Source organism: Triticum aestivum, chromosome 1A (genome assembly GCF_018294505.1).
Source record: "Triticum aestivum cultivar Chinese Spring chromosome 1A, IWGSC CS RefSeq v2.1, whole genome shotgun sequence".
NCBI classification, from domain to species: Eukaryota; Viridiplantae; Streptophyta; class Magnoliopsida; order Poales; family Poaceae; genus Triticum; species Triticum aestivum.
Window position 1 is genome coordinate 283,120,664 of NC_057794.1, and position 72,089 is coordinate 283,192,752.

General features: G+C 46.9%; 1 protein-coding gene and 1 long non-coding RNA gene across 2 annotated transcripts; both read left to right on the top strand.

The window, feature by feature from the left end:
• The first annotated feature begins 13,641 nt into the window (after positions 1 to 13,641).
• LOC123046111 (uncharacterized) lies at positions 13,642 to 26,707 on the top strand. Its single transcript, XR_006421955.1, has 3 exons — positions 13,642 to 14,133; positions 22,066 to 25,862; positions 26,265 to 26,707. It is a non-coding gene; the product is annotated as an uncharacterized lncRNA (long non-coding RNA).
• Positions 15,799 to 24,929, top strand: LOC123046100 (uncharacterized). Its single transcript, XM_044469390.1, has 2 exons — positions 15,799 to 22,149; positions 24,287 to 24,929. The coding sequence occupies exon 1, from the start codon at positions 19,043 to 19,045 to the stop codon at positions 20,096 to 20,098; it is 1,056 nt and encodes a 351-aa protein (XP_044325325.1). The 5' UTR covers positions 15,799 to 19,042; the 3' UTR covers positions 20,099 to 22,149; positions 24,287 to 24,929.
• Positions 26,708 to 72,089: the final 45,382 nt, after the last annotated feature.

The following is a 72,089-nucleotide window of genomic DNA, read 5'->3' on the forward strand; positions in this document are numbered from 1 at the left end:
GTCGTTCCAGTCTGGGTGCGCTCGGCACAGTGTGGTCAACGTGGTCAACAACCGAGAGTCATCGAAAGATGACTGTACGTGAGAGGCTGACAGTGGGGACGCACCACGCCCATGGACGCATGCATGCAATGGAACGCGGCAAGGTCAACATGGTCAAGGAACGACTTCCATCGGAAGTATACTGTACATGGAGAGTCTCAGCTGGGTCCACGGCCGCAGCAAGTAAGTGCCTCCTTATTACGTGGAAAATAATGATTCCTCCAACTGACAACAGGGACCCACTGGACGGGCCACCGTATTTTGCGAAAAAAACGTTTGCCCCCTGACTGCTGGGACCCACCTGACGGGCCACCGTATTTCGTGAAAAAAAACGTTTCTCCGATGTTAGCTCGGACCCACCGGAAGTGCCTCCTTATTACGCACAAAAAATGAATACTCCCACAGCTAGCTGGGACCCACCTTGGTGGGAGGCTGACTTGTGGGCCTACTAAGTTGATGGGGACGAAGGGCTTTGTCAACTTAGTCAATATGAACGATTATAGCTCCAGTGACCGTACGATATCCATCCAACGGCCGTAGTGCTTCTTCAACCTCTTGTATTCTTGCTCCAGCCGCCCAAAGTAGCGCCGGTCGTGCCGCATGCTCCTGCCTCCCGTGGCCGACTGTGCTGCCGCGGAGGCCTCACCGCCCCCTACTATTCCCACCGCTGGCTAGGCCCTGCGGCGACGGCAGCCTCACACCGCAGCCGAACCAGTAAACCCTCGTACTCCTCTCCGCACGGGCTTCCACTGCCGCGTCGTCCCCTTCCTAGGCCTCGCCGTCGTCCACCGCCGTGGTGCTCTCCGCGCAGCATGGTCAACGTGGTCAAGGAACGACTTCCATCGGAAGAGTACTGTACGTGGAGAGGCTGACAGCTGAGTCCACGGTCACAGCCCAGTTTTTTTGTGATTTGCCAAGTAAGTCGCTTTGATAGGCTTGTTGGGCAACAAATCTTTCAAGACGAGGAGAGTTTTCATTTGGCTGGCCAAGAAAATGGCCCATCAGTAATGAGAAATGGGCTGTACATTTTTAAAACACATCAAACCGGCAATTAGTTTCAAATATTTTTTTTCATTTCAAGATTTTAAATTACATTAATTTTTATGCGTGGAGAATTTGTTGGATTTGATATTGATATACATTTATTTTTAAAATCAGTTTGAATGTGAGTCAAAATTTTGGGATTAAAAACAGTTCGGACCGCACCGAAATATGAAAAATTTCGTATAATTTTTTAACCGTGGCCACAATATGGACTGTAATGCTAACAAAAAGAATATGGGCTCCAAAAAACCTTAATAATTAGAAAATGGGCTGTAAATTATTAGAAATAATGGCAGATGGGCTGTATGCTGTTTTCCACAGATTTGAGGCTTTCCTAAAAAAAGGTTGACGCACAAGCAGTGACTGTTGGATGGCCATCCAACGGCCGTCGTGCTTCTTCAATCTCTGCTCTTCCTGCAACAGCCGCTCAAACAAGCGCCATTGGGACTGCTTGCTCCCTCCTCCCCGCGGCCGGCTCTGCTGCGGCGCAGGCCTCACCGCCCCATCGTATTCCCATCACTGGCCTAGCCATCCCTCTACTCACCCACACCTGTTATTATTCTCTGACGATGGCAGACGAACCAGTAAACCCTCGTATAGTCGTACTCCCCTCCGCGTGGGAAACAACTGCCGAGTCTTCCCTGCCTCTGTGTCGTTCCCTTCCTAGGCCTTGCCATCGTCCACCGCCCTGGTGCTCTCGGCGCGGCATGGTCAACATGGTCAATGACCGACATGCATCTGAAGTGGACTGTACGTGGAGAGGCCGACAGCTGGGTCCATTGCCACACGCAAGGAAATGCCTCCTTATTACGCGCAAAATAATGATTCCTCCACCTGACATCAGGGACCCATCGAAAGGGCCTCTGTATTTCGCGAAAAAAAATATTACCGCCGCTGACAGCTCGGACCCACCAGCTATATCTTCGCACGCAAGGAAGTGCCTCCTTATTACGCACAAAAAAATGAATACTCCCCCTGTTTGCTGAGACCCAGTATAGTGGCAGGCTGACTTGTGGGCCTACTTAGTTGACGGGGATGGAGGGCTTTGTCAACTTAGTCAATATGCACGATTCTAGCTCCAGTGACCATACGATGTCCATCCAACGGCCGTAGTGCTTCTTCAACCTCTGGTCTTCTTGCTCCAGCCGCCCAAACCAGCGCTGGTCATGCCTCGTGCTCCTGCCTCCCGTGGCCGGCTGCGATGCGGCAGAGGCCTCACCGCCCCCTACTACTCCCACCGCTGGCCAGGCCATCCCTCTACTCACCCACACCCCCTGTTATTCTGTAGCGACGGCAGCCTCACCCCGCAGCGAACCAGTGAACCCTCGTACTCCTCTACGCGTGGGCATCCACTGCCGCGTCTTCCCCGGCTCCGTGTCATCCCCTTCCTAGGCCTCGCCGTCCTCCACCGCCCTGGTGCTCTCGGTGCGGCGTGGTCAACATGGTCAAGGAACGGCTTCCATCGGACGTGGACTGTACGTGGAGAGGCTAACAGCTGGGTCCACGGCCACAGCAAGGAAGTGCCTCCTTATTACGTGTAAAATAATTATTCCTCCACCTGACAGCGGGGACCCACCGGACGGGCCACCGTATTTCGCGAAAAAAACGTTTGCCCCTGACTGCTGGGACCCACCAGCTACATCTTCGCACGCAAGGAAGTGCGTCCGGGAAAAGAAAAACGATTCGCCCCCCTGACTGCTGGGACCCACCAGCTACATCTTCGTAGGTAAGGAAGTGCCTGACAGTCAGGACCCACCTGGTCGAAGCATACGTAGCGTTATCAATCTGGTCGCGAACGTGTGCGTACATATATACTGGTGGATGTAGAGGTGCGCACGTGTCGTAGTAGAGGCGTGTGCGTGTCGTACTAGAGGCGCGCACGTAGCATGTACACGTACGTACAGCGGCCAGGGTGCAAGAAAGAAAATACGGCCACGTATGTGTACATACGGGCGGGGTCTCGAACGCCTACTCGTGCATACGTACGGCCAGGGCTCGTGTACATGGCTGGGTCGGAACGAAGAAACAATGTCGTCGTCGTGTTCATGGGGAGGCAACATAATGCGTCGTGTTCATGGGGAGGCAACGGAATGCGTCGTGTTCATCGGGAGGCAACAGATCGCGTGGGAGCCAACCGGCTGGGTCGGAACGGAATGTGTGGTCATGTTCATCGGGAGGGTTTGGACAGAACAGGCGATGGAAACGAGGCCTAGCGTACCGCACAACGGAGGAAACAGACCTCCTACGTTCGGAACGGGGTCCTGTTGATCGGGAGGGGTGTGGTGTACCGCAAAACGGAAGAAACGGACCTCCTACGGTCGAAATGGGGGTCTTGTTGATCGGGAGGGGTGTGGCGTACCGCAAAACAGACGAAACGGACCTCCTATACGGTCGAAACGGGGGTCCTGTTGATCGGGAGGGGTGTGGCGTACCGCAAAACGGACGAAACGGACTTGTCTTGGAGCGCTACGGTCGAAACGGGGGTCCTGTTCATCGGGAGGGGTGTGGCGTACCACAAAACGGGACTCCACGGGATACTGTTCATCTCCACCATCGACCTCCTCCAGCCTCCATGGGCTACCGTCGACCTCCTCCGGCCTCCACGGGCTCCTGTTCATCCAGCCTCCACCGCGCGCTACTCCGCCGGCTACTGTTCAACCACCCCTCCACAGGCACCCCTCCACCGTCTACTGTTCATCCAGCCCTCCACACCACGGGGTCCTGTTCAACCACCCCTCCATGGGCACCCCTCCACCGTCTACTGTTCATCCAGCCCTCCACACCACGGGGTCCTGTTCATCCAGAGGCAACACCACCACTCACTGTTCATCCACCCCCCCCCCCCCCGCGCAACGCTCACTGTTCATCCCAGAGGCAGCATCGATCGGCTTCAGTTAGCAGCAATAGTGAAGGAATCGCTCGATCGGGTTCAGTTAACAGCCATCGATCGATCGCTCGGGTTCAGTAACGCGTATCCTGCAGTGCAATCGCTCGGGTTCAGTTAGAGCCCAACGCCTCACTCGGGTTCAGTTAGAGCCAACGCCTCGCACACACGCGCGTACATGTACGAGAGAAATGTGCATCGCTCGGCCCCCGACCTCCCACCGTAACCGGGAACTCCCCGAAATTTTCCTCGCCCTCGCTTCTACCACGGTTTTTCCATCATGGATGGCCCAAAGAATGTCATGCAGTTGCGTCTCCGGCCCGCCCAGGACGAAAAGCCCATTTTATGTCATGATTTTTTGTCATAGAAGTAGGAGCCCACCACATCTATGATGATACCGGGTTTTGTCACAATTATCGTCATAGAAGTGTCATATGTATGACAGAATTTTTTTTCGTTCGGCCCAAAAATGTCACGGATGTGTCTTTTTTTTGTAGTGGAGGCATGGACACAGAAAGGAGGAGATGGAAGGCGCGTGTGTATGTTGTAGGTAGACATCGATGGAGAGGTTTATCGATCGGTGTGTGTTAGAAAGGAGTTGTGGAGACTGTGGGAGAACGACCTAAAAAATGAATGTGCACGATGGATAGAATGCTGAGGAAGGAAGAGGGCGAGGAGGACGTGTGCATGCACGAGAGTAAGTTAGTGCTAGCTACAAAGGTTAGAGGATTGTGTGGGTATAAGAGACTAACAAAGATCATAATTTGATATGAAAGTGGATTTATATATTTGAACATGAGATCATAGTTTTATAAACATATGCATGCATGAATATAGCGGTGATACGCGTGCTGTGGTTTTGCACATGTTATACCATAATGTGATAATGCTTGGTGTTTGCAACTCACAACTAAATATCGAACAATCTAAACCATACTATACATTGAACAATCTCATATTTTATTTGAATTTGTGATAATGTGTGGCGTTTGCAGCTTACAACTAAATATTGAACAATCTAAACAATACTATATATTGAACAATCTCACATTTTATTTGAATTTGTGGTAATGTGTGGCATTTGCAACTCACATCTAAATACTTGTAGGCGTACGGGACGAGGCACCATACATTATGTGATAAACACATTATACATATGAGACATGGTTTAGATTATGAAGATCTAGCTAGAGCTTCAAATGTACTATGATTTGAAATCAACATAAAATGGATTCAAAAAATCGAGTTTGAGTTCATATAGTACACATAGTTCATATCTAACTCGACAGTAATCATGTGGTGTGCTGTGAAGATAATACACAAACGATGGTTTAACTTGGCAATAATGATGATTGTAGATCTTGTTAAAATAGAGAAATGAATTCAAATGGTTTGACTTCACAACAATCATGATTGTAGATCTTATTCAAATAGAGAAACGAATTCAAATTTAGTTATATTGAAGTGGTAGTATATACATTTGGAATGCACTAAAACATTCATTTGAATAGCAGGTTGGATGCATTATACACGTAGAGAAATATTTTAATTGAACATAATATGAATTCAAAGTTTTGAATGGCATTTGTAATGCGAATTGATTTGGTACAGTACACGAGACTAGACTCTCTTGTGTGGTGCGAATTGATTTCTTTTTGTTTTTTCGTTGACGGATGTGCGAATTGATTTGGTACAGTACATGTTAGGCTTGTCCGGAAATTTCAACCTGCGCCTTGTTACCCCGAAATATTTAAGATATATATTTGTCTCATTGTGCTCCAAAAACTCCCTCCATCTCAACACGCGCCGCGCCTTGCTATCCCAAAATTACAACGCGCGCGAAAACTCCCACCTCCTGCGAAATCCCGACACGCGAACCCGTGATACCCCTGAACCGAAAGAACCGCCTAGCTCAAATCGGTGGGGTACTTTCGTAACTTACCCCACATTTCGGACAAGCGCTTCCCGAAGTCCTGGTTCCCCACTCCCATCCCATCCGCCCACCCATTCGTACACCGAGGTCGCGAAAACCCGCGAAGCCCCACACCCTCCTCCGTCTGCCACCCAACCGGAGCCTCTTCCCCGATGACGTCGTCAACAACAACACCTCGACTTCCCTCATCCACCGTACCGGATGAGGATCCGTCGTCGATCTCGTTGTCCTACCGGTTCAGCCACCCCGTCCACCACCTTCAAGGAGCTACCCCGATGTTCCCCTCGTCTTTCGCGCCACCTCCATTCCCACACCATCGTCTTCACCAGCACCACCAGAAGAGCAACATCATCACCGTTTCCTCGGATGAAGTTGAGGCCTAATCGACGCCACCAAAGAGTTTGTACACTAATAGCCGCATTTTCTTCTTAATTCGATCTCACGGTGCTGCCGGCGCTCAGTCCTGAGCCGACATGGCACGGCTCCATCCATGGTGGCGTCGCCGGCCAATTCCTCCACGACGTCGCTCCGTCGGTGGCGACGTCCACATCAGTAGGAGCTGTTGTTGCTCGCGCTGCTGCTCTGCTCTTGCTCTCGGTCCCCTGCCTGGTCTGCTCTTGCTATTGCTCTGCTGCACGACCAGCGGATCCTGCTCTCCCTCGAGCCCCTACAGCTACTACTCGAGATGTTGCAACATGACCAGCTGCCCCGGCTCTCGCACGCGCTGCTGCTGCTACTACTTTTCTGCTAGTAGTGCGTTCAGCTTCGACAATAAAATTCAGTTTTGACAGCAAAATTCAGTTTTGACAGTAAAATTCAGTTTCGACAGTTAAATTCAGTTTCGACGGTTAAGTTCAGAGATGAGTGGCTGGTGTATTTTACATCTAACACTTTGTGGTTATGTATTTTATGTCATCTATTGGAGATGTTATTAGAATTCCACTCAGGTTAACGTTGTCTCTCTTGTCGTGCTTCAGCCTCGCCGTCGTACAACTCACTGGAGCTGCTCCAACGACAAAACCCTCCATCACAGCAGAGCAGTACCCCAGGCTCCATCTCCAGATGCCTAAAATCTTCTTCCCCTTCTCCGACAGCCAAATCAGCCGGAGCATCCTCACCGACCAACCCAATCACGCTGAGATCGACATGGCTTCGCCAAAGAGGTTGTACACTTGTTGCATCGCTTTTTTACTCTACATGTTATATATATTGTCCACTGAGCACACGTAGTAACGTGAAACACGATTAGTTTCTCCTACTATATGACAAGCAGTGAGGTACCATGCAACTTAGCTATCTGTGATGGACTCTCTTGAATGCCATCATTATCTCTGCGTCTTTGAGCTGTGCAGTTGTAGACGAGCCTGGGGGTAGAGCTAGTAGGGCAGTGGCCTGGGTCTAAAGTAGTAGTAGTAGCACAAAAACATTTTCTGAGTGTAGGCTTTTCCCTGCTCATGCCTGCCTACTAGAATCGCCAGTGCTTGAAAGGAAAACTAAAGGAAAAACATAGGAATTCGATCTGCTTAGTTTAGACATACTTTGTGTGAATGCCATCTGTTTAGTTTCTTCATCGTATATGTGAATTATGCAACACCATCTTGTTTAGTCAGGCATCATATATGTGAATTTTGCAATGCCATCCTGCTTAGCCTGTCATCTTATATGTGAATTATATCAGGCAATCCCTTTTTTTGTTACGTATTACATTTGTCAACAATGTTAGTACATTCAACTACTCTTCGTGTGCATCAGCCATTTGACATGGTGATGGAATATTCTGGAGTGAAAACAAGGTCTTCAGAGAAGACTATGCTATCTGACGAAGCGCATACCTCGCTGGTTACGGATAGCTCATCAGAGGAGGATTCAAAGACAAATGACCAGTCCTATCCCCCCCGAGGTGTATGCTCTAACTTGGTAGGGTTATGTTGCTCATATTGTGTGTATGGTGTCTTGCATTGCTATGTCATTTGATTAGTTTAGACATGCTTTGTGTGAATGCCACCTGTTTGGTGTCTAATTACCATATATGTGAATTATGCATTGCCATCTTGTTGCAAGATATTATATATGTGAATTATGCAATGATATGTTGTTGCAAGGCATTATATATGTGAATTATGCGATGCCATGCTGTTTAGCCAATCATCGTGTATGTGAATTATATCATACTATCATTTTTTTTGTATTACACGTTCCATTTGTCGACGACATTTGTATATTTAACTACTCTTCCTGTGCATCAGCCATTTGAAGCGGTGATGGAAATATCTGGAGTGAAAATAAGGTATTCAGAGCAGACAATGCTATCTGCTGAAGCAGACATCTCGCTGGTTACAGAGAGCTCCTCAGAGGAGGATTTAGATACTGATGATCAGTCCTATTCCCCCCCTGAGGTCTATGCTCAAACTTGGCAGGGTTATATTACCCATGTAATGCATGTTGTCTTGCATTGCTTAGTTTTTCCATCATATATGGATTGCCATCTACTTACTTGCTTACTATATAAATCATATATTTGAATTATATCATGCCATCATGTTTACATACACAACATCTATCTGAATTATGGCATGGCAACCCATTTAATAAAGACATCATATAGTTATATCATCTCATCCTGTTTAGTGTTTACAGTCATCATATTTTGAATTATGTCATTCTATCCATGAATTATATCATGCTATCATGTTTCCATAGGCGGCATGTATGTGAATTATGACATGCCAATCTATTTAATAAACACAGTATATAGTTATATCATGTCATCCTGTTTACATAGTCATCATATTTTGAACTATGTCTTTCCATATTTTTTAGTTAGCCATCATATATGTGAAATTGTGTCATGACATCCTGTTTAGTTAGCCATCGTATATGTGAAATTGTGTCATGCTATCCTGTTTGGTTAGACAACATAAATGTGAATTATTTCATGCCCTCTTTTATTCCCCACTATCCATTGCACCTGTCTATCATACAATGTCTTTACATTCAATTACTTTTCTTATTTATCAGCCATTTGAATTGGAGAGGATGATGGCAGTATCTAAGGGAGTAACAACACGGTATTCAGAAAAGTAGTGCTACCAGTTGATGCAGATAGAACCACGGTTATACTTGCCCAAGAACCAGGCCCACCACACATAATCCAGACTCTCGCAGATTGTACCCCTACCCAGTTGGACAGAGAACCAGCTACACCCCTTCTAACCCCAACCCCAGCAGATAGTAACCCAGTTCCAGTTGACACAACACCGTCTCCACCACAAAGCACCCAGACACGAGCAGTTAGGAAGGGAACTGCAGTGCCCAAAGCACGAGGACCACCACTCCGAATCCCAACTCAACGCTTAAATCAAAAAAAGAATTGTTCACAGGTCGGGTTCTATAGCTATGGTTCATACTCCTTTGCTCTTGCATCACTGTATTTACTCATACCAACTATTTTCAAATTTGAAGGATGGAATTGAAACTCCAATGGCGCAACAGGTATGTTTTAAACTCGTTTCTTTAACGGGTTTGCTGTTGTAACTTGCTCTATGTTGATTTCAATTTCAATTGAATAAACACTTATGTTCTCATGTCATGCACATTACAAGTGGTGTTATTACTCTGTAGTTTTCCACACTTATATTCTGCTTTGTCTTGAACAAATATTATTTGAACTATGTCTCTATCTTGATTGGGCAACAAAAAATAGAATGATATAGACCATAAAGTGACCATGGTACATAGATATATATATTTGTTTCATGTTGTTATCATGTCCACTTTAATACTGAACTGATTTACCAAAATGAGTTTCATATACAACATGGTAAACATGTGATGTGTCTGCTTGTTTCTCTTTTAGAATGTGGACAAAATATTGGAGAACAGTACCCCGTTATGTAATGGTAAAGGAAGTAATGCAGATAAGGTTTAATATAGTGAGACATTCCTGTTGGTCTCCAAGAAAACTGATAAAAACTATCTTGACGACAGTGAGAGAACCCAAAAGTCATGTCTTGATGTGGTGTTAGAGTTACTAGCCACTACTGCTGGCACAAGCTCTTCGAACTCGCTGCCTGAATCAGTTTATCTTCTTGAGTTTCAACTTCAAGTTGAAAGACATCGATCACATGTGCTGCGACAGGAAGCTGAAGGACCAGGGAAGTCCCTGTAGAATTCAGATGCATACTTTCTGGTGCAACAACAAGCGCTTGAGGATTTAAGCGCCAAACAAGAGAAAGTTAATAAGCTTGCTAAGCATCTTACCAGCATTATGGGTACCCAGGATATTGTTTATTGAGCTCTTCTGAAGTGGTTTTACTTCTGGACTTGTTTTGCTGCAGCGTTTATTTGCACTGGTCCCCAACTTTGACAACCAGTGTATATGATATGCTGATTTGTTCCCTATATTTGCACTGGTGCCGAACTTTGATGCCCAATGAATGTAATATGTATAATAGCCGTGATAGCTTAGCGTAAGTTGCTTGCTTATTTATTTCCTTGTTGTCTTGTTTATTTGTTTGCTTGTAGTCAGTGCAGTTCTTTTTCCGCGGTTTGCTAGTGGCCGCAATAACCTATTTTTTAAAACTATGCCACAATAACCATGTGCTACATATTTACTGTAGTTACCATGGGCCTCCTACGGGTCGTAGAAACAATGGGCCTTCTAAGGGCCGTAGAAACAATGTCCCTTCTGCGGGCTGTAGCATCAAGGGGCCTTCTATGGGCCGAATGATCGATCGGCCAAACATGGGCCAATAACAGACCGCATTATGGGACGTAAACATGCTAGATTTGGAATCGTCCGTTCATGGGCCGACCATAACGGGTCGTCGTTAATCGGCCGTATTTGATGAAGCTATGAAAACGGCCCAGCGGATTAACAAGCCGCAAACGGGCCGATTGTAACCACGGGCTGAATTTGGCCCACAAGCAGAAAAGGCTAGTAACGGGCCGTAAGTAACTGAATGGTGGAAATGAGCCCAGGAATAAATGGGCCTTGAAAAGGCCGAAATATAACACAGGTTAGAAACGACCCAATGGAATAATAGGTCATTAATGGGTATAAAGCGGCACACTGTTCATTGCGGGCCAGATTCACCACGGGCCGTTAATGGGCCAAGAGTTACAAATGGCCTCATATGGGCCGAAAGAAATCATGGGCCATACATGGCCCGAAAGTTACAACGGGCTGGAATCATATTGGACGGCCCAGATGAAGCTACTGAGCTTAATTCTGATAGGCCCTAATGGGCCGTGAGTTAGCGGACCGTAAATGGGCTATATACAAACATGTTGTTAACAGGCTTTCTGTGGGCCGGCCCGTTACCTTTTGACCAAGTTAAACGAGCCGGCCTTTTCACCGGAATGGGCCTCTGTTGGGCTGCGCCACTTGTCGACGTATCATAGGCGCCTCCTGTCCAATGAATGAATGACATCTGTCCCAACATCAGCCAACACGTGTTTCCTCCAGCAAATGAGAATTTTACACATGGAAAATCCTCATTGGTCCGGACTGTTAACGGGTTATCGGATCCAAAACCGGACCCGGTAGCTTAACGGCGACCCGTTACGGTGGATGCCACGTGTCGGTTACCCTTGACGAAAACACTTCCATGGCGTGCCATTTATCGTCATCGAAGTGGACACTTCCATGATGATAATTTTGATAATGTCATGGAACACTTCTACGACAGCACATGTATGACTATCTTGATTCTGTCATAAAATCGTCATGGATGTACATGCATGACAGAAAACGTGACCTACTGTGACAAACGCGTATCATCACGGAAGTGTATTTTTTATAGTGCATACACCCACCATATACCTTCTTCAAAATAGCCACCATACCTACCTATTATGGCATTTCCATAGCCATTTCGAGATATATTGCCATGTAACTTTCCACCGTTTCGTTTATTATGACATGTTACATCATTATCATATTGCTTTGCATGATCATGTAGTTGACATCGTATTTGTGGCAAAGCCACCATTCATAATTCTTTCATACATGTCACTCTTGATTCATTGCACATCCTGGTACTTCGCGAGAGACATTCATATAGAGTCATATTTTGTTCTAAGTATCGAGTTATAATTTTGAGTTGTAAGTAAATAAAAGTATGATGATCTTCATTATTAAAGTATTGCCCCATGTGAGGAAAGGATGATGGAGACTATAATTCCCCCACAAGTCGGGACGAGACTCCGGACGAAAAATAATAAATAAATAAATAAATAGGCAAAAAAAAGAAGCCCCCAAAAAATAAAACAAAATGAGAGAAAAGAGAGAAGGGGCAATGCTACTATCCTTTTACCACACCTGTGCTTCAAAGTAGCACAATGATCTTCATGATAGAGAGTCTTCTATGTTGTCACTTTCATATACTAGTGTGAATTTTCATTATAGAACTTGTCTTGTATATTTCAATGATGGGCTTTCTCAAATTACCCTAGGTCTTCGTGAGTAAGCAAGTTGGATGCACCCCCACTTAGTTTTTTTAAGCTTTCATAGACTTATAGCTCTAGTGCACCCGTTGCATGACAATCCCTACCCACTCACATTGATATCTATTAATAGGCATCTCCATAGCCCGTTGATACGCCTAGTTGATGTGAGACTATCTCTTTCTTTTTGTCTTCTCCACAACCACCTTCTATTCCACCTATAGTGCTATGTCCATGGCTCACGCTCATATATTGCGTGAAAGTTGAAAATGTTTGAGAACATCAAAAGTATAAAACAATTGTTTGGCTTGTCATCGGGGTTGTGCATGATTTGGATATTTTGTGTGATGAAGATGAAGTATAGCCAGACTATATAATTTTGTAGGGATAAACTTTCTTTGGCCATGTTATTTTGAGAACATAATTATTTTGTTAATATGCTTGAAGTATTATTATTTTTATGTCAACTAGAAAAATGGCCCGCTTGATGCGCGTGCTAGAATTTATAATGCGTGAGGACATTTATAGATATAAAACTCCCGAGAACACAGTTTTATCTTACATAGTTGGTTTAAATAAGTTAACATTTGGTAACATCATGAGTTTGACTTGAATAGGTGCTTTTCAAGATAAGCGCAATTCCCTTTTCACGTTTCTAAAATATCAGGAGGGCATGTTTGCTTTAAATTGTTCTCGGCGACGTGCGGTCGGTTGTTCATGTTGTGGTGTATGTCTGAATTTATGACATTTTATGTTGCTTAACACCGTTGCGTTGTAGTAAATTATTTCATTTGGAATTTATAAGTACTTTTGCGGAGAATTTTCATGTCAATGAACTTTTAGTCGAATTGTAAACTATTGACACTGGTTAGTGATGTTTTCCATAAGATCATGTGCTATATGTTCGGGCAGATATGTTTTAACTAATTTGCAGGGTGAAAAAATATAGGTTTTTTTGGAATGGCCTCATATATTAAATAAAAAGGAGAAAAAGTTTGTTACAACACATACCTAAATTACGGCATATGTTATTAGTATTTTTTTATATGCATATAGTTTAGGAAAACACACGTACATGCAATGTATATCTATTTATATATTTATTTATATTTATAGGGGATGTACACTGTACGTAATCATATGTTATTAGTATTTTTTTAGGAAAACACACGTATTTGCAATGTATGTATATTTATATATTTATTTATATTTATAGGGGGTGTACACTGTACGTAATCATATGTTATTAGTAGTTTTTTTGTAGTGATTTCCCCCGGACGGTATGCTAATTTAGACAAACAGGATTTCATAGATGCACATAGCGTCCACGCATCTTCTCTCCCACTTACAATTTCACACGGCCGCAGCTACTTTTTCCCGATCCCCTTTCTCCTTTGCTCCGTTGACTCCAAAATTGCTGCCACCAGATGAGCTTGGTCGTCCTCACCAGCAGCCGCGGCAGTGGGCGACTCGTTTGTGCTGCCGCAGGGTGACCATCTATGGCGGCTGGTTTGGCTCGTACAACTCCTTGGTCTCCTAGCAGGGTCCAAGGAGCAGCTGCGCAAGGGAGTATGCGAAATCATGGTGTCCGTGCGGTTGATTTTGGCGTGTATTTCGTCTCCCGCAGCTAGATTGGATCCAACTGGAGTAATAGGATGCAGGCAACGTTGTGTTCCCCAGTTGCGAGGCAGACACATCATTTCTATTCCCGCTCGATGCAGCCCGGCACGTCGTCGTCATCCTCCACGGCCTCAGCATTCTTCCAAGTTTGAACTTCAACTTGCAGGTCCCCTTCTTTCACTTTTCCCCACTCGTCATATTTATAATATAATTTAGAAAATGTTTGTTAGTGGAGAATGTTTCTTCATTTTCCTTTAAATCTTGGGGAAATATGTAATTCTTTTTTTAAAGTTATCTAGATGTGTTTAATTAGGTGCGTACTGCTAAGTTTGTGACACTTTAAAAAATGTAAGTATACGTCTGAGTACATATGAAATATAACCATGTCTCGATGCTCTCACTATTGGTTTCCACTAAATGATAAGCATGAAGAATAAGATATCACACAATAGAGATTGTCGATGTTTTGTTGTAGAGCATATTCAGCCTGCCATATTATGTTAGCATAGTGTAGTCACTTTGCATTTTTAGGGTATAGTTTGCAGTATGCTAAATTTTTATATATGCAATTTTTATGTAATGGAGTAGGTCAGTAGCCTGAGCTAGTGAAAGAAGCGTCATGCTGACAGTGCATTATTTGTTAATACCTTTAGAATATTTCTTTATAGACTATGTTCTTGGCCACATCATCCTCATTGATATCTTCATCATTTACCATTACTCATATACTATTTCTCCCACAATGTGTTCTTGATATTATCTGTTCTTCGATGAATTTTCTTCTGCATGAGGTCATGTTGTTATCCATTTATCATTTATCTTTTACTGTACTTTTTATGATCAGCCGCGTTATGCAAAATTATTCTGTATCCTTTTTTTGGGCATTTTTACCATGTTGCTTTGTACTTCCTCTGTCCCAGAATATAAGAACGTTTTTGACACTATGCTAGTGTTAGAAACGTTCTTATATTTTGGGACGGAGGGAGTAATATATATTTTTCTTTAGAAGAGTTACAAACAATATTAAAACCTGAAAACAGATGACACATTAGACATGGGCAGCTATTGATTTTTTTTGAAAGATCCAGCATTGCTGGCTTTTCATATTAATCATAGCAGAGAGCAGTGGATAACCGAATACATGGTGGTGATTCTAGGATCAGAGAAAAAACATATAAAAGAGACTCAACTACAACTACGGGAAGGGGGAAACAGCTGGAGGGGTTTTAACCGATCCCCTCTGGCGGCAAAGTGAACGGGTGCAGTAAACAAGTTGCTCTGGCCTGCCTCCATAGATCGATGCCTCGTCTGATGGCCTGCAGCACGTTTCGCATAGATGCCTTGTTGTTTCTGAATGTGCAGTCGTTTCGGTGCCTCCAGATTTCCCAGACAGCTAACATCGTCAGCGATTTGATGCCCTTTCTGAATTCAGGTTTTGTGCCCTCCACAATCTTCATGACCCGATCAGCACCGCTGGGGAGATCGCGGCCAGGTTGCAAACTCAGGGCCGCACAGCCGTTCCAGGATGACAGACTGCTCCAGATTGTCCTTGTGAAGGGGCATGGCCAAAAGATGTGGTCGGCTGTCTCGAGGTTTCTGAAGCATAATTGGCAGAAATAAGAGTTCGGCCAACCTCGTCGCTGCAGCCGGTCATTGCACCATGGTCTGTTTAGCAGGATTAACCAATAGAAGACCTTCAGCTTTCCCGGCGCCCAAGTCTTCCAAATGATCTGCGTAAAAGCAGAGGTGTGGTTCGCCTGAAACTGTGCCCGATAAGCTGATGAAGCAGTGTAGCAGCCGCTAGCCTCCAGGTTCCATCTGATCTCATCACTTGTATCTGTATTGAGGTTGAGTGACGCCGATCGCAGGAGCCTCGCCAGGGCCACGCAGTCACATACGATCTGATCAGTCTGCCCGTGCGCCAAGTCGAGGATCCAGCGATCATCTCGTAGGGCATCGGCGATCGTCCTGTTCTTTCTCCTTGAGTGTTTATACAGCGCCAGAAAAAGTAGTTGGAGCGTGCCCGCCTGGAGCCAAGAGCAAATCCAAAACCTGGCCGTCCGGCCGTTGCCGACCGTGACCGAGGTAGCCGCGCTGAAGAACAGCCTGTCAGATTCAGAGCACGGGGCCTCCATGCCCGCCCATGGCCTGTCCGGGTGCTTCCAGGACAGCCATAGCCATCTTTGCCGCAAGGCCCGGTCGAAGCGCTCAGGGTTGAGGACGCCGAGCCCCTCTCTGTCCAGCTGGGAACACACCTTGGTCCAGTTCACCTTGCATTTGCCCCCAGACAGCTCTTCCTCTTGCGCCCACAGAAAACGGCGCCTCACTTTGTCGATTTCCTTGAAAAAGTTCTTTGGCATAAGGAGTACGGTCATGGCAAAGGTTGGGATGGCAGTCAACACAGCTCTGACTAGCACCCGCCGTCCAGCAATGGTCATTAGCCTGCCCTTCCAGCCTGCCAGTCTTGCTCTGATCCGATCCAAAATGAACTAGAGATGCACTAGCCTTGTTCTTGTCAGGGTGATCGGGAGGCCCAAATACTTGAGCGGGAAGGTGGTGATGGTGCCCCCAAAACTCTGTAGGATCTGCTAGATGTCAATACTGTCGCATCGAATTGGGGTTGCTGTTGATTTATGTCTGTTGATCTTCAGCCCCGTTGCCTCGCCAAACATGTTCAGAATGGTGATCAGCGCCTCCATCTCATCTCTGGCGGGGTTCATGAAGACGACCGCATCATCAGCGTAGAGGCTGACTCTTAGTTTCAGCTCCCTCCTCGGCAACGGCTGCATCATCTGTTGCTAGACGGCCTCATCTATCAGACGTTGCAGTGGATCGATTGCCAGGATGAAAAGCAGTGGAGATAGTGGGTTGCCCTGACGAAGACCTTTGCGATGCTGAATTTTGCTCCCTGGCGCACCATTGAGGAGGAATTCAGAGCGAGAGGTTGACAGCAGCCACGCAATCCAATCTCTCCATCTGGCACTGAACCCAAGTTCCTCCAGCAGGTAGTCCCAAGACACGCTATCAAATGCTTTTGAGATGTCCAATTTCAGTAGCAATGCCGGAGTTTTGCTACGGTGCAGTGCTCGGACTCCATTCTGAACATACAAGAAACTGTCTTGTATACACCTCGTCTTCACGAAGGCTGACTGCTCAGGGGAGACGATCGTGTGAATCACTTTTGACAGCCGGATTGACAACACCTTGGTGACCATCTTCGCAAACGAGTGGATCAGACTGATTGGGCGAAAGTCTGTCATCCGCACGGCCCCATCCTTCTTCGGCAGCAGCGCCACAAAAGCAGTGTTTAGGGCAGCCAAATTGCCACCGGCAAGATGGTAGAAATGGTGGAAAGCCGCCATGATGTCGGCGCTGATGATCGACCAACAGGCCCGGAAGAAGGTACTGCTGAAATCGTTGGGGCCCGGCGCCTTCTCCGCCGGCGATTGCATGATTGCCGCCCAGGCCTCACCTTCTGAGAAAGGGTTGTCCAAACCAGCTGCAGGAACCCTTGGTAGCTGCAACACGCTCCAGTTGAGGGTCACACGCCGCCCCGTGTCCGCTGCCATCACCTTGCTGAAATGATCATGGATGATCTGTGCTTTGTCCCCATGAGTTGTGGCAAAATTTTCGTCGCTCTGGATGGTGTGGATGAAATTCTTGCGTCTTCTGGAGCAGCATTTTGCATGGAAGAACTTTGTACTGGCGTCGCCTGCTCGCAGCCAGAGCACCCTGGATGCCTGTCTTCTTCTGGCCCTTTCAATGGCCGCCAGACCCACCAGACGCATCTTGAGCAGCTTGCGCAAGTTGAATTCCGCGGTTGAAAGTGTTCTTGTCTCCTGCTCCACGTCCAGCCGGAGGATTACCTCGCTGGCGATGTGAAACTGCGCCTTTGCATCGCTGAACAGCGATCTGCTCCAGATTTTCAGGTTGCGGGCAGTCCCGGTGAGCTTGACCTGCAGCCATGCAAAAGCACAACGCTGCTGAACCGGGCGATTCCATGCACGCTCGACAGTAGTGTGAAAGTGCGGGAATTGTGGCCAGAAGCTCTCGAAACGGAAACGAGCTCAACGGATCGGGGCGTCGCATGGCGCCAGGATCAGCGGGCAGTGGTTGGAGCACGCTGTAGCAGAAGCCATCAGAACGTAGGCGGGAAAGAGGAGCTCCCAGCTAACATTGCAGAAGAATTTATCTATACTAACCAGCGTGGGATTTTGCCGTTCGTTACTCCAGGTGAACCGCCTATTCTTACACTTAATCTCCGGCAGCCCAGCCGCATCTATAGCCGCCCCAAACCTCCCCATGATACGCCGATTCAGGTTGAAATTGTTCTTATCTCTAGCCTCGTAGATATTGTTGAGGTTGCCGGTGAGTAGCCAGGGATCACTTGGGGGGGGGCTGATCTAGCCAACTCAAGCAGGAACACGTCCTTCCGAGCCTTCGCCGGCCCATAAACAGTGGTTAGCCAGAAAGTGGCGGCCGGTCGGAGGACGGTGACTTTAGCAGTGATGGCGAATTCACCAACAACATGGGACACGATCGAGACGATCTGGTTATCCCAGAGGATGGCCACCCCGCCCCTGGAGCCAATCGCAGGTAAAACTACACAATCGGCTAACCTGCTCCCTCCTACGTCTCTAACTAGGGCCGGCGACCAGTTGTCGATCTTTGTTTCCTGAAGGTAAAGGATCGCTGGTCGATGCGCCGCAACGGCTTCGCAGACAGTGTCTCGCTTGGCCGGCATATTGAGCCCACGCACATTCCAGCTAACTATGGGGCAGTGGTTGTCACCCATAAGGAAACATGATCATACTCCAACAGCTACTAGTTCCATTGATCGAAGAGACACACGAACACGACGACAAGCACACTCCACCACCTTTCGGGGGACGCTGATGCCCACCAATAGGCCCCAAATAGCAGCAGCGCCGACTACCTCTAACAGCTAACCCTACAAGCATTACAAGTGAGCCTAACTCAACCCCGCTTAAGGCCGGGCGCCATTGGAGATTACTACGACATGGGACTAACATGATCAAACCGCGGCCTCCTCGACAACTCCATCAGGACCGTCCATGGAAGCCGCCACACGCAGCGCCTCCTTGCTGAGGCGGGTCAGCTTGGCGATGCAGACAATGTCGCCGTCAGTGAGCGGCTCATCGAACTTGTGCAGCAGCTTCTCGACTGTCTTGGCGGTCATCTTCTCCTTTGGACCAAGCAAGCCCAGCTTGCGCACCAGCCACAGGGTCCCTCGCTGCGAGACGGGCACGAATGTCGGGTTTGCAGCTTGTCGGGCGCTGTGGCGAACAGGAGCAGGCACGACCCTAGTCTTGGGCGGGGCAGACGATCGGCGCACCGACGCTTCAGGCACCAACGGCGGCTTGGTGGCTTGGAAGAGGCGCAGCGGGCTAGCGGCCGGGTCTGAAGCCTCGCTCTCTGCACCAAGCTGGAGGCAGCAGACCTGGTGGGTGACGGCGCCCAGCTGCATCTCCGCCGCCGTGGGACGGGCCGGTTCCTTGCGACTGAGGTGGCCCACCGCGGCGCTTGGGCCGGCCAGGGTTGGGCCGAAGACGTCCGGCAAGCCCGTGGCCACCGCGTGGATGCTGTTGACTTGGTCGTCGAACTCCAGAGGGGCCGAGACCACAGCCGCCACGTGGGCCTCCAGCTCAGCAGCCATGCAGTCGAAGGGGGGTGGCTGCGAGAGATGGTTCTTGGCGCCGGCGAAGAAGTCGGCGATCGGGTCAGGGACTGGTGCAGCTTCAGCGGACGGCGGCGAGGGCAGGGGATGCGGTGCCTGGAGTAGAGCGGCCCCCGCGCCCGCAGCATGGCGGCGGCCTGAGTTGCAGCGGCCCCGCGAGCTCTCGGAGCGACGCTGCCCAGGGGGGAGCGGCTGCGGCGACGAGACGCGCCCTCCTGGTCGGCCACCTCCTTTCCGGCACGACTCCGGCCTAGGAGCGTGTCCTTCCAGGACCTGCGCCCACCCTGATCTTCTCCGTCGTCGTCCTTGCGGCCACCACCTCCGCGAGGGGCGCCGTGGTACCCCATGTCCGCAAGCGCAGCAAGCTGGCGACGGTGCTGCGGCTCACGCTGGCCATCTTCCACCCCCTTCTTCCAGGAGCCGGCAGGGATGATCCGCGGCATGGGCCTGTCGTCCTCGTCAGAGTCCGATGAGGGCAGGCCGCTCTGCACAGAGCGAGGTGATCGCGGCTCGTAGGGGGACCAGTCCTATGCGGTCCACATGGATGAGGACATCATGGCGGCTTGCAGAAGGTGGCGCAGCGAAGACACGGCCGGGCGGAGAGAAGCCCAGCATCTCCACGCGGCCCGCTCCCCGCTCCATCAGCCAGAACGTGTGCTTGGTCGGGATTAGGGCCACATCCCAAACCCAGACCCAGCAGGCGAAGCTCTTGGCGTGGCTGCGCTCGAAAGTGCGATTGTCGAGGCGGTCGACGCGGCAGCCGAGAGCCTCTTCGGCCCCCTCCACGGACAAGAAGTGCTGGGGCATCTTCTCGATGACCACCCGGACATGGTAGTTGAAGGTCTGAACCACGGCGTGATCGTCTTCGTGCCAGCGCTTGATGAAGAACTTGGCGCCGTCGACCGTCAGGGAGCCCAGCTTGACGACTTGGTCTTGATGGATCGACAGATCAAAGATGATGAGGTAGTCCTTCGGGTCGTGGCTGGTGATCCACAGCAGGTGCAGAGGGATGCGCAACCGAGCCTCGAGCTCCTGCCTGACCGCCATGGCGCTGGAGGATCGCCTCGCGTCCGCTGCCGTGAGCAACACCGCCTGGCGCTTCAGGACGAAGGTGGCGTGCTCCAGGGCGCGGGTGGACATGACCACCTTGCAGCTTTGTCGCGGGCTGCGCGCGGGGTTGGCGACGTGGGTGCCCTCCATGGCGAGGGGCGGCGACGGGGCGGGGGACGAAGGCACAGCAGCAGCAGCAGGGAAGCGAAGTCTATCCCGCGCCGGCACCCGGGCGGTGGCTGCGGCGGGGTTGCGCTTGGGGTTTTGAGGGCACTCCCGGCCGAAGTGACCAGAGAGGTTGTAGATGATGCAGCAGATTGGGTCGCGGCAATCTTTCCTACAATGCTTCTTGCTCAGGCAACGAAAGCACTTCCCCCGGAACTGGCTTAAGAAGGCAGCCCGGCCGGCAGCAGCATTGAAGTCGCCTCGGCGGCCATGAAGGGCCGAAGGGGGGCGCGGCCTATTGCCCGCCATGCCAGAGCTTGGGCGCCGGTCTTTCTGGGATGAGACGTCGGTCCATCCCCGCCCGCCTCTGCAGGGGAGGGATTGATGCCAGCAGCGGGTGCAACTACAATGGAGTGAAGGCGTGGTCGCTCCAAAAACGGCAAGGAGGGAGGATCCGCGGCTAGATCCGCAGGGTGAAGCAGGGGCACAGCGGTGGAGCTCTCTCCACGAAGCAGGATCTGCGGCGGAGAACCTGGATCTCGCGCATTGACTCCGCAAGACAGCTGCGAGTCCGGCACCATGGACGGACCAGAGGACACAGGGGAGGCAGGCGAGACCGCGCGCAGGCTACCACTAGCGCTAGATCTACGAGAACACGACCGTCCCATACCGCCCAGCAGGCAGCAGCTGGTAGACGCCGCGGGTGGCAGCCGAGGCCGGAGCGACCCACGGTGCGGGGGGTGGCTGGCGCGGCCAAGTCGCAGCCGGGGATGGGGTGGCCGCCGTGGCCGGAGTGGCCAGCGGCGCGGTGGGAGCGTGGGGCTAGAGCGTCCGCCACAGAAACATAGTCAGTAATTGGCACTTGGCTCTTAGTGAGGATGAGATTGATCGTAGGGAACTTCTTTGGGCAGCTATTGATGCTTGTACGGACATGTTAGTTTGAACTTCAAAGAATATAAGTTATACCATGAAAACAGTACCTGTGACATTCACGTAACCTACCCAAATGTTTCCTCTGTTTGTAAATAGTCAATGTGTACGTGCATTGCACGTTAATTTAGAAGTATATTAAGTGCATGTTGATATTAAGTAGGATATTATTTGCGTGTTATTATGTGATTAGCACTATATTTGGCATGGAATTAACTGCACGCTAAACGTGTTGAGCGCTCGACATTGAAGCAGTCTAGGTCGTTGGATTGACATGATTTGATGGCCGAGATTAATTGGATCTGCCTCTTTGGGTCTTTTTATATTGGTATAGATGAGGTATATTTCTTGCCTCAAACAGAGCATATTTCCCATTTTCTTACAAAATAAGAGTCATGTTCCTTGTATGCCCTATATGTATATATTCCTACAACATACATACATACTACACTTAGGTGCAATGTAGTCACTATTTTCCTTAGACATTCGGAGAAGTAAAGACATAAAGAGGAACTCATATATATTTTCCATAAAGAGGAATGCCCTGCAAAATTTTAAAATGGTGAAACTTTTATACATGCTTGCTAGTAATTCTGAGCCAAATGCAATAGAGATGTAGAATGTCACATCTATGACATGAATAATTATAACTTTAGTCATTCAGAATTTCAGTGCTAAAAGTAATCTGAATGTCAAATACAGAAAGGTTTACCTCTGTCATTGTATGAACTTATTTTGAGGGATTTGAACATTGAGAGAATTCCTTATTTGGCCCTTTCTTAAAATCTGGTTCCCTATTTGGCCCTAGAAATTTCATTTTTCCCTTTTTGACATCATAAATTCATTTTATTCCTCCCATGACACTTCTATCACTTTTTGCTGTTAACACCATCAAATGTGACTTGAAATGTCTTATTTACCCCTGCTTTACCACGTCGGAAAAAAAATGAAAAATTTAGTTGCGGTGCGAGGCATGGAGGAGGGCGCGGCGGCGCTGTGCAGGCCCAAGTCGCGGCACCGGATGTCACGCCCCGAGACCCTCCAGTTGCTGCACCTCTCACTAGTGCAAAGGCCAAACAAACCTGTGGCCACCATGCAAAGTCTCCACGTAGCCATTTGAATGTCCTAAGTATTTCTAGAGTGTTGCCAGCACATGCATGTACATCCCATAAATATCAGGCCACATAGCTAGCTAGCTACTTCATGATTAGTTTGTACTTCTATTTACTTTGTACTACTGCTGAGTCAGACCGACATGAGCCAGAGGAAAAACTCCACACCTATTCTTCTCTTCTCACAAGTTCTCTATATATTGGCATGCGTACTACTTAGTTTCGGAGGATTTCCTCCACCCGTGTACATCTTCCCATTATCCATGTACTAATCTTGGTGTAGCATATCTTATTTTCTTAATTATTTATTTAAACAAATAATACAAATTTAATTATCTAACTTAACTCAACAACTTAAAATAAATATCCTTAAAAATCAGGGTTATTACACCGGAGGTCCGTTGGTGGCAGGGGCGTGCTAACTGGGTCGCCGTGGCTGCGTGCTTTCCATGGTCCAGTGTGTACTCTTCGTGCGTGTGTGATGTGATGTGTGTGTTGTGTGCAAATAGAGAAATTGAGAGATGGATCTCTTCTACACGTTGTGCGTGAAGAGAGAAACCGTGAGATTGTTGTGCATGTCTGTACTGCTCGTACATGTTAATTAGTGCACTGGTTCTTATTAATATGGGTTTCTCAGTACAATCTTATAATATAATTTCGTTGCAAATCCAAGGCACTGAAGCATTCTGTCCACGCGCCTACATCGCCATAGCTTTTGACTTCCAGCTCATAATTTTAGTCACAAAATACATCAGGGGTAAAATGGATTTTTCATGTTGCATTTAATGGTGTTAGTTGTCAAAACTGACGGAAATGTCATAAAGGGAACAAAATGAAGTTTGAGTGTCAAAACAGGAAGAATTTTTTTACCAGGGCCAAAAAAGGAACCAAATTTTAAGGAAGGGCCAAATAAGGTATTCTCTCTTGAACATTTGGTGAAATTAATTGATGATCATATACATGGGAAACATTTTGGCAGAACTACAGTTAGTGATGATTTTCCCTACGCATGGCCTATAGCAGAACTGTAATCTAGCATTATCTAAAATAAGAGACCAGCCTTGGACTATTATCTTCCCATGGTACCACCATGCTAATGCTGAAAACAACGTCTAGTACAATGAATCTTGCTTTGAATATAACAGAACTACTACCCTGCAACTTTATTCTATACTGAAAAATAATTGTTGCAATAGTTAAGCTTATTCCAAATCTTGTAAGGTACAATGCACATACAAAAGAAAGGGTATACAATTTGCAGGTCACTAATCATATACTTGATTCTTAACTTTGTGTTGGGTTTCTTCTAACATTTCATAATACAGATAGGCAAATACATGATTTATTTCTGCTACATTTTCCAGAACAGCAGGATTATGGATAGTTCCGAGAAGGCGCCTCCCGATCAAGGCTATTAATACTCTTGTTGTACTTGTCAAGTCCGACATCCTAGTGCTATGTCTCGGCTGTATGGGTGTCAAGGAAATTTTCAACCTGGCCTGATGGATGCAAGTGTTTCCTACTCTCGTATCTCTATGGTGATCAAGACTCAGCGATCCATGACACACAGAACTTTGGCTCACTGCTCTCACAAAAAGGGGTAAACATGCATGGCGTGCCATAACTGGGTCTGGTTTGCAAGGAAGCATTCTGTTGTCTGGCCATTATTATTGTGGTCACCTATACAAATCGAACTGATCTGACATGCTCATCCTCCATTCATGGGTGATTGTTGTCATTAGCTCCACTCTTATCACCTTACCAAATCTGAAGCCTCGCTTCTCTCCTGGATGTGCATGTTGGTGGATGGATGTATGCATTCAGCAAAGCACAGAGGCAGAAGTCCACCAGTCCAATCTTCATCCTTGACTCTCAAAAATCTGCATAGGCACAACTCCATTATGCATTACAATATGACACCATGCTTTAGCCTCATCAATCTTTGTAAAGTTTGTGGATGGACATTTAGTTTGTTTTGATAACTAAAGGGGAAAACCTTTGGCCAGAGCTGGACATGAGAGCAAAGCGAGGGATAAAGGATTGCATGGCAGTGCACTATGTCTTAAAGTCCCTGGCAACATCTGTTGTGCTAATGAAAACTGGTGTCCTCAACCAAATTGAGGGCCACAAATTTTATTCAGTACTCCAGCTAGGTATTGCTAATCATGGTCCCCGGTCCCGTAGTGGATGGAGCACCAATTTTTTGGGAGTTGGATCAATCACATCAGATTCAATCGGCAATCGCTAAATAGTAGTAAAGCTTGAAGTGAACTTACCTGAAGTTTTGGCAAGAATTAATCTGATCAATCTAGAGCCGACCCAAGCAAAAGCACGTATAGCGAGTTTACATTTAACTGAACATATATTGATCAAGCTATATTATTCCGTGAAGCTAACTTTGCACACCTACGTAAAAGCAAGCTAGTATTAGCAGGTTCATGTACGGGGAGTTTCCGGCTAGCCGCGTAAGCTACTCCAAGAAGCTAGCTTTGCGTAACTGCATGTCTTTTGCCGCGTGAAAAATCACAAAACTGGCCCTTTGCCGAAAATTCAGCACAAAATGGCTCTTTTTTAAAAATATTTCATAAAATGGCCTTAACTGTATGACGCCCGCACCCGGGGCGCCATGCTAGATAACATAACGCCTTGGTCAACAGCGCCATGCGCGTCGGCGCTGACTGCTACGTCGGCTTGGCCTTGGGCCCATGACGCCTCGGCCCAAGGCGCCATGGGCTGTGACATGACGCTCCGCCCCGGGGCGCCATACCCCTTCACTACATCGCCGCCCGAGCCCCTCTGCTCTCTGTTCGTTCTTTCTCTCCTCTCTCTGTTCTTTCCCCACTCCATGGCGCCCCTCAAATCGCCCCTCCCTCTCCCCACTCAAGAGCTGTGGATCTGAGCCGAAGATTCGTGGATCTGGTTGCCCTTCGAATCCTCAAGGTATTCTCCTCCCTTTCCCCTCTTTCTATTGGTTGAAATCTCTCCATTTGATTGATTTGGGTGAAACCCTAGTTCATCCTTTTGTTGAAATGGATAGTGGATTTTGGTGTGATAATGTAGGGATTAGTGTGATTTAGGATATGTATGGCTTACAATATGTATGATATAGGATTATTATGAAAGTGCTATGAATTTGGTTAGGATATGTACGCACATATATATGGTGTATGGAAGAATTAGTGCAAATATATGGTGTATTATGTTCTAGAAAATTATATGCACATATATGGTGTATGGAAGAAGAATTAGCATAGAAATTTTGCACATGTATGTATGTTTTTGCACTAGTGCGGATATTTGCAAATGACAACGGGGCTTACCATATACATTTGTAATTTGCAGGATGGCTTCTCTTATCCATCCATCGTATGATCAATTGCATCGTGGACGGTTCATGGCAGATGAAGGAAGGGTTTTTGATCAGCTTCACTTGAGGTCCGGTTCGGTTCATGACAAGATGAAGTATGACAAGCGATACATGGAGTATATCCGGAAGACCGGGCTTCTCCCTTTGATCTCACCCGTGTCTCGTTCGATGCCGAAGATGAACCCTTGTGCGATCACGACACTCGTTGACTGATGGCGCCCTGAGACACATACTTTTCATTTCTATGCTAGGGAGATGACTGTCACTTTGCAGGATGTTTCTCTGATCATTGAACTCCCCATCAAAGGAGAGCCTATTTGTTTTAGCACAGATTCTGATGGATGGCGTGAGATTATGGTTGGACTCATAGGGAGGGAGCCAGGGGTACAAGGGACGTCCGCCGGTGCAAGTTATCATTGGATTGCTGAACACTTTGGAGAATGCCCGGCTGATGCGGACGATGAAACAGTGCAGCAGTATACCAGGGCATACTTGTGGTATGTAGTCAGCCAGACTCTTTTCTCTGACGGCACTGGCGTGAACGCTTCCTTTATGTGGCTTAAGTTGTTTGCTGGGTGGGAGCATGGACTCAGTTGGGGTACGGTGGCATTGGCTTATTTGTATCGTTAGGTAAGTAGTTTTGCTTTGTAATGCCCTGGATCCCGATCGGAGAATTGGGGAGAGGAAGGAGAGAGCAGAGTGGGTGAGGAGGAGACTTGGAGGAAGGGGAACGGGGTTCATTCATCACACGCTGCCGATCTGACCGGTGTCTCGTACATATGTAGCTGCCCTTCCTGGGCTACCCTTACACGGCCTCTGGCCCATACGCACGCACTGGCCCAAAGCCCCCCCACACACACTTAGCGTTGCAGTTCAATTATCTGAATAACTGACTGCACTAGTTCAGTCCGCTACTGATGCATCAGTAGGCGTGACATTGCCCTCCTCCTGAGATGGAGCTCCGTCCCAGATACAGGCTGATGGGTAGCGCTGGCAAAGTACTTCATAATATTCCCAAGTGGTGGCTGATGGTGGCATGTTTGCCCACTGGACACGGAGTTGCACAACTGGTGCATCGCCCTTCTTCATCATCCCCCGCTCCAAGATCGCCGCGGGTTCCGTTTCACCACCAGTGAGATCGGGCACTCGCGGCAGCTTGGCGAAGACTGGAGTGTAATCTGGGGTGAAGGGCTTGAGCTGGGAGACGTGAAATACCAGATGGATGCGGCTGTCTGGAGGCAACTGCAGGCGACATGTCAGGGTTCCGATCCGCTCCGTCACCTCGAAGGGGCCGAAGAACTTGTAGGAGAGCTTGCGGCACGGGCGGTTGGCGATGGTTGATTGCGCGTACGGCTGCAACTTGAGGAGAACTTGTTCGCCGATGTCGAAGGCGCATTCCGCGCGGTGGCGGTCAGCTTGTTTCTTGAAGCGAGCTTGGGCACGCGCGAGCTGGGCGCGTAGCATCTCGGTGTGCGTGGTCCAGTCCAGCTCTGGCGACGCCGCTTGATCTTGCAGGGTGGAGCTCAGGTGTGGTAGGCTACCCAGGTTCGGTTCTTTGCCGTATAGTGCCTTGAACGGCGAACACCTGAGCAAGGCGTGGTGAGCGGAGTTGTACCAGAACTCTGCCGCGGGGAGCCACTTGCGCCATTGCCGCGACGTGTCGTGTATCGCACCGCAAGTACATCTTGAGGCACTGGTTGACACGCTCCGTCTGGCCGTCTGTCTGCGGGTGGTACGCCGTGGAGTAGAGCAGTTTTGTTCCGGCGGCGGCGAGCAGTTCGCACCACATGGCGCTGGTGAAAATCTTGTCGCGATCCGAGACGATGGAGTGAGGGACGCCGTGCAGCTTGACGACGTGTTCCCAGAATGCTCAGGCGACTTGGGCAGCGGTGAAGGGGTGATGAAGAGGAATGAAGTGCGCGTACTTGGTCAGACGATCGACGACAACCATGATGGCGTCAGACCTCTCAGACTTGGGCAGCCCCTCGACGAAATCCATGGTCAGATCGTGCCATGGTTCGGTAGGGATTGGTAGAGGTTGAAGCTTGCCGGCGGGATGCGTGTGCTCGTGCTTGGCATGTTGACAGACGGCGCACTGCCTGACAAAGTCCTCCACGGCGCGCTTCAGGCCCGGCCAAGCGAACAGCTTCCAGACGCGATGATATGTGGCCGTGGCGCCGGAGTGGCCACTAACAACACTGTGATGCAGAGCGGCGATCAGCTTGGTCTGCAGCGCGGAATTGGCCCCAATCCACATGCGCCCGCGCTGCCGGATCACGCCGTTCTGAAGAGTGCGCCCTTGATCATCCGAGGTGGTGACTGCCAGCTTGGTCAGGAGTTCTTGTGATTCAGGGTCGGTCTCGTAGGAGTTGGTGACCTCTTGCAACCACTGTGGCTGACAGACTGACAGCGCGTCGAGTGTCAGTAGATGTCCAACCCTGGAAAGTGCGTCAGCGACGCCATTGTCGACACCTTTCTTGTATCGGAAGGTGAATTGCAGGCCCACCATCTTGGACATGGCCTTGCGCTGCAGCTCAGTCACCAGCTGTTGATCGCCGAGCGTGCAGAGGCTCTTGTGGTCGGTGACGATTTTGAACGGGGCACGCTGCAGATAGGGCCTCCACTTGTGGATGGCCATCATGACCGCCAGGAATTCCTTCTCATACGTGGACAACTTCTGGTTCTTCACCCCCAGGGCCTTGCTGTGGTAGGCGATGGGATGGCCGTCCTGGGTGAGCACCGCGCCCACGCCCGTGTCACAAGCATCGGTCTCGATGGCGAAGGGGCGTGAGAAATCTGGAAGCGCCAGCACTAGTGTGCTCACCATGGCCTGCTTGAGCATGTAGAACGCCTGCTGGGCCTTGTCGCTCCATTCGAATCCTTTCTTGGTCAGGAGCTGGGTGAGCGGCTTCACGGTGATGCCGTAGTGCAGAACGAACTTGCGGTAGTAGCCGGTTAGGCCAAGGAAACCCCGTAGTTCAGTTGGTGTGGAGGGCACCGGCCAGGCTTGCATGGTGCTCGTCTTGCTTATGTCGGTGGCGACTCCGTCCTTAGAGATGACGTGTCCCAGGTACTCGATGCTCTTCTGGGCGAACGAACACTTCGACGCTTTGACAAACAGTTGATGCTCACGGAGTAACTCGAGCGTGAGTCACAAGTGCTGTTCATATTCCTGTAGGTCGAGACTGAAAACCAATATGTCATCAAGGACAATGATGATGAACTTACGGACGTAGCGACCAAAGATGCTGTTCATCAAGTATTGGAAGGTGGCTGGTGCGTTGCAAAGACCGAACGACATCACCCTGAAGTGGTAATGCCCGTGGTGGGTTTTGAATGCAGTTTTTTGCTTCGTCCTCCTCGCGCATACGGATCTGATGATACCCCGCGCGTAGGTCGATCTTAGAAAAGTATTGCGCTCCCGCGAGCTCGTCCAGAAGTTCATCCACAATTGGCAGGGGAAATTTGTTCTTCAGGTAGCAGAATTCAGTCGGCGAAAGTCGACGCAGAAGCGCCAGCTCCCACCCTTTTTCTTCACCAACAGGACCGGGGCGGCGTACGGGCTCATGCTGTGAGCAATGACCCCCGACTGTAACATCTCATGCACTTGCTTCTCGATCTCGTCTTTCTGTGCTGGAGAGTAACGGTACGGTTTGGTATTGATGGGCGTGGTGCCAGGCTCCAGGTGTATGTCGTGATCATACTAACGATGAGGAGGCAGTGACATTGGTTCAACGAACACATCTTGATATTCAGATAGCACTTTCTGAATATTGGGGGGGTACGGGTTTAGTGTTCTCCTTCGCTGGAGATTCGACGGTAACCAGCGCTGCCGTCCAGATATCATTGGCGACTTCCATCTGGTGAAGTTCATAAGCATCCAGTCCAGCCGTGGGAGAGAGATTAGTGGTGTGAACCCCTTGTAACTGCACCGTTTTTCCCTCTGTTTCGACGGATATCCGCTTCAGTTTCCAGTGGCAGTTCATTGAACTGTGGGCAGATAGCCAATCCATGCCCAAAACTGCATCATATGCGCTTAGCTGCAGTACTCGTAGATCGGTGTGGAACGTGTCGTGGTTTTGTCATGGAAGATGTCCTAGAGAAAGGACTTAGTCGTGGAGCCATCGCGATGGGTTAGCTTGAAGGGGTTAAAGCGGACACAAGGACGCAAGAGAGTTTATACTAGTTCGGCCCCTTCGATGAAGGTAAAAGCCTACGTCTAGTTGTGATGGAATTGATGGGGTTTCAATGACTAGGGAGCAAACAAGCTTCGCCTATGTCTCGAGTTGTTGTCTGTTGTTCTTGAACCGCCGCCGGGTTGTCCCCTTATATACACGGGTGACTCTCGTCGGCTTACGGAGTCCCAATACCGGCTTATAAATGTGTCCGGTTTGGTCTCTTCTTATTCCTAACTTACAATACAGGTTAACTACTAACGCCGGTTTACGGCTGCAGGCCTTGAGCCGACCATGGGCCTTGCGCCCTCCTCTGTCTTCTTGGGCTTTAACTTACTTAACTACTGACGAAGTTAACCCGACCCAGATAGGCCGGTTTACGCCCAGTAGTAATATCCCCAACATTAGGCCCCAGATTGATTTGAACGGGTTCATGTCAATCCTTTAATAAAAGCTTCATCTTCAACATCTTCTTATAAATTGGTAAACCGCCATGATGTCATCTCTGATTGCTGTAAACTGGAGTGACATCACCTGTCATAACGAAGCTATCCATTATGCTTCTTTGTTTAATAGATCGGCGGAAATCGAGGCGACAACTCCATTTTGTGGCCCCTTGATTGTCGCGCCTGACTCATGTTCTTTCGCCTTATAAATAGGACCGAAGGGGTCATTTCTTTTCTCCTTTCGTGCCTTCTTCATCTTCCTCGCGTCGCCAGCCTTAGAGCTCCTCCGCTGTCGTCGACCTCTGCCTCATCCTTGGCCGCTGCATCAACCTGAGCGCACCAGAACATCGCGGCAACCTTCCGCATCTTCCTCAGTTCCGGTAAATCTTTTATCTTTTCCCCCGCGGATCTGGCCTAGGGTTTCCCAGTTCTTCAGTGTTCATCGTCTGCCTCTTGCTCATACAATAGATCTTTAGATGAATTCACAAATCTTTATTCTGTGCAATGATAGTTGTTTAACCTTCGCCTTTACTTATGCATCTCAAACCATGGGTCTATATGAACGTTTTGCTCATTGGTTCGGTACTGCTCCTTTGAACCTCTAAGTATTTATCTCTTCTCTGAACTTGCTTCAGATCCAATGCTGTAAAGAAATCTTGTGAAACCTGTTTGTGCGTACTTGTCCATCCGCAATCTCAGCTTTTCAATGCTTAGATCAGGCGGTTTAACCTTATAGAAAATTTTCCAAACCGGTATATGCCATTAGTCCCCTTGTTGAACCGCCAGATGTTGGTTGCTTCATGAAACTCCGGTTCAGATAGTTCTGTCTCCGGTTTAAAAGTGCCCATACCAACGTACCTTGATCAAATGCATTTTTGAACCGGGATCTTCTACCTTGTAGATTCCATCATGGCCAAGTAAGTATATGAGTGCAATTGGGTTCCTTCTCGCATCACAGAGGATCAACTGGACGATTTAGTCCCGATTGGCGCTTTAGGCAGCAAAGATACCATCCATTGGAGGGCTCCTGGCAAAGAATGCCCTCCCACACCTCGAGAAGGAGAGGTTGTTTTTTTCGTAGATCACTTAGCCCGGGGCTTTAAGCCGCCCGGTTCTAAATTTTACCGGGATGTTTTAGCCGATTTCCAACTCCATCCGCAAGACACTGGCCCCAACTCTATTACAAATATGTGCCACTTCCAAGTGCTCTGTGAGGTGTTCTTTCAAGAGGAGCCCACAGTGGAATTGTTCAGAGATCTTTTCCATCTAAACCGCCGTACTGAGTTTACTGATGGCTCTAATACGGAGTTGGGTGGCATGGCGATTCAGAAAAGGAAAGAGGTCACATACCCTCACGCCAAGCTGCACAGTCACCCCAAGGAGTGGAATCAGACATGGTTCTACTGCAAAGACACCTCCCCTGCTGGTGAGAATCCCTTGCCTGGCTTTCGTCCGAAGCGGCTCAGCAATACACACCCTTTTCCTCAAAGATTGACTGCCCAGGAGAGAAGCAAATATGCTCCCCAGCTGTCAAAGCTCAGAGCCTTTATGGCCAATGGTTTAACAGGGGTTGATCTCGCTCGCTGTTGGATATCATGGAGCATACTGCCCCTTAGTCAGCGCTCCGGTTTGATGTGCGAGTATACTGACAGTGTTGATGACCCACTGCGACATTCAAAACTCCAGCTCTCCGGTGAAGAAATCACAGAGGCTATGCATAAGATACTGAATGAACCGGAACACGTCTGCGCTAGAACCGGCCTGCTTCCCTTCTGTGCCACCAACAAACCGCCAGCTGTAAGACTTTGATTTTTCTCTTTGCTAAATCTGTTATTGATATGTCTGGTCATTGTTTTTAATATCAGTGTCTGCATAATCAGGGCGATGATCCGTTTTGGAGCAAAAAACTACCGCAGGAGAAACCAGAAAAACCAGACAAACCGGAAAGAGCAACCCGACAAAAGACTAAAGCTGTGAAGAAGACTGCCCACAGGAAAAGAACCACTGCATCTTCTAATCTGGCCCCTGATGATGAGGTGGATAATCCGGACTTTGAGGTAGAGCTTGACTCACTTGGTTTATTTTTCATGCGTCTTATTGATGATGATATTTGTCAGGATGATGCCGAAGCCAGCCACGCGGATGTTGCAGAGGTAATTATTCTCTCTTCCGATTCAGAAACTTTGCCTTCACAAAAAATCCGTCAGGCAAATCGGAAATTTAAATTTTCTCATCCTCTTGCTTATTTGGATCCTAAACTTCTTATGAAGACCCAACAACATGAAGCTCGCCGCACCACCCGGCACAGCGGCCAGGTAGTTACCTCCGCCGGTTTACCGAACAGTCCGGTTCGGAAACGCCATTCCGAGGTCTCTAATTTGCTTGTTAGTGCTTGTCCTAAAGCGGGCTGCTTTCGTCAACCTCTTAATCCGTATGACTCCGATTACCAGGTTACTTCCCACTCATCTTCTGGCGAGTCATCGGCTACTCAGCTCCCACCGCTCAAAACGGTGCTTGGGTAAGCTATACTTATTGTGATGTTTGCAGTACATTGCCTTAGAACATATGCTGTATTTGATTTTGTTATTCTTCTCAGGGCCAAACCTAGGCCAAGCAAGAAGGCCCGCCTGGACAAAGCGGCCGAAGAAGATGTCATTCTTGAACCAGGCAAGACACCCAATCTTGAAGCGGCTATTCCTGAGGATATACCCAACGATCCACCGCAGCAGGAGGATGATCTTATTGCCGATGAGAGACCTACTGACGCCTTAGGTCCTGTCAATCAGTCCACGGGTTCCATCCGGATTGAAAGTTCCACCGGTCCAGCAAAACCTACTAACAAGCCAACAGCCCCAGTGCAAACCGGCGGTACCCAGGATGATGAGGTTGTCATTACTGGCACTGGCCATACCGAGCCAAGCAATCCTGTCGCTTTATCCAAACATTCTGGCAAGGAAGAATTTGCTGCCTTTGGCAAAGGCAAGTGGAACGCTGATCTGACGACTTATGCTGCTCTGAACGCCCAAGATATCCATTCCAGCTATCTGAACCGGTTGTATACCAGTCGCGACTATGAAGCCGGTCTGGTTAATATGATGAAAGAGAAATATGAGGTAACTTCCATATGCTCCTTCCTGCTTGTATGCTTCCATTCTTGCTGACTCTCCTAGCCCCCAAGGGCCGGTTTGTTATATTCTTTCAAACCGGGAGTTACCAATATAAATCTTGATGATTTGAAGTTTGCTGATGTAGCCCCCAAGGGCCGGTTCAACTTAACGTAGTTAAACCGGTACTTTAAGTAATTGAAATTTCCGCATCAGAATATATACGAGCAAATAGTCATTAGCCCCCAAGTGCCAAGTTGAATACTTGTATTGATCTTGGGACTTTGTAAGCAATTGAAAGATGAAGACCGAATATGCATTAGCCCCCAAGTGCTAAGTGCATAACTTGTTATGTGATTGGTACTTGAATCCTTATACCGATTTGTTGAAGCATATATCTGTATGCATGCAGGCGGAGCTGAAGACGAAAGAAAACCAAGTCACCGATCTTCAAGAAAACCTGAAAACCCAACAGTCTGAAACCCCCAAAGCAAAACAGGAATTGGCCAGCGCTTTAAGCGCCATGGAACAGCTTAAGGAGAGCTTCAAGAAGAAGCGGGCGGATTGGGCCACTGAAAAGTCCGCTTTGATCAAACGAGCAGAGGATGCCGAGGCTGTACTAAAACCAGTGGCGGATGAACTGACCAGCATAAAGCGGCACGTGCATGCCATTACTACTGCTATCTTTGGTAAGCCAGTTTGCCTTCTGAATTGGCTCTGCCTTCTGACAGAGTCACCGGTTTATTAACCCTTTATGGTATTTCAGGGACACGCATTGATCACTTGGGGTCAGATGTGCGGAAGAAACTAAAAGCCGCCTATACATTGGTTGAACAATTGTATACTGGTGCCCAGCGGATCATCTGTACTGCATCTCATAACAAACCGGCACCCACTTTGATTCAAGATACTCTGATGAAACTGTCGGTGCTTCCTGCCCGGGTTGAAGAGCTGAAGAAATCTGCTGCTCGAACCGGTGCAATCAATGCCTTAATCCAGGCAAAAGCCTGGGTGCCGGATTTTGATCCTATTGAAGCGGCTTAGGGCTATCCCAGCTTGAAGGAAGATGGGTTAGAATTTGGCGAAGCGGATCTGCGAGCAATAAACCAGGAGGTACGTCCGCTAGCTTGTCAACTGGCCGAGGAAGCAGACTTGTCTCATTATCAAGCCCAATATGACAGTCAGAACAAGCGAATAGCTGCACCAATCCATGAATCGGAAAATCTGATCCCTCCAATCCGTAAGCATACTTACGCTCCCAATATTGACCCGTCATTGCTGATCTATGATGAAGCTGTTTTTCAAGCATTAATGGGAATTGACTGGACAACTATGGATTTCCAGCCACTGGGTAGAGAAACGGAAGCTGAAGCGGCGCAGGATGACCCACAACCATCAGGCCAGGCCGGTGGCCAAGCTTGAACCGGAAGCCGGTTTTAAAACTGCCTCTCCTTTGTGAAAAACAATTATATTATTATGGGCACCATGTTGCCTTGTAATAGGCTAGCTGATACCTTTGATGTTGATATGCCTTCATGCATAACTTGTTCTTCCTGTGGTAATGAACTTTCCAAAACACTTTCTGAAATAAGAAATTCGTCAAGTGCCACCGCGGTTGTACCATCAGGCGGAATATGATGTCTGTATATATGAAATCAAAACATCCAAAACAAAATTTTAAGTATATGATCAAAATTTTGAGATACATAATACCTGCCATCGTTGAGTGTGAAGTTGGCTTGGCCAACCTTGAAGCGGAGTTTTGCAAACCCACACTGTTGGAGGAGATAACAGCTCCTGTATATATATATGACGCTGGTTTACCATGTAAACTGTGACGGGTTATAATAAACACCGTGTTACTCCATAAGAGGATGTTAACAACAAGGATCAAACCGGACAAATAGTCTCCGGATTGACGTGAACTGTGTTCCGTCAATTGATTGGTTAAAAAACTTTGTCGGTTTAAAAAACACAATGAAAAGCAAAAACCCCCCTTCAAAGAAAAGTGTGAAGCAAAAGCAACGACAAAACCGTTTGCCAAAAAGGTTTATTTAAGCTGATCAAATGGCGTTACCATGGCCAAACACGACCAAGCTCCCGTTAGGTGTAACTATGGTTCTAGTCAGCCAGGTCCCCAAATGAAACCGTGGCATTTATGCCGACCAAATGGCATGGTCATGGTTCGGGTTCGACCAAGCCCCCAAGTGATTCTATGGCCTTAGGCCGATCAAGAGGCATGACTGGTTCAGACATGACCAAGTCCCCAAGTGATCTGGTGGCTCTCGCCTATCAAGAGGCATGGTATTGGTTCGGACACGACCAATCCTCCAAGTGATATAACATGATGCTTTTAGCAAAGCGAACTCAAGGGGTAAACCGGAGGCCGCTTTAGAGCAACTCCGTGTAACTTCACATGATGTAAAAGAACAGATACCCCGCTTTAGCTGAGGTTCCGGTTTATTATATTTAATCATAATATATACATTGTCGTAATATGTACATAAGTATAGCCAATGGCTCAAGTATAGTAAGGCCGAAGATGAGCTATATTCCACGGCCTGTTAGTCTCCTCCTCTGATGTACGTGAGTCCTTATGCTCTTGAATATCGATCAGATAGTACGACCCATTGTGCAGATTCTTGCTGACCATGAAAGGCCCCTCCCAAGGTGGGGATAGCTTATGCATATCAGTCTGATCTTGGATGAGCCGAAGCACCAAATCTCCTTCCTGAAAGGCTCTGGTTCTGACCCGCGACTGTGATAACGACGAAGATCCTGCTGGTAAATCGCCGATCGGGCGGCTGCGATGTCACGCTCTTCATCCAACCGGTCCAAAGCATCTTGTCGTGCTGTCTTGTTGTCCGCTTCATTATAAGCCGTGACACGAGGTGAATCATGACGGATATCACTAGGGAGAACCGCCTCCGCTCCATAAACCATGAAGAACAGTGTGTATCCTGTTGATCTGTTGGGTGTTGTATTGATGCTCCATAACACAGATGGTAATTCTTCTACCCAACAACCCGACGTTCTCTGCAAAGGAACCATGAGCCGGGGCTTGATGCCTCTCAAGATCTCTTGATTAGCTCTTTCTGCTTGACCATTGGACTGTGGATGTGCCACTGATGAAACGTCGAGCCGGATGTGCTCCCGTTCGCAGAACTCCTTCATAGCACCTTTGGACAAATTGGTACCATTATCTGTGATAATACTGTGCGGAAAGCCAAACCGGAAAATCACCTTTTTGATGAACTGAACCGCCATGGCCGCATCACACTTGCTAATAGGTTCTGCCTCCACCCACTTTGTAAACTTGTCAACCGCCACCATGAGGTGGGTCTTCTTATCTTTGGACCTTTTGAAAGGCCCAACCATATCCAGCCCCCAAGTCGCAAACGGCCAAGTAATTGGAATCATTCTCAATTCTTGAGCCGGTACATGAGCACGCCTTGAAAACCTTTGGCAACCATCACATCGTCTGACCAGATCCTCCGCATCAGCATGAGCAGTTAACCAATAAAAACCATGGTGAAACGCTTTAGCCACCAGAGACTTTGAACCGGCGTGGTGACCACATTCTCCTTCGTGGATCTCACGCAAAATTTCACGGCCTTCTTCAGGAGACACGCAGCGTTGAAAAGCTCCTGATATACTGCAATGATGCAACTCGCCGTTGATGATAGCCATGGATTTGGATCGCCGGATTATCTGCCGGGCTAGAATCTCATCTTCTGGCAACTCACCCCAGTTCTTGTACGCCAGGTAAGGAAGCGTCCAATCTGGAATAACATGAAGAGCCGCCACCAATTGAGCCTCCGGATCAGGAATAGCCAAATCCTGTTCACCAGGGATCTTGACCGACGGGTTGTGCAGCACATCCAGAAAAACATTGGGTGGGACCGGTTTGTGCTGAGAGACCAGCCGGCTTAAAGCGTTTGCCGCTTCATTTTTCCACCGGTCCACGTGGTCCACCTGATAGCCTTTGAAATAACCTGCGACAGTATCCACCTCATGACGATATGCTGCCATGAGTGGGTCCTTGGAGTCCCAAGTGCCAGACACTTGCTGAGCCACAAGGTCCGAGTCACCGAAGCACTTAACTCGACTTAGATTCATCTCCTTAGCCATCCGGAGACCATGGAGCAAGGCTTCATACTCAGCTGCATTGTTAGTACAAGGGAACATTAAACGGAGAACATAACAAAACTTATCACCTCGTGGGGAAGTTAATACGACTCCAGCCCCCGAGCCTTCCAACTGTCTGGATTCGTCAAAATGGATGGTCCAATACGTATGATCCGACTTTTCTTCAGGTGCTTGCATTTTCGTCCAATCATTGATGAAATCAACAAGTGCTTGAGACTTAACCGCTATCCGAGGCACATACTTCAAACCGTACGGCCCCAGCTCTATGGCCCACTTTGCAATCCGGCCAGTTGCTTCCCGGTTCTGGATGATATCTCCCAAAGGAGCAGAACTGACCACCGTAATTGAGTGCCCTTGGAAATATTGTTTAAGCTTCCGGCTTGCCATAAAAACTCCATACACCAGCTTCTGCCAATGCGGATACCTTTGCTTGGACTCAATGAGCACCTCGCTGATATAATAGACCGGACGTTGAACCGGATGCTCCTTACCTGCCTCCTTTCGCTCTACCACAATAGCTACGCTGACCGCCCGAACATTAGCAGCAACATATAGCAGTAACGGCTCCTTGTCAACGGGAGTGGCGAGCACAGGCGGATTGGCCAATTGCCGCTTTAAGTCCTCAAATGCTTCATCAGCAGCAGAACTCCAGACAAACTGATCCGTCTTTTTCAACATCTGATACAAAGGGATTGCCTTCTCACCCAGGTGACTGATAAACCGGCTTAGCGCAGCAATCCGGCCTGCCAGGCGTTGAACATCGTTGATACACTTCGGTTTAGCCAGGGAGGTGATAGCCGTGATCTTCTCCGGATTATCCTCAATTCCCCTGTTGGACACTAGAAAACCCAATAGCTTGCCCGCCGGTACACCAAAGACACACTTGTCCGGATTAAGCATCATCTTGTATGTTCTCAGGTTATCAAAGGTTTCCTTCAAATCATCAATCAGAGTCTCCTTCTCCCTGGATTTAACCATGATATCATCCATGTAAGCATGTACATTACGACCAATCTGCTTGTGAAGACAATTTTGTACACACCGTTGGTAAGTTGCCTGGGCACTCTTGAGCCCGAAGGGCATAGACACATAGCAGAAGGCTCCAAAGGGAGTTATAAATGATGTCTTCTCCCGGTCCTTAACTGCCATTTTGATCTGATGATAGCCAGAATACGCATCCAAAAAACTTAAACACTCACAACCCGCCGTAGCATCAATAATTTTATCAATACGGGGGAGGGCAAAAGGATCTGCTGGACAAGCTTTATTAAGATCTGTGTAATCCACACACATGCGCCAGGTGCCGTTTTTCTTGAGGACCAGCACCGGATTGGCAAGCCACTCGGGGTGAAAAACTTCAACAATAAAGCGAGCTGCTAAGAGCCTGGCTACCTCTTCTCCAATCGCCTTGCGTCGTTCTTCGTTAAACCGGCGGAGGAACTGTTTCACCGGTTTATATTTAGGATCCACATTAAGTGTGTGCTCAGCGAGTTACCTCGGTACACCTGGCATGTCGAAGGGCTTCCATGCAAAAATGTCCCGATTCTCACGGATGAACTCGATGAGCGCGCTTTCCTATTTCGGATCCAAGTTGGCACTGATGCTGAACTGCTTGGACGAATCGCCAGGTACGAAGTCAACAAGCTTAGTTTCTGCTGCCGATTTGAAATTCAGGTCCGGATCATGCTCCGTAGTTGGCTTCTTCAATGGAGTCATGTCCGCCGGATCAACATTGTCTTTATAGTACTTCAACTCCTCGGTGGCACAAACCGACTCTGCATAAGCCGCATCTCCTTCCTCGCATTCCAAAGCGATTTTGCGGCTTCCGTGAACCGTTATTGTCCCCTTGTGACCCAACATCTTGAGTTGCAAATACACATAACAGGGCCGAGCCATAAACTTGGCGTATGCCGGTCGCCCAAACAGGGCATGATATGGACTTTGGATTTTCACCACTTCAAATGTCAATGTCTCTGACCTGGAATCATGATCATCCCCAAAGGCCACTTCGAGGGCTATCTTACCAACGGGATATGCTGATCTGCCAGGCACTACACCGTGGAATACTGTATTAGACGGTTTGAGATTCTTATCTGTTAGTCCCATACGACAGAAGGTCTCATAGTACAGGATGTTAATGCTGCTCCCTCCATCCATGAGCACCTTGGTGAACTTATAACCTCCCACCTGAGGCGCCACCACCAGAGCCAACTGACCCGGATTATCGACCTGGGGTGGGTGATCCTCTCTGCTCCATATGATTGGCTGTTCAGACCAACATAGATAACGGGGTATGGCCAATTCAACAGAGTTGACTGCCCGCCTCTGAACCTTCCGGTCTCATTTGTCCAAGCTAGTGGTAAAGACATGGTACTGCCCACTACTCAACTGCTTTGGGTTGCTCTGGTAACCTGACTGTTGCTGCTGTTGGTTGTAACCACCCTGGTTGTTCTAACTATTTTGACCATTATGTCCGCCCGGATTACCATTAAATCCTGAACCGGAACTTCCTCCATCGTAACCCGGCCCGGACCCTGAGCCACTGCCAGATTCGTGATCATACCGGAAATTATTAGAATTCTTGAACTCCTGCATAATAAAGCAATCCTTCCAAAGGTGGTTTGCTGGCTCCTCCTTCATCCCATGTCTTGGACAGGGCTGGCTTAGCAGATAGTTTAGGCGGTTTGGGTTAGGGTTGGGTGCTCCATTACAATTTTTCGGCCTACCCTTGCGTCGCTGGCCATTGTCCTGTGCATTGGTATTAGCCACAAAGTCCATGTTACCATCCGCTTTACGCTTGCCTCCTCCACCATTGCCTACCCAGTGATGCTGCTGACCTTTGGAGCTGCTGTTCTTCTTCCCTTTCCCTGTCTTGTCATCATCAGATTCGGGATCCTTGGTACTATGAGAATCAGCATATTTCACCAAAGCGGCCATGAGGGTCCCCATGTCGGTGCAATGACGCTTCATCCGTCCCAATTTCAACTTCAGGGGCCCAAACCGGCAGTTGCCTTCTAGGGTTAATACTGCGGTGTCAGCGTTGATGCGGTCTGAGGAGTGCAACACTTGTGAAACCCGGTGCACCCAATGAGTCGTTGATTCTCCTTCCTCCTGGACGCATGCAGCTAAGTCCACTATCAACATAGGCTGTTTACAGGTATCCTTGAAATTGCTGATAAACCGGGCTCATAATTGGGCCCATGAACTGATAGAATTAGCTGGCAAGCTTTTTAACCAAGTACGGGCCGTTCCTTCAAGCATCATGGTGAAGTATTTCGCACAGGCCGTGTCATCCACATCAAGCATCTCCATGGCCATCTCATAGCTCTCCACCCAGTCTCTGGAGGTTGATCCGTCATGTAATTTGGTACCTTGCACGGGCCTTTGAAATCCTTGGGCAGGCGCATGTTGCGTAAAGCGGGGATAAGGCAAGGCACCCCCAAAGAACTAGAAGTAACACCAGGTTCGATCGAGATGGTTGGACGAACCGGCGTGAGCTGACGAGCCTGATGCTGTGCGGCTAACTCGGCCTCCCTGCGCGCTCGGGCCCGGTTCACCACTTCCTGAGCGTCATCAGCACCACCCGTCGGGTTGTTGCCACGGGGTGCTCCACGTCGTTCATTACTCGACACTGCTGGTTCATCCATATGTCTGCTATAGCTCCGGCTTGGACGGGGGGTCGAGTGGATCCGGTCGCGGTTGTACGAGTACGCTTCCTGTTGGGCCAAAGCTGTCCTCAGAAGTTCCTTGACCCGTCGCGTCTCTACTGCTTGCGGCGAGTCACCTTCAATTGGAATGGCCTCCAGCCATGCAGCAGCGGCAACAAGATTTTCCATTGGGTTGGAGTAGTGACCCGGAGGTGTTAAAGCATCCTGAGGTATAATGGTGTTTTGACGGGGTGGGTCCATCTGACGAGGCTGAACCGGTGCACCGGTCCGAGGGGCTTCTACCCGGTTCCCCTCCAGCGGATTGCCGGATCTTGGTCCTGGAGTGTTGAAAAGGTCTCTGGCCTCGAAAACCGGAGGTAAGCGGGATCGGTGCTTCCTCCTCATGACTTCATGCGACACGCTCTGGTCCAACATAAGCCTGTAGGCATGTGCGTCTAAAGCGGCCCGCTCTGCGGCCATCCTGGTGTCCTCAGCCGCCAGATCCGCCTTGGCCTGGGTGATCTGTTCCTTTACCTTTGCAATCTCCGTGTTGTGAACGTCCTAATCTGGTGGATTAACTTCCGCCATAAGCACAACCAACACATCAAATAGTTCTGATAGAACCTGAGCCGGCGGGCGCACAGGGCCTCCTGCCCCGGTAGCCGTCGCCGCTGCTGAACCGAAGATCGTTGCCGCGGCTGTCGAAGAATGAAGCACTGCTTGTGTTTCGGTCATGAATATTCCAACCCGGTTGGGCAGATCAGAGGGGTCCGGAATACTGTCGCCATCAGAACAGCTCCCAATCCGGCCATCTTGTAGCTGATAAAGAGATTCGGTTTCTCCGGTCGAAGATTCGTCACCGGAACAAATGACAGTCGCCCCGCGAAACTCTGATCCGTCCTCATAACTTCCTCCATGGATGACTCCCACGAAGGCACGCTTCATGGCCGGTTTAACCCGGGCGGATTGCGCATGCTGAGCCATCTCGACGAGGTCGGTGCAGATGTCCGGCTCACGGCCCGGTTCACCGATCTTGCCAATGAAAACATGAATGCTACCAAAGGGGACCCGGTACCCGTAGTCAATTGAGCTGGCCTCGGGGCCCCAGCCTGCGTCGTCGATGTAGAGCTTGCCGCGATGACTCTTAGTCATCCGGCCTACAGCGTAGCCCTCGAGTCCTTCAAAGCGGCCCTCCAAGAACCGGAAACCATCGTGCGATAGCCCCACGGTGGGCGCCAACTGTCGTGGTTTTGTCACGGCAGATGTCCTAGAGAAAGGACTTAGTCGTGGAGCCATCGTGACGGGTTAGCTTGAAGGGGTTAAAGCGGACACAAGGACGCAAGAGAGTTTATACTAGTTCGGCCCCTTCGATGAAGGTAAAAGCCTACGTCTAGTTGTGATGGAATTGATGGGGTTTCGATGACTAGGGAGCAAACAAGCTTCGCCTATGTCTCGAGTTGTTGTCTGTTGTTCTTGAACCGCCGCCGGGTCGTCCCCTTATATACACGGGTGACTCTTGTCGGCTTACGGAGTCCCAATACCGGCTTATAGATGTGTCCGGTTTGGTCTCTTCTTATTCCTAACTTACAATACAGGTTAAATACTAACGCCGGTTTATGGCTGCAGGCCTTGAGCCGACCATGGGCCTTGAGCCCTCATTTGTCTTCTTGGGCTTTAACTTACTTAACTACTGACGAAGTTAACCCGGCCCAGATAGGCCGGTTTACGCCCAGTAGTAATATCCCCAACAGAACGTGTGTCCTGGCACTTGCCACGCTAACTGCTTCACCACCTTGTTATAGAGTAACCGTTGGCCATTGGCTACCCTGACAGAGACTGGCGGCAGTGCTTGTGTTTCGGCATCGACGCGCTGAATGAACGCCTCACTGACAAAGCTATGAGAGCTGCCTGAGTTCACCAAAAGCAGCATCACTTGATCACCAACTTGGGTGCGAAGACGAACGGTGGACGGCGCGTCCTCGCCGGAGATCGCGTGCTGTGACAAGGTACAACACTCCGGCTCCGGGAGGGCCGGCTCATCCAGTAACTGCAGCACGTGCACGGTGTCATCCAAGAGGATCTCGCCGAAATCTCCCACCTCGATCATCAGGATTTGTCCGATGTGCTTGCACTGATGTTCGCAGGAATACTTGTCACCACAGCGAAAACAGAGTCCGTTGGGTGTCCTGAATTCGCGCTGCTGCCACTCGCGTGCATACTCGTCGCCGCCCGGTCATGGGGGAGGCACTGCACGCCCTTGGATGGGGTTGGGTGTTGCTGGAGGGGGTCTGCCAACTAGAACGATGCGCGGGCGCTGCAACTGTTGCTTCTCCAGTTCTTCTTCCTGAATCCTCGCGAACACCGCTGTGCGCGTGATGCTTGTTGGGGCCTGCAAACGGACGCCAATCGCAATTCGTCCTTCAGACCGAGGAGGAACTGGGAGATGAAGAATTGCGTGCTCAAGGTTGGATCCAGAGACACTAGGTGGTACATGGAGGTCTCAAATTGCTGACGGTACTCCTGCACACTCCCTGTCTGTCGCAGTTGCACTAGCTGGTGCATTTGGGCTTCGAATTCTTCAGGTCCGAACTCTGCTTCCACCGATGTTCTGAATGCCGGCCACGACAGAGCATGGTGCGTCTGTTAGTACGCCTGGAGCCACATTGCGGTGATCCCATCCATGTACAGACCGGCAATGGTGACCCAGCTGTGCCGCGGCACCCGGTAGAGCTTGAAGTAAGAGAGGCACCACTCCAGCCAGATGCGCGGCACGTCACTGTCGAAACGGGGGAAGTCGTGCTTGGGCGGCTTGGTGTAGTGGTCGGCGCCCTGTTCGTATGCTGTGGGCGAGTTTTGCAGCAGCAGGGGCAGCCCGTGGTTGACGAGCCGGGCGAACGACAATGAGCTGCGCCCTCCGTGTAGAGCGGTGATGGCGGAGGTGGGCGGGTCGCCAGATGCGGAGGTGGTGGCGCGGGGTGGAAGGAGCCTGAGGTCGTCGATGTCCCGGACGCAAATGCCCCGAGGTTGCTGGCCTCAGCGGGATTGAGAGGCGGAGGATATTTGCGGGCCTCATCCACATTCGCCTGTGTGAGATCGATTTGCTTCGCCAGGTGCTTGAGCTCGGTGGAGACTTGGTCATTGTAGGCGACTTGCGCTTGGTGGCGGTCGTCGGCGGTCTTCTGGCTAGTGTCGAGGCGGCGGAGGATGGTCTCGAGAAGGCCCTGCATCTTGTCCGTGGTCTCCGTCATCGCATCCATCACGTGGCGGGTCTGCGCCGAGGGCTTGGACGACACCGTGGTTGCGCTCCAGATCTGGCGAACCCCGAGTAGGATTTCGAGCGAGCTCGCCAGAGCGGCTCGCACCTAGCTCGATGGATGTTACCGCTTGATCGAGGGGATGCGGCGGATGGTGGCGGTGGCGGGTGGTGGAAATTTTTTTAGGGAAGGCTCTGGATACCAGATTGTAATGCCCTGGATCCTGATCAGAGAATTGGGGAGAGGAAGGAGAGAGCAGATTGGGTGAGGAGGAGACTTGGAGGAAGGGGAACGGGGTTCATTCATCACATGCTGCCGATCTGATCGGTGTCTCGTACATATGTAGCTGCCCTTCCTGGGCTACCCTTACATGACCTCTGGCCCACACGCACACACTAGCCCAAAGCCCACACACACACTTAGCATTGCAGTTCAGTTATCTGAATAACTGACTGCACTAGTTCAGTCCACTACTGATGCATCAGTAGGCGCGACATGCTTATAATATTGTGTTTACCATGTAGAAATTTTCTCTAGTTTGTAATGACATATTTCTTGTTTGTGTGTAGCTGGACGAGGCGTGCCGTAGGGGAGAGAATCCAAGAAACGTCGTAGAGTCAAAGGAAGCCAACATCGGTGGTCCAATGCTTCTATTATCGATCTGGAGTTGGGAGCACTTGCCAGTGGGGCGGCCGACACCAAAGGGTTATGATCTGTGGGATGATCATCATGACCCGGATCGTATGCCTACATGGGCGTATAAGTGGGACAATGTTGAAGGTTTTGTTGGCAGTTCAAAGACCATGTATTTGCACTACTGCAACGAGCTTGACATCATGACCTCAAAGCAGGTTATCTTAGTAGCCTCTTGCTTTGTCTCTTCAGTTTGTTCAGTTTTCCAAAAATCATACTAACAATGTAGTTTTTTCTTAATCTTTGTTTATAGGTTACCTGGGAACCGTACGGAACGGAGGGAAATATTGGTAGGGGAGCTGGTTTTATTACTTTCAGACTTAACCCAAAGTGTCTACAGGAAGCACACTTATGGAGGACGCGTTGCCCGTTGATTTGTTATTATGCTATTGAGTTTTATCAACCACAACGAGTTATGACACAGTTTGGCTTATTTCAAGAGACCCTGCCGAAGTACAAGGACACTTCGCTACATTTGCATAGGTAAGTGCTTAGAACTTCAAATGTTTTCTCCATTGTTTTCAAGATACTAACGAAAATGGAATTGTCAAATGCTATGCAGTCTCGACAAGATGAAGCAGAAGAGTATAAAAAAATGGGATCGAGAGCATGACATGTATATCCAGGAGTTCAAGCACAAGCTCAATAAGATTGAGCTTTCATTGCATCAACCGACTTCTAAGCCTCCCCCACGGCCTTTTGATACAGAAGCATTCAACAATTATCTTGTGTGGTTTCGTTCCATTGCCCGTACTCAACTTAACGCGCCCGCATTTCAGCCAGGGGATGTATTACATGAACCCAATCCAGGTTTTGATCGGATGGCCAATATGGAGTACAACAGGCTTATCAGAGATGGTAGACGGCATGAATTGGCGCCAACTATCCGCTTTGTGGTAAGTTACCGTTATATCTATATGCTTGCCTACATTGTGCCAAAATGACTTGTCCTATTGTGTCCAACAACAAAACGAGCTCTCAAAGCATGTCAACGACGCTGTCACGCGACATTCCACCATGCTCATTAGCTTGGTAAATCAATTCTATGTTATTAAAGGACTGGATTTTGTGTGAATCCGCCTTCCTTGCTTGGTATTCCATCCAATCGTCGACCTTTGGTGGATACTTGTACATCTTTTTGGCCTTGTTTTTCCCGGACATCAAGTTGGATGTTTCTTCACTATACTTTTGAAAATAGACATTCAACTTCTGGAATGTATACTCTACTATTGCTGTCACCGGCAATGCACGGACACCCTTTAGCACCATGTTGAAACATTCAGCCATGTTGTTTGTCATGTCACCGTACCTCACTCCATCGTTGTCAAAAGCCCGTGCCCACTTTCCTTTATCGGTAAGATTCCTATTTAGAAAATCTTTGCCACCATTGTTTGCTTTGGCATACACTTTGTCCCACAATTTCTCAAAATGTCTAGTGGTGAATGCGTGACAACAATCATGAAGAAGGTCAGACAATTCCTTGTCTCCACATGCTCGATAGAAGTTAGAAACAAAATTCCTCATGCACCACCTATGGTGCACGCGAGGATGTCCTGGAATGTCAATCTCCACTGCATTGAGTATCCCTGGGTGGCGGTCCGAGATGATGCAAACCTCTCTTTCAGGTCCAATTACCTTGGTCCTCACTAGACTAAGAAACCACTCACAGTTGTCATTGTTCTCCGCCGACACCAAAGCAAACGCCAATGGAACCAATTTGTCACCACCATCATTAGCCATGGCGATCAACAATGTGCCCTTGAACTGGCTGGTCAGAAATGTGCCATCCACGGACATAACCAGCCTACAATGCTTGAAGGCCCTAATGCATGTCTCAAAAGTCCAGGATGCACGTCCAAATATACGAACGTTTGCATCGTTGTATATCCTTGTTCTCACGCCATCTGGCTCCGCCATATAGTACATGCAAGGATTTTCTGCCGCCATCACTTTCAACACCATTGCGCGGCGGTTGTATGATTCTTCGCAACCACCATGCAATATCTCAAAGGCAGCTTGCTTGGCCTTCCATGCCTTCCCATACTTCACCTTGTACCCAAAACCCCCCTTCACCATCTCCATCAAAGCCCTAATGGGATATGTCGGGAGTATCTTTATGGAGGCTGAAAATCGATATGCAATGAATTTGGAGGTCAATTGACGGTGATCATCCTTTACATTAGCATCATCAATATCCTTGCCACTACATTGATGGTGAAACACGGAACTTGTAATCTTCCATTGTGGCCCGCCTTTGACACATCTTGCACGGATAACCCAAGGGCAATGATTCTTGTGTTCCTCACATTGACCACATAACACACTTTCGAGTTTGACCTCTCCATAATGAATGGCCGATGAAACTTAACCGCATAGTCCTTGGCCCATATTTGAAGTTCTGTCAAGCTTTCAAAGATTGTTCCTTCACTAACACCATACACACTTGCTTTGGCATCTCGCTTTGAAGTTAACCTTGGTGCAAGAATTTTACTTGTGTCACGAAACAATGATGTCTTGTGACTACGGCCTATTACCTTCTTGAAAGCATTGGCTTCTTTAGCCGTCAAACCATCCTCATCTATTTCTTCATCCGGTCCATCATCCTCCGAGTCCCACGCAAAGGACCTATTGTATGGAATCTCATGGTCCATGTCCTCTTCCATGCAATTTGCCTCAACATCACCAACATAATCGTCATGAAGATAAGCCTCCGATTCATCACCCTCAAACTCACCACCATCCATGTGCAAGTCTTCATTATCAACTTGGTCATTCCCGTCGGGCCTCAAACATTGGGTCATTGGAGGTCGGCTCATTGTTGTGTCATGCAAATCCGGAGTGACATGTGTTGAATCTCGAACCGGGCTTCTAACATCATATGAAGATGCACACCAATTCAAATCAATGTGCAACCGAGCACGAAAAACCTTTGGGGCAAATAACTCAAATGATTTATCTTGTGAGGCTAACACACTCTCTTTATATGCTTCCCAATGAAACTCGGAGTCAAGAGGCATTATCTTCCACTGGATATGTTGCCCATACCCAACATTATACCTTCCGATTAAGTCTACTCCATCGCTTTCTTCCATCCAATTCAACCTTCTCCGAAGCTCAACCAAAATCTCCTCAAGGCTAGGACTTGTGGGAAACACCAGCACTATCGGCTTCTTCTTTGGGTCACCATACTCCGCGTCTCCCTTCTCAAAGGAGACAAAGTCCACATGATGCACATTGATGATCCTCGCCATCTAGAATCATAAACACCAAAATGCATCAACAAAAATAGCAAAATTGGATGACCTAGGGTTTCCCCAAATCCCCACAATGTGGAGATTTCAACCAACAAAAAGAGGAGGAATGATGGAGAATACCTTGAGGGGTCGAAGGGAAGGATAAATCACCGATTTGGAGCTCCGATCCACAAAATTTTGTGGGCATTAGGTAGGGGCTTGAGTGGGGCAGCCGGGGTGGGGAAGGGGAAAAGTGAGGGTTTGTGGAGGGGAAAACATGGGAGACTTTGTTTTGTTGACGCAAGGGTCATGGCGCCCTAAGCAGGGGCGTCATGGTCATCAGCACGGCGCCCTGGCCTGGGGCACCATGGTGCCATGCCCTGCCAACGTGGCAAGTCACCGTTGACCAGTATGGCGCCCTTGACCGAGGCGTTATGATATCTAGCATGGTGCCCCATGTGCGGGCGTCATGCGTGTAGGGCCATTTTATGAAATATTTTCAAAAGAGGGCCATTTTGTGCTAAACTTTGGCCAAAGGGCCAGTTTTGTGATTTTTCACTTTTGTCGCTGGCTGGTATTGATTGGATGGTGATGGTGGCGGTGTGCGTGAGGACATGCACCCTAATTTTCTTTCTTTCTTTTATTGGATATAGATGGGAGATCGAAGGGGTACCAAAAATAACTAATCCAAGGTATTGGTGGGTAATTATTTTGAACTTTAATGTGGATAGATTGTTTCATAGATCCATCGGCTATGATCAGGTACTTAACTTAATTCATGGTTGGATGTTTCTGATTTTTGTGGTATTTTCTACATATTTCTCTTTTTTCTGGTTAACCCGTAAAGCACTTTTTATATATAATAATAGATAGATATTAAACTTTTGTTTTGAATCATACAGATCTGAACATTCATGCCACAATAACGAAAATTACATGGATAAATATGTTAGGTAGAATTCCACATCAAAATTCTGTTTTAATCATTTACCTACTCGAGGACGAGCAAGAATTAAGCTTGGGGATGCTTGATACGTCTCCAATGTATCTATAATTTTTGATTGTTCCATGCTATTATATTATCAATCTTGGATGTTTTATATACATTTATATGCTATTTTATATGATTTTTGGGACTAACCTATTAACCTAGAGCCTAGTGCCAGTTTATGTTTCTCCTTGTTTTTGAGTTTTGCAGAAAAGGAATATCAAACGAAGTCCAATTGACCTGAAAATTTATGGTGATTTTTTAGGACCAGAAGAAGCCCCCGAAGCAAAAGAGTTGGGCCAGAAGAGCCACGAAGCCTCCACAAGGGTGGAGGGTGCCCCCACCCCCTAGGGCGTGCCCTCCGACCGTGTGGGCTCCCCGTGGACTCCCTGACTTGTTCTCGATGCCAATAATTCCTATAAATATGAAAACCCTAGAAATAAACCTAGATCAGGAGTTACGCCGCCGCAAGCCTCTGTAGCTACCAAAAACCAATTGGGACCCTATTCTGGCACCCTGCCGGAGGGGGGGATAATCATTGGTGGCCATCTTCATCATCCCGATGCTCTCCATGACGAGGAGGGAGTAGTTCACCCTCGGGGCTGAGAGTATGTACCAGTAGCTATGCATTTGATCTCTCTCTCTCTCTCTCTCTCTCTCTCTCTCGTGTTCTTGATTTGGCATGATCTTGATGTACCGCGAGCTTTGCTATTATAGTTGGATCATATGATGTTTCTCCCCTCTACCTTCTTGTAATGGATTGAGTTTTCCCTTTGAAGTTATATTATCAGATTGAGTCTTTAAGGATTTGAGAACACTTGATGTATATGTCTTGCATGTGCTTATCTGTGGTGAAAATGGGATATTCACGTGATCTACTTGATGTATGTTTTGGTGATCAACTTGCGGGTTCTGTGACCTTGTGAACTTATGCATAGGGGTTGGCACACATTTTCGTCTTGACTCTCCGGTAGAAACTTTGGGGCACTCTTTGAGGTTCTTTGTGTTGGTTCGAATAGATGAACCTGAGATTGTGTGATGCATATCGTATAATCAAACCCGCAGATACTTGTGGTGACATTGGAGTATCTAGGTGGCATTAGGGTTTTGATTGATGTGTGTCTTAAGGTGTTATTTTAGTAGAAACTCTAGGGCTGTTTGTGACACTTATAGGAATAGCCCAATATATCGATCAAAAAGAATAACTTTGAGGTGGTTTTGTACCCTACAATAACCTCTTCATTTATTCTCCGCTATTAGTGACTTTGGAGTGACTCTTTGTTGCATGTTGAGGGATTGTTATATGATCTAATTATGTTATCATTGTTGAGAGAACTTGCACTAGTGGAAGTATGAACCCTAGGCCTTGTTTCGAAGCATTGCAATACTGTTTTCGCTCACTTTTGTTACTTGCTATCTTGCTGTTTTTATATTTTCATATTACAAAAACCTATATCTATCATCCATATTGCACTTGTATCACTATCTCTTCGCCGAACTAGTGCACCTATACAATTTACCATTGTATTGGGTGTGTTGGGGACACAAGAGACTCTTTGTTATTTCGTTGTTGGGTTGTTTGAGAGAGACCATCTTCATCCTACGCCTCCCACGGATTGATAAACCTTAGGTCATCCACTTGAGGGAAATTTGCTACTGTCCTAAAAAAGTCTGCACTTGGAGGCCCAACAACGTCTACAAGAAGAAAGGTTGAGTAGTAGACATCAAAGACTGATGGAAATATGCCCTAGAGGCAATAATAAAATCGTTATTATTATATTCCTAAACCATGATAAAGGTTTATTATTCATGCTATAATTGTATTCACCGAAAACTTAAAGACATGTGTGGATACATAAACAAATACCGTGTCCCTAGTGAGCCTCTACTAAACTAGCTCGTTGATCAAAGATGTTTAAGGTTTCCTAACCATAGACATGAGTTATCATTATATAACAGGATCACATCATTAGGAAATTGTCAAGTTGACGGGATAAAAATTGTGTAGATTGGATAAAATAGATCTCAAATAAATGCGAAATAAAATATGCAGCAAAGTTTTTTGGGTTTTTGTAATAATAGATCTGAAAATAAATGAAAATAAAAATAGATCTCAAAGGAAAATAATAGATCCGAAAGCAAATATGATAAGGAATAGACCCGGGGGGGGGGGCGTAGCTTTCACTAGTGGCTTCTCTCAAGAAATAACACATGATGGGTAAAAAAATTACTGTTGGGCAATTGATAGAACCTCAAATAATTATGACGATATCCAGGCAATGATCAATATATAGGCATCACGTCCAAGATTAGTAGACCTCCTCCTGCCTGCATCTACTACTATTACTCCACACATTGACCACTATCCAGCATGCATCTAGTGTATTAAGTTCATGGAGAAACAGATTAATGCAATAAGAACGATGACATGATGTAGACAAGATCTATTCATGTAGGAATAGACCCCATCTTGTTATCCGTAATAGCAACGATCAATACGTGTCTTGTTGCCCCTTCTGTCACTGGGAAGGAACATCGCATGACCGAACCCATCACAAAGCACCTCTTCCCATGGCAAGAAAAATCGATTCAGTTGGCCTAACTAAACCAAAGATTCGAAGAAGAAATACAAGGCTATAAATAATCATGCATATAAGAGATCAAAAGAAGACTCAAATAATATTCATGGATATAGATCTGATCATAAACTCAAAGTTCATCGGATCCCAACAAACACACCGCAGAAAAGAGTTACATCAAATATGTAACACCCACAATGCGGCTATATCTCCCATGTGTCGGAGCACAACTTAGAGGTATAGCTGCATGGTAGTTTTGTCGCAAGAGGGGTAATCTTCACACAATTCCATGTACTAAATAAGAAAGGGATAAAGAGTTGGCTTACAATCGCCACTTCACACAAATACAAGTTAAACATACATCATCCAGAGTACAATCAAGGTGCGACTACGGAACCAAAATAAAAGAAGACAACCCCAATTGCTAGATCCCCGATCCTCCCAACTGGGCTCAACTACTGATCAACCGGAAAAGACACAACACCACGAACAAGATCTTCATCGAGCTCCCACTTGAGCTCGGTAGCATCACCTGCGCTGGTATCATCGGCACCTGCAAATGTTTGGAAGTATCTGTGAGTCACGAGGACTCAGCAATCTCACACCCACGAGATCAAGACTATTTAAGCTTATGGGTAGGAGAATGTAGTGAGGTGGTGCTGCAGCAAGCACTAAGCAATATAGTGGCTAACATACGCAAATAAGAGCGAGAAGAGAAGCAACGCAACGGTCGAGAAGCTAGAAGTGATCCTGAAACTACTTACACACAACCAGTGTTCACTTCCCGGACTCCGCTGAGAAGAGACCATCACGGCTACACACGTGGTTGATGCATTTTAATTAAGTTAAGTGTCAAGTTCTCTATAACCGGACATTAACAAATTCCCATCTACCACATAACCGCGGGCATGACTTTCGAAAGCTTAAACCCTGCAGGGGTGTCCCAACTTAGCCCATCACAAGCTCTCACGGTCAACGAAGGATATTCCTTCTCCCGGGAAGACCCGACCAGTCTCAGAATCCCGGTTACAAGACATTTCGACAATGGTAAAACAAGACAGCAAGACCGCCTGGATGTGCCGACAAATCCCGACAGGAGCCGCACATATCTCGTTCTCAGGGCACACCGGATAAGCTAAGCGTACATGTACCAACATAACCCAAGTTGCCAAGGGACGGTCCCGCACGGTGATCTAGTTTGGACCAACACTTAGAGGAGCACTGGCCCGGGGGTTAAAATAAAGATGACCCTCGGGAGCGTGACTCCCAAGGGAAAAGTATAGGGGGTGGTGAGGCAAATGGTAAAACCAAGGTTGGGCCTTGCTGGAGGAGTTTCATTCAAAGCGAACTGTCAAGGGGTTCCCATAACACCCAACCGCGTAAGGAACACAAAATCAAGGAACATAACACCGGTATGACGGAAACTAGGGCAGAAAAAGTGGAACAAAACACCAGGCATAAGGCCGAGCCTTCCACCCTTTACCAAGTATATAGATGCACTAATTAAATAAGAGATATTGTGCTATCCCAACATAACCATGTTCCAACAGGGAACAAACTTCAACTTCACCTGCAACTAGCAACGTTATAAGAGGGGCTGAGCAAAGCGGTAACATAGCCAGACAACGGTTTGCTAGGACGGTGGGTTAGAGGCTTGACATGGCAACATGGGAGGCATGATATAACAAGTGGTAGGTAGCGCGACATAGCGATAGAGCGAACAACTAGCAAGCAAAGATAGAAGTGATTTCGAGGGTATGGTCATCTTGCGTGAGATCGCGCAAGGAAGAAGAACGAGTCCATGAAGAAGACAAACAGACGTAGTCGAACGGATCCTCACAAATGCAACGTATCCGAAACTAACGAGAAGAAGCACAACCGGAAAGAAGCAAACAACATAGTAAACAACCATCACATAAGCATGGCATGATGCACAACCAAGTATGATGCATTTCCGATTTAAAAATGCATGGCATGACAAAGTGCACAAACAAAACTACAAGTTAAGTGGTGCTGAACATGTAACAAGATGCATGTTGACAAAACACCACATTCAATTATTTAGTTCACTCCCAGTTAGGTACTCAACAAAATTAAATGTTGGTTAACATGGCAAGAGGTGAAGCATATGAAAACTACCTATCTAGGCTAGTTTAAATGAGGCCGGAACAACAAACAACAAGTCCGGTAATCCTCAAGTGCATTAGCAATTTAATGCAACAACAATTTAAGCATTTAAATGCTGTTATCATGATGCGGATGACATGTGCAAGTTTTATGCAATTTATATGAAAATGTTGACATGAGCATATTAGGAAGCATTTGTCATTGTGGCGGAAACGAAAGTGGTGCCACGACAACGAATCCGAAAATGATGCCACGATAATATATCGGTTCTGGTAGCTCATGGAGATACCGGTACAAAAGGAAAAGTGACGGGAGCGTGTCATGCAAGGATGGTGGGGTGCTCCCGGATACCGGGTTCCCACATGTCGGTGACAAGGCAAAAGAGGGGCAACGTGCACCGACAGTTCGGACTCGAGGCGAACAAGGGTGCATCTCATACAGCATGCATTCATTCGTTCACGGGCGTTGTCTCGGGGTTATACCTTCAAAGCGTGCAAACGGGACGGTTCTCGTTCGGTGCAAAGTAGAGGAAGTAGACATTCTCGGGACGTTCGTAGTGGAAGTAGTCGTTCTCGCTTCGTAGTTGTACATACTCCGTAGGTGTTCGGGGTCACAACGAGGAACTTGACGTCCACGGGGTCTTCGAGGGTCGACGGTAGTGGTACTCAGTCGTTTCGAAGAGGTACTTGGGGTCTTGGAACTTGCCGGTCTCGTCAACTCGAAGGGGTACTTGGCATTTCTGCTATCTGGGTCGTCGGCGACGGTTGTTGTTCTATGCATCGGGCGTCAAGGTACTTGTCGTTCTTAGCGATTCCGAAGATGGTGGTACTGGTACACGTTACGTAGATGTTCAGGTCATCGGTAGAGGTACTTGGTGACATCCACGGGATGAGTAGTTGTACATGGTATTCGCGTTGTTGTTTGACTTGGCGATTTCAAAACGTTCATCGGAGCAGGGACTTGGCGAAAAACCCCGAAGGCGCTGCTTGTCGGACTTGCGACAAAGGTCAACAAAGAGGTCGAGAACTTTCTCTGGCATGAGGTAGCAATGGTGACGCAGGAAGGAGGACTCGGGCAGCAACTCATCAGGCAGCACGGGAGGCGGGAGAAAAGGCGCGGAGGCTCTGCTGGAGTTGTTGGCGGAGCGCCCTGCTCGTCCTTCAGGTCACCGATGGCCGGGTCCTGCTTGCCAGGGTCCGACAACCGACACGTGGGCGCATGGCGTGCTGCTAGTGATGCTTGTCGCAGGCACGCGTGAGGAGGAAGGAGAGGAGACCGGTTCAGCGGCGAGGACGATACAGGGGAGGCCTGGCAGGCTGCGGTGCCCGACGGCCCTGGCGACGCGGCGGGGCGGCGATATCGACCCTCACGTCCATGGCGGCAAGGAGAAAGGCCATGGAGGAGGCGCATGGGAGGGGTAGAGTAGAGGGAGGCGATGGGCAAGAGGGTGCTACAGGCAGGAGCGGCACAGGCTCCAGGCGGAGGATGAGAAGGGACGCGTTGGGGAAGGCTCGATCGTCGCCGGCGGCGCCGGGGGGATCAGGCGCAGCACGGCGCTGGAGGGAGGATGAGGGGGATCAGGCACGCCCTGTGTGTGGGAGTGGCGGCGGGAAGGAACGAGGTAAGGGATCGAGGGGGGAGGATCGGGTAGGTTAGGGTTAGAGCGGGGGTGCGGGCTGAGCTGCTGGAGTGGATGGGCCTTAGAGGCCGGCCTAGTTGCTGCTTCTTGTTGGATACCCAAATGGGCCGGTTGGGTTCTCCCTCCCTCTCCCTCACGATTCTACTTTATAACCCCAAAACAGAAAAAAATCAAAGAAGAAAAAGGAGTATAAAGGAAGTGTTAGGGATAGAATTTGCGCGGGAGGTTAATTTCCCCGGACTCATAAAAATGAGCTTATTCCGAGAAAATAGGAATGGCCATGATTGAAAGATGTAAATTCAAACTCATTTGAATTTTATTCAAATGGGTTTGAACTAGGACTTGGTAAAAGGAAGGTCCAAAAAATGTTTGGATTTTAGAGGAGCCTCGATAAATGGGAAGAGAATTTTGGGCAAGGTTTTGAAGTCAAGCTTGAACTAGAAAAGACATGGGGAATATTTGCAAGTGTGTTCCTGTTAATTCCAAACAAATGGAAAATTTATAATAGCTAGGAGGATATGTTATAAAGAGAACTCACCATGTGAATTCCCTCGATTTAAATAGATCAAAGATCTATGCATTTTATTTAGTTGAGTTCAAAATGACATGGCATGATGGCATGATGACATGATGCAATGCACATGATGCAAAGATGAATGCAACAGACAAAACAAAACACACGACGAATCTCGGAATCCATGGAAGGCATCTGGAGCGTCGGTCTCGGGGCGTCATAACACCCCACCACTACGAGAGGATCTCGTCCCGAGATCTAGGATGGCACCGGAGGGAAATGGAAGAGGAAGAGGTAAAACAAAGTTGCTTCTTTGACAAACGAGTGAAACCACGAACCTTGGGAGGTTGAACTAATAGTAGCTAGATGGCTTCTTCTCTCTTTTTGGATCTCAATACAATGTTCTCCCCCTCTCTTGTGGAGAACTATTCGATGTAATCTTCTTTTTGCGGTGTGTTTTTTGAGACCGATGAATTGTGGGTTTATGATCAAGTCTATCTATGAATAATATTTGAATCTTCTCTGAATTCTTTCATCTTTGCAAGTCTCTTCGAATTATCAGTTTGGTTTGGCCTACTAGATTGATCTTTCTTGCAATGGAAGAAGTGCTTAGCTTTGGGTTCTATCTTGCGGTGTCCTTTCCCAGTGACAGTAGGGGCAGCAAGGCACGTATTGTATTGTTGCCATCGAGGATAACAAGATGGGGTTTTCTTCATATTGCATGAGTCTATCCCTCTACATCATGTCATCTTGCTTAAGGCGTTACTCTGTTTTTAACTTAATACTCTAGATGCATGCTGGATAGCGGTCGATGAGTGGAGTAATAGTAGTAGATGCAGGCAGGAGTCGGTCTACTTGTCTCGGACGTGATGCCTATATACATGATCATACCTAGATATTCTCATAACTATGCTCAATTCTGTCAATTGCTCAACAGTAATTTGTTCACCCACCGTAGAATACTTATGCTCTCGAGAGAAGCCACTAGTGAAACCTATGGCCCCCGGGTCTATCTTTATCATATTAATCTCCTACTACTTAGTTATTTCCTTTGCTATTTACTTTGCCTTTATTTTACTTTGCATCTTTATCATAAAAATACCAAAAATATTATCTTATCATATCTATCAGATCTCACTCTCGTAAGTGGCCTTATAGGGATTGACAACCCCTATTTGCGTTGGTTGCGAGGATTTATTTGTTTTGTGCAGGTACGAGGGACTCACGCGTAGCCTTCTACTGGATTGATACGTTGGTTCTCAAAAACTGAGGGAAATACTTACGCTACTTTGCTGCATCATCCCTTCCTCTTCGGGGAAAACCAACGCAGTGCTCAAGAGGTAGCAAGAAGGATTTTTGGCGCCGTTGCCGGGGAGGTCTACGCAAAAGTCAACATACCAAGTACCCATCACATACCCTTATCTCCCGCATTACATTATTTGCCATTTGCCTGTCGTTTTCCTCTCCCCCACTTCACCCTTGCCGTTTTATTCGCCCTCTCTCTCTCTATCCTCCCTCTTTTCTCTATTTGCCTCTTTTTGGCCGCTTGCTTTTTGTTTGCTTGTGTGTTAGTTTGCTTGCTTGTCACAATGGCTCAAGATAATACTAAATTGTGTGACTTCACCAATACCAACAACAATGATTTTATTAGCACTCCGATTGCTCCTCTTACCGATGCCGAATCTTGTGAAATTAATACTGCTTTGCTGAATCTTGTCATGAAAGATTCGTTTTCTAGCCTTCCTAGTGAAGATGCCGCTACCCATCTAAATAGCTTCTTTGATTTGTGTGACATGCAAACAAAGAAAGATGTGGATAATTATATTGTTAAATTTAAGCTATTTCCTTTTTCGCTTAGAGATCGTTCTAAAGCTTGGTTTTCGTCTTTGCCTAAAAATAGTATTGATTCATGGAACAAGTGCAAAGATGCTTTTATCTCTAAGTATTTTCCTCCCGCTAAGATCATCTCTCTTAGAAACTATATTATGAATTTTAAGCAACTTGATCATGAACATGTTGCACAAACTTGGGAGAGAATGAAACTAATGATACCTAATTGCCCTACTCATGGTTTAAATTTGTGGATGATTATACAAAAATTTTATGCCGGATTGAATTTTGCTTCTAGAAATCTTTTAGATTCGGCCGCAGGAGGCACTTTTATGGAAATCACTTTAGGAGAAGCTACTAAACTCCTAGATAATATTATGGTTAATTATTCTCAATGGCATACTGAAAGATCTACTAATAAAAAGGTGCATGCGATAGAAGAAATTAATGTTTTGAGTGGAAAGATGGATGAACTTATGAAATTATTTGCTAATAAGAGTGTTTCTTCTGATCCTAATGATATGCCCTTGTCTACTTTGATTGAGAATAATAATGAATCTATGGATGTGAATTTTGTTGGTAGGAACAATTTTGGTAACAACGCGTATAGAGGAAATTTTAATCCTAGGCCTTATCCTAGTAATCCCTCTAATAATTATGGTAATTCCTACAACAATTCTTATGGAAATTATAATAAGATGCCCTCTGATTTTGAATCTAATATTAAAGAATTTATCACTTGGCAAAAGAATTTTAATGCTATGATTGAAGAAAATTGCTTAAGATCGATGATTTGGCTAGGAACGTTGATAGAATTTCTCTTGATGTTGATTCTTTGAAACTTATATCTATTCCACCTAAGCATGATATCAATGAGTCTCTCAAAGCCATGAGAATTTCCAGTGATGAGTGCAAAGAAAGAACCGCTAGGATGCGTGCTAAGAAAGATGCCTTTATAAGAGCGTGTTCTTCTAGTTCCTATGAAAATAAAGATGAATATCTAAAAGTTATTGATGTGTACCCTATTAAATATTTGTTTTCAAATATTAATCTTGATAATGATGGGACTGAATATGATCCACCTTTACCTAGAAGGCGTTCCAAGAATTCGGAATTTGTTGATCTTGATGCTAAATTTGATAAAAATGGGATTGAAGAAATTAAAACCCTAGATGTTGCTAAACCCACTATTATGGATTTCAAGGAATTTAACTATTAAAATTTCTCTTTGATTGATTTTATTTCCTTGTTATAATCTGTGCTAAATTCTCCTCATGCTTATAGTCAAAATAAAGCGTTTACTAAACATATCGTTGATGCCTTGATGCAATCTTATGAAGAAAAACTTGAATTGGAAGTTTCTATCCCTAGAAAACTTTATGATGAGTGGGAACCAACTATTAAAATTAAAATTAAAGATCATGAATGCTATGCTTTATGTGATTTGGGTGCTAGTGTTTCCACGATTCCAAAGACTTTGTGTGATTTGTTAGGTTTCCGTGATTTTGATGATTGCTCTTTAAACTTGCACCTTGCGGATTCCACCATTAAGAAACCTATGGGAAGAATTAATGATGTTCTTATTGTTGCAAATAGGAATTATGTGCCCGTAGATTTTATTGTTCTTGACATAGATTGCAATCCTTCATGTCCTATTATTCTTGGTAGACCTTTCCTTAGAACGATTGGTGCAATTATTGATATGAAGGAAGGAAATATTAGATTCCAATTTCCATTAAGGAAAGGCATGGAACACTTTCCTAGAAATAAAATTAAATTACCTTACTAATCTATTATGAGAGCCACTTATGGATTGCCTACCAAAGATGGCAATACCTAGATCTATCCTTGCTTGTTATGCCTAGCTAGGGGCGTTAAACGATAGCGCTTGTTGGGAGGCAACCCAATTTATTTTTATTCCTTGCTTTTTGCTCCTGTTTAGTAATAAATAATTTATCTAGCCTCTGTTTTGGTTGTGTTTTTTGTGTTTAATTAGTGTTTGTGCCAAGTAGAACCGTTGGGAAGACTTGGGGAAAGTCTTGTTACACTTGCTGTAAAAAACAGAAACTTTAGCGCTCACGAGAACTACTGCCATTTTTATTTGGAGAGCGCTATTTAGCTAATTCTTTTTGAATATGATTAATACATAAATTCCTCACGTCCAGAAATTTATTTTAGAATTTTTGGGGTTCCAGATCTTGCGCTAGCTACAGATTACTACAGACTGTTCTGTTTTTGACAGATTCTGTTTTTCGTGTGTTGTTTGCTTATTTTGATGAATCTATGGCTAGTAAAATAGTTTATAAACCATAGAAAAGTTGGAATACAGTAGGTATAACACCAATATAAATAAATAATGAGTTCATTACAGTACCTTGAAGTGGTCTTTTATTTTCTTTCGCTAACGGAGCTCACGAGATTTTCTACTTTAAGTTTTGTGTTGTGAAGTTCTCAAGTTTTGGGTCAAGATTTGATGGATTATGGTACAAGGAGTGGCAAGAGCCTAATCTTGGGGATGCCCATGGCACCCACAATATAATCTAAGGACACCTAAAAGCCAAAGCTTGGGGATGCCTCGGAAGGCATCCCCTCTTTCTTCTACTTCTATCGGTAACTTTACTTGGAGCTATATTTTTATTCGCCACATGATATGTGTTTTGCTTGGAGTGTCTTGTATTATTTGAGTCTTTATTTGTTATTTTACCACAATCATCCTTTATTTACACACCTTTTGAGAGAGTCATATATGATTTGGAATTTGTTAAAATACTCTATGTGCTTCGCTTATATCTTTTGAGTTATATAGTTTTGCTCTAGTACTTCACTTATATCTTTGAGAGCACGGTGGTGGATTTGTTTTATAGAAACTATTGATCTCTCATGCTTCACTTAGATTATTTTTAGAGTCTTAAATAGCATGGTAATTTTCTTAAAATCCTAATTTGCTTGGTACACAAGATTAATAATAAAACTTTCTTATGAGTGTGTTGAATACTATGAGAAGTTCGATGCTTGATAATTGTTTTGAGATATGAAGATGGTGATATTAAAGTTGTTCTAGTTGAGTAGTTGTGAATTTGAGAAATACTTGTATTAAAGTTTGTGATTCCCGTAGCATGCACGTATGGTGAACCGTTATGTGATGAAGTCGGAGCATGATTTATTTATTGATTGTCTTCCTTATGAGTGGCGGTCGGGGACGAGCGATGGTCTTTTCCTACCAATCTATCCCCCTAGGAGCATGCGCGTAATACTTTGCTTTGATAACTTGTAGATTTTTGCAATAATTATATGAGTTCTTTATGACTAATGTTGAGTCCATGGATTATACGCACTCTCACCCTTCCACCTTTGCTAGCCTCTCTAATACCGCGCACCTTTCGCCGGTATCATACACCCACCATATACCTTCCTCAAAACAGCCACCATACCTACCTATTATGGCATTTCCATAGCCATTCCGAGATATATTGCCATGCAACTTTCCACCGTTCCGTTTATTATGACACACTCCATCATTGTCATATTGCTTAGCATGATCATGTAGTTGACATCGTATTTGTGGCAAAGCCACCATTCATAATTCTTTCATACGTGTCACTCTTGATTCATTGCATATCCCGGTACACCGCCGGAGGCATTCATATAGAGTCATATTTTGTTCTAAGTATCGAGTTGTAATTGTTGAGTTGTAAGAAAAATAAAAGTGTGATGATCATCATTATTAGAGCATTGTCCCAGTGAGGAAAGGATGATGGAGACTATGATTCCCCCACAAGTCGGGATGAGACTCCGGACGAAAAATAAAAAAAAGAGAAAGAAAAGAGGCCATAAAAAAGGAGAAAAGGCCCAAATAAAAAAATGAGAGAAAAAGAGAGAAGGGACAATGCTACTATCCTTTTACCACACTTGTGCTTCAAAGTAGCACCATGATATTCATAGTAGAGAGTCTCTCATGTTATCACTTTCATATACTAGTGGGAATTTTTCATTATAGAACTTGGCTTGTATATTCCAATGATGGGCTTCCTCAAATGGCCCTAGGTCTTCATGAGCAAGCAAGTTGGATGCACACCCACTTAGTTTCTTTTTGAGCTTTCATATACTTATAGCTCTAGTGCATCCGTTGCATGGCAATCCCTACTCACTGACATTGATATCTGTTGATGGGCATCTCCATAGCCCGTTGATACGCCTAGTTGATGTGAGACTATCTTCTCCCTTTTTGTCTTCTCCACAACCACCATTCTATTCCACCTATAGTGCTATGTCCATGGCTCACGCTCATGTATTGCGTGAAAATTGAAAAAGTTTTGAGAATGTCAAAAGTATGAAACAATTGCTTGGCTTGTCATCGGGGTTGTGCATGATTTAAATATTTTGTGTGGTGAAGATAGAGCATAGCCAGACTATATGATTTTGTAGGGATAACTTTCTTTAGCCATGTTATTTTGAGAAGACATAATTGCTTTGTTAGTATGCTTGAAGTATTAGTATTTTTATGTCAATATGAACTTTTGTCTTGAATCTTTCTGATCTGAATATTCATACCACAATTAAGAAGAATTACATTAAAATTATGCCAAGTAGCACTCCGCATCAAAAATTCTGTTTTTATCATTTACCTACTCGAGGACGAGCAGGATTAAGCTTAGGGATGCTTGATATGTCTCCAACGTATCTATAATTTTTGATTGCTCCATGCTATATTATCTACTGTTTTGGACATTATTGGGCTTTATTATCCACTTTTATATTATTTTTGGGACTTACCTATTAACCGGAGGCCCAGCCCAGAATTGCTGTTTTTTGCCTGTTTTAGGGTTTCGAAGAAAAGGAATATCAAATGGAGTCCAAACGGAATGAAACCTTCGGGAACGTGATTTTCTCAACGAACAAGACCCGGGAGACTTGGACCCTACGTCAAGAAAGAAAAGAGGAGGCCACGAGGTAGGGGGGCGCGCCCACCCCCACCAGGCGCGCCCTCCACCCTCGTGGCCCCCTGTTGCTCCACCGACGTACTCCTTCCTCCTATATATAAACCTACATACCCCCAAACGATCAGATACAGAGCCAAAAACTTAATTCCACCGCCGCAACTTTCTGTATCCACGAGATTCCATCTTGGGGCCTATTCCGGAGCTCCGCTGGAGGGGGCATTGATCACGGAGGGCTTCTACGTCAACACCATAGCCTCTCCGATGAAGTGTGAGTAGTTTACCTTAGACCTACGGGTCCATAGTAGCTAGATGGCTTCTTCTCTCTTTTTGGATCTCAATACAATGTTCTCCCCCTCTCTTGTGGAGAACTATTCGATGTAATCTTCTTTTCGCGGTGTGTTTGTTGAGACCGATGAATTGTGGGTTTATGATCAAGTCTATCTATGAATAATATTTGAATCTTCTCTGAATTCTTTTATGTATGATTGGTTATCTTTGCAAGTCTCTTCGAATTATCAGTTTGGTTTGGCCTACTAGATTGATCTTTCTTGCAATGGGAGAAGTGCTTAGCTTTGGAGTCAATCTTGTGGTGTCCTTTCCCAGTGACAGTAGGGGCAGCAAGGCACGTATTGTACTGTTGCCATCGAGGATAACAAGATGGGATTTTCTTCATATTGCATGAGTCTATACCTCTACATCATGTCATCTTGCTTAAGGTGTTACTCTGTTTTTAACTTAATACTCTAGATGCATGCTGGATAGCGGTCGATGAGTGGAGTAATAGTAGTAGATGCAGGCAGGAGTTGGTCTACTTTGTCTCAGACATGATGCCTATATACATGATCATACCTAGATATTCTCATAACTATGCTCAATTCTGTCAATTGATCTACAGTAATTTTTTCACCCACCGTAGAATACTTATGCTCTCGAGAGAAGCCACTAGTGAAACCTATGGCCCCCGGGTCTATCTTTATCATATTAATATCCTAGTACTTAGTTATTTCCTTTGTTATTTACTTTGCCTTTATTTTACTTTGCATCTTTATGACAAAAATACCAAACATATTATCTTATCATATCTATCAGATCTCACTCTCGTAAGTGGCCTTATAGGGATTGACAACCCCTATTTGCGTTGGTTGTGAGGATTTATTTGTTTTGTGCAGGTACGAGGGACTCGCGCGTAGACTCCTACTGGATTGATACCTTGATTCTCAAAAACTAAGGGAAATACTTACGCTACTTTGCTGCATCATCCCTTCCTCTTCGGGGAAAACCAACGTAGTGCTCAAGAGGTAGCAACCACCGTAAGAATTTAAAATGAAGGTAGAAAAGGTTCAATTCACCGAGAAGAATTGGGAAACGAATGAAGATACTTGAGGGAATTTAGATACATGAGAACGAAGAGATCACAAACTGATTAGAGAATACTTGAATGATGCACCGGTAAGATTTGGAGAATAATAGCTGAAAGCTAAAAATGAATAATTCTCAGATGATGGGCTCCAGAGAATCAAACTAAAAAGACTCATGGATTGCTCCGGATGGATGAAAAGAATTCTCACGATCGAAAACAATTATGGAAGGATGGCATCAAGCTTGAACTACACATCTTTGGAAGAACGGTAAGGATTTAAGAGGAACCCTTCTTCGGTCTTCAAAATCCAAGAATGACGACGAGAAACACCACCAAGAATTGTTTAGACACTTCGGGAGAATCAAAAGCAAAGAGGTTGAGCCAACGATGAAAAGAATTTGACAGATCTTGGAGAAATACATATGACTGATGATAATTCATTCTTACGTCAAATTTGGAGAATAATTTGAGAGTAACTCCGGGAAAATAAGATGAGTCAGGTAAGATCCTGAGAAAAGACCGATGGGTTAGGGCCCACTCAAAAGATACACCGTTGAACGATTACTTGAAAAGGAGATTGCATCAGTTGAATTAAATGGCTTGAATGAGATAACATCCTCGAAAGAGCTTGAACGAATGCAGAGTGGAAACACAAATCTTTGAGATATCTTCATCACTCCGGAACAATTGAATAGCAAGCGGGGAATGATTATGAGGTGCACCGGCATGGGAAAGCATTTGAAACGAGGAAAGGATATGATCGACAAAGCTTGACTTGAATCCATCGGAGAAGAAAAGAATGGAGAATGATGAACTTGTAGCTCCGTTAGTATCTTCCTGAGAATCAATGGATAAGAACATTGAAAGCAAAGAATGAAGAGACTTCACATCCATAAGATGGATACTTGATTAAGAAATCCGAGTCCTTGAAGAAAAGGGTGGGAGGGCGGGAAAACAAAGACAACTTGGCACAGATGAAACAAACACCATTGAGAAGACTTAGAATTGATCTTGTGGATGGGAAAATGATAGGATCATCTTGAAGAGAAATACACCGGTTGAAAAGGATTGACATGACAATCTCGATTATCATGAAGGATTAGTATTCAGATAGAAATATGAGAACACTTCTTAGGAAAAGTATGGAATCAACACCTGACATCGAAGCAACTCGAATACCACAAATAAAACAAAACAAAGGATTGGCTTGCAAAATAAGCCAGAAACAAACATATGATAAACCCCAAATCGTATCATGTGTCTGTTGGAAGGATATCCTACGTGATACTTGAATTCCCACTTATAAATTCCTGAAACTTTCTGGTTATGCAATCAGGTGTTGGAGATACAGGGGAAGCATAATATCTCACCCAGACTAACAATCCCTACATCCAGCTGTATCCATCCTTCAACACATAACGAAGAAACCTTCGGAAATCATGTACCTCAACCTTCGAAAAGCATCCGTTATACGAGTTATGGCAATACTCCCGAGCTCCCGCCCCAGTACTGGGTGGCGTTGAGGTTATCTCACCAACAACTGCATAAAAGAGATTTTTGATGTCGGCGAACTCAGGTATTCCAGAACTGCAACGATAAAATTGTGACGACCACACCTCGGAGCTCAACTCCCCGGGACACTGCCACAACCCCTAAATGTCAGGAGGCACCAAGAACAATGTTCTCGCCACAAGACTATCGGAACGATTCCAAAATACCCGCGTGATCCTAAAAAAAATCATGAAATTTGAGGAGAGGAAAATCAAAACTTCTACGTCAGGAGGCCTCACCAGAGCGACGAAGGGACTGAGAAGAAAAAAGAATCCTACTCTCTGATATCTATAATCCTAAGACTCAAAACATTTTGTTCTAAACTCAACAACGTCAGCGATTCGATCAAGCAGGGGGCTCCTTAGTCGGGGATGGCTCTGATTCCAACTTGTAACACCCACAATGCGGCTATATCTCCCATGTGCCGGAGCATGACTTAGAGGCATAGCCGCATGGTAGTTTTGTCGCAAGAGGGGTAATCTTCACACGATCCCATGTACTGAATAAGAAAGGGATAAATCGTTGGCTTACAATCGCCACTTCACACAAATACAAGTTAAACATACATCATCCAGAGTACAATCAAGGTCCGACTATGGAACCAAAATAAAAGAAGACGACCCCTATTGCTAGATCCCCGATCGTCCCAACTGGGCTCCACTACTGATCAACTGGAAAAGACACAACACCATGAACAAGATCTTCATCGATCTCCCACTTGAGCTCGGTAGCATCACCTGCACTAGTATCATCGGCACTTGCAACTGTTTGTAAGTATCCGTGAGTCACGAGGACTCAGCAATCTCACACCCGCAAGATCAAGACTATTTAAGCTTATGGGTAGGAGAAGGTAGTGAGGTGGAGCTGCAGCATGCACTAAGCAATATAGTGGCTAACATACGCAAATAAGAGCGAGAAGAGAAGCAAGGCAACGGTCGAGAAGCTAGAAGTGATCAAGAAGTGATCCTGAAACTACTTACGCACAACCATAACACAAGAACCTTGTTCACTTCCCGGAGTGCGCCGAGAAGAGACCATCATGGCTACACACGCGGTTGATGCATTTTAATTAAGTTAAGTGTCAAGTTCTCTACAACCGGACATTAAAAAATTCCCATCTGCCTCATAACCGTGGGCACGACTCTCAAAAGTTTAAACCCTGCAGGGGTGTCCCAACTTATCCCATCACAAGCTCTCACGGTCAACGAAGGATATTCCTTCTCCCGGGAAGACCCGATCAGTCTCGAAATCTCTATTACAAGACATTTCGACAATGGTAAAACAAGACCAGCAAGACCGCCCGGATGTGCCGACAAATCCCGATAGGAGCTGCACATATCTCGTTCTCAGGGCACACCGGACAAGCTAAGCGTACATGTACCAACATAACCCAAGTTGCCAAGGGATAGTCCCATACGGTGCTCTAGTTTGGACCAACACTCAGCGGAGCACTGGCTCGGGGGTTAAAATAAAGATGACCCTCGGGAGCATGACTCCGAAGGGAAAAGTATAGGTGGTGGTGAGGCAAATGGTAAAACCAAGGTTGGGCCTTGTTGGAGGAGTTTTATTCAAAGCGAACTGTCAAGGGGTTCCCATAACACCCAACCGCATAAGGAACACAAAATCAAGGAACATAACACCGGTATGACGAAAACTAGGGCGGCAAAAGTGGAACAAAACACCAGGCATAAGGCCGAGCCTTCCACCCTTTACCAAGTATATAGATGCATTAATTAAATAAGAGATATTGTGCTATCCCAACATAACCATGTTCCAACAAGGAACAAACTTCAACTTCACCTGCAACTAGCAATGCTATAAGAGGGGCTGAGCAAAGCAGTAACATAGCCAAATAACGGTTTGCTAGGACGGTGGTTTAGAGGCTTGACATGGCAACATGGGAGGCATGATATAACAAGTGGTAGGTAGCGCGACATAGTGATAGAGCGAACAACTAGCAAGCAAAGATAGAAGTGATTTCGAGGGTATGGTCATCTTGCCTAAGATCCCGCAAGGAAGAAGAACGAGTCCATGAAGAAGACAAACGGACATAGTCGAACGGATCCTCACAAACGCAACGTATCCAAAACTAACGAGAAGAAGCACAACCGGAAAGAAGCAAACAACATAGTAAACAACCATCACATAAGCATGGCATGATGCACAACCAAGTATGATGCATGTCCGATTTAAAAATTCATGGCATGGCAAAGTGCACAAACAAAACTACAAGTTAAGTGGAGCTCAACATGTAACAAGATGCATGTTGACGAAACACCACATTCGATTATTTAGTTCACTCCCGGTTAGGTACTCAACAAAATTAAATGTTGGTTAACATGGCAAGAGGTGAAGCATATGAAAACTACCTATCTAGGCAAGTTTAAATGAGGCCGAAACAACAAACAACAAGTCCGGTAATCCTCAAGTGCATCAGCAATTTAATGCAACAACAATTTAAGCATTTAAATGTTGTTATCATGATGCAGATGACATGTGCAAGTTTTATGCAATTTATATGAAAATGTTGACATGAGCATATTATGAAGCATTTGTCATCGTGGCGGAAACGAAAGGGGTGCCACTGCAACGAATCCGAAAATGATGCCACGACAACATATCGGTTCCGGTAGCTCATGGAGATACTGGTACAAAAGGAAAAGTGATGGGTGCGTGTCATGCTAGGATGGTGGGGTGCTCCCGGATACCGGGTTCCCACATGTCGGTGACAAGGCAAAAGAGGGGCAACGTGCACCGACAATTCGGACTCGAGGCGAACAAGGGTGAATCTCATACAACATGCATTCATTCGTTCACGGGCGTCGTCTCGGGGTTATACCTTCAAAGCGTGCAAACGGGATGGTCTCGTTCAGTGCAAAGTAGAGGAAGTAGACGTTCTCGGGACGTTTGTAGTGGAAGTAGTAGTTCTCGCTTCGTAGTTGTACACACTCCGTAGGTGTTCGTGGTCACAACGAGGAACTTGACGTCCACGGGGTCTTCGAGGGTCGACGGTAGTGGTACTCGGTCGTTTTGAAGAGGTACTTGGGGTCTTCGAACTTGCCGGTCTCGTCAACTCGAAGGGGTACTTCGCATTTCTGCTATCCGGGTCGTCGGCGACGATAGTTGTTCTATGTATCGGGCATCAAGGTACTTGTCGTTCTTAGCGATTCCGAAGAAGGTGGTAGTGGTACACGTTACGTAGATGTTCAGGTCGTCGGTAGAGGTACTTGGTGACATCCACGGGATTAGTAGTTGTACATGGTCTTCGCGTTGTAGTTTGATTTGGCGATTCCAAAACGTCCATCGGAGTGGGGACTTGGCGAAAACCCCCGAAGGTGCTGCTTGTCGGACTTGCAACAAAGGTCAACAAAGAGGTCGAGAACTTTCTCTGGCATGAGGCAACAATGGTGACGCAGGAAGGAGGACTCGGGCAGGAACTCATCAGGCAGCATGGGAGGAGGGAGAAAAGGCGCAGAGGCGCTGCTGGAGATGGTGGCGGAGCGCCCTGCTCGTCCTTTAGGTCACCGGTGGCTGGGTCCTGCTTGCCGGGGTCCGATAACCGACGTGCGGGTGCATGGCGTGCTGCTGGTGATGCTTGTCGTAGGAACGCACGAGGAGGAAGGAGAGGAGACCGGTTCAGCGGCGAGGATGATGAAGTGGAGGTCCGACAGGCTACGGTGCCCGGTGGCCCTGGCGACGCGGCGGGGCGGCGAGCTCAACCCTCGCGTCCATGGCGGCAAGGAGGAAGTGTTGGAAATATGCCCTAGAGGCAATAATAAATTAGTTATTATTATATTTCCTTGTTCATGATAATCGTTTATTATCCATGCTAGAACTATGTTGATAGGAAACTCAGATACTTGTGTGGATACATAGACAACACCATGTCCCTAGTAAGCCTCTAGTTGACTAGCTCGTTGATCAATAGATGGTTACGGTTTCCTGACCATGGACATTGGATGTCATTGATAACGGGATCACATCATTAGGAGAATGATGTGATGGACAAGACCCAATCCTAAGCCTAGCACAAGATCGTGTAGTTCGTATGCTAAAGCTTTTCTAATGTCAAGTATCATTTCCATAGAGCATGAGATTGTGCAACTCCCGGATACCATAGGAATGCTTTGGGTGTACCAAACATCACAACGTAACTGGGTGGCTATAAAGGTGCACTGCGGGTATCTCCGAAAGTGTCTGTTGGGTTGGAACGAATCGAGACTGGGATTTGTCACTCCGTGTAACTGAGAGGTATCTCTGGGCCCATTCGGTAGGACATCATCATAATGTGCACAATGTGACCAAGGAGTTGATCACGGGATTATGTGTTACGGAACGAGTAAAGAGACTTGCCGATAACGAGATTCAACGAGGTATCGGGATACCGACGATCGAATCTCGGGCAAGTATCGTATCGATAGACAAAGGGAATTGAATACGGGATTGACTGAATCCTCGACATCGTGGTTCATCCGATGAGATCATCATGGAGCATGTGGGAGCCAACATGGGTATCCAGATCCCGCTGTTGGTTATTGATCGGAGAGTTGTCTCGGTCATGTCTACATGTCTCCCGAACCCGTAGTCTACACACTTAAGGTTCGGTGACGCTAGAGTTGTAGAGATATTAGTATGCGGTTAACCGAAAGTTGTTCAGAATCCCAGATGAGATCCCAGACGTCACGAGTAGTTACGGAATGGTCCGAAGGTAAAGATTTATATATAGGAAGTCCAGTTTCGGCCACCGGGAGAGTTTCGGGAGTCATCGGTATTGTACCGGGACCACTGGAAGGATCCCGGGGGTCCATCGGGTGGGGTCACCTATCCCGGAGGGCCCCATGGGCTGAAGGGGCATGGGAACCAGCCCCTGGTGGGCTGGTGTGCCCCCCTTGGGCCTCCCATGCGCCTAGGGTTGGAAACCCTAATGGGTGGGGGCGCCTCCACTTGGCTTGGAGGCTAAGCCACCCCTAGGGCCGCCACCCCCTCCCTAGATGGGATCTACAAGGGCTCGGCGCCCCCCTAGGCCCCTATATATAGTGGAGTGGAGGGAGGGCAGCCGCACCAAAAGCCCTGGTGCCTCCCTCCCTCCCGTGACACCTCTTCCTCCCCGCTTGTGCTTGGCGAAGCCCTGCCAGGATCCCGCTACTTCCACCACCACGTCGTCGTGCTGCTGGATCTCCATCAACTTCTCCTCCCCCCTTGCTGGATCAAGAAGGAGTAGACGTCTCCGCTCCATACGTGTGTTGAATGCGGAGGTGCCGTCCGTTCGGCGCTAGGATCATCGGTGATTTGGATCACGACGAGTACGACTCCGTCAACCCTGTTCTCTTGAACGCTTCCTCTTAGCGATCTTCAAGGGTATGAAGATGCACTCCCTCTCTCTCATTGATAGATGACTCCATAGATTGATCTTGGTGATGCGTAGAAAATTTTAAATTTCTGCTACGATCCCCAATAGTGGTATCAGAGCCAGGTCTATGCGTAGTTTCTATGCACGAGTAGAACACAAGTTGTTGTGGGCGTCGATTTTGTCAATTTACTTGCCGTTACTAGTCTTATCTTGATTCGGCG

Excerpts from the sequence above, each read along its gene's own strand:
- LOC123046100 (XM_044469390.1), top strand. The coding sequence starts at position 19,043 with ATGGAAGCCGCCACACGCAGCGCCTCCTTGCTGAGGCGGGTCAGCTTG.